Source organism: Lynx canadensis, chromosome E2 (assembly GCF_007474595.2).
Source record: "Lynx canadensis isolate LIC74 chromosome E2, mLynCan4.pri.v2, whole genome shotgun sequence".
Taxonomy (NCBI): Eukaryota; Metazoa; Chordata; class Mammalia; order Carnivora; family Felidae; genus Lynx; species Lynx canadensis.
The window spans coordinates 59,409,343-59,480,465 of record NC_044317.1 but is presented as its reverse complement, the minus strand read 5'-3'; the positions used below and the strand labels follow the sequence as shown (position 1 = coordinate 59,480,465).

Below are 71,123 nucleotides of genomic sequence, written 5' to 3'. Positions count from 1 at the left end.
AGTGAAGTCATATGATATTTGTCTTTCTCTGACTGACTAATTTCACTTAGCATAATACCCTCCAGTTGCAAATGGCAAGATTTCATTCTTTTTCATTGCCCAGTAATACTCCATTGTATATATATACCACATCTTCTTTATCCATTCATCCATCGATGAACATTTGGGCTCTGTCCATACTTTGGCTATTGTTGATAGTGCTGCCATAAACATTGGGGTGCATGTGTCCCTTTGAAAGAGCACAGCTGTATCCCATGGATAAATACCTAGTAGTACAATTGCTGGGTTGTAGGGTAGTTCTATTTTTAACTTTTTGAGGAACCTCCATACTGTTTTCCAGAGTGGCTGTACCAGTTTGCATTCCCACCAGCAGTGCAAAAGAGATCAGTGCCCCATTAGGTTTAAAAAAAAAGGAAAAAGAAAAAACAGTGTCATTGTGCCTGCCTGGCTCGGTCAGAATAGCAAGCAACTCTTGATCTCAGAGTTGTGAGTTCAAACCCCAAGTTGGTGTAGAGACTACTTAAAAAAATAATAAATAAATAAATAAATAAATAAATAAATAGACAGACAGACAGATAGATAGATAGATATTTAAAAAGCATTCCCCTTCCTGTCTTCTGTATGAATTTATAATTTCTTAGTATGGTATTTCAAGTCCTGGATTTTATGTTCCCAGGTAAGACTTTCTGCTTCATTTGCTCTAAACTCCCTCCTGTCCCATGTCTGGGACACCTGGTTCCCTCTATACGTTGGCTTATTCAGATCCCTCTGTCTGAAGTACCCTTCCCTGTCTCCATTTTTCCTGCAGAAAATATGACTCATCTTCTGAGGCTGAATTATTTACAAAAGCTATCACTAGCTTTATTTATCACTGACCCCCAACCTGCTCGTTTATCTTTTTGGATTTTTAAATTGGTAAAATACACATAACTTGAAATTCACCATCCTAGTCCTGTTTATAACTGCACAGTTTGCTGACATTAAGTACATTCACACTGTTGTGCGACCGTCCCCACCACCTGTCTCCAGAACTCTTTTCCTCTCGTGAAACTGAAATTCTGCACCCACTGTACACTGTCTCACCATTTCCCTCCACCTCCCTGCCTCCCTCACCCATCGTCCTACTTTCTGTCTCTATGACTCTGACTACTCCGGGCCGCTCATATAAGTGGAATTATGCAGTATTTGTCTTTTTTTGTGACTAGAGTATCTCACTTAGCATGATGTCCTTAAGGCTTCATGTATGTTGCAGTGTGTGCCAGGACGTCCTTCTATCTCAAGGGGGGATAATATTCCACTGTGTATGCTTACATCACACCTTGCTTACCGATTCATCTGTTTCCTTCCCCCTTTTGGCTATTGTGAATAAGCCGCTGTGAACGTGGATGCATGGGCATCTCTTTGAGATTCCGTTTTCAATTTTTCTTCAACCTCAACTCCCTTTATCAGTGCTACCTGGGGCTAGTTGGATGCCTTTAAAAAATTTTTTTTAACATTTATTTATTTTTGAGAGAGAGACAGAGTCAGAGTGGGGGAGGGGCAGACAGAGAGAGAGAGAGGGAAACACAGAATCCAAAGCAGGCTCCAGGCTCCAGGCTGTCAGCACAGAGCCCAACACAGGGCTCAAACCCACAAAGCATGAGATCATGACCCTAGCTGAAGTCGGACGCTTAACCGACTGAGCCTCCTAGGCGCCCCTAGGTGCCTTTAGATCAGGAGCCTGTAGGGCTGGTCCCAGATTCAGCTGGAGCTCACAGACATGAGGGGGGCTTCCAATATCTGATGGGTTCTGATGAGGGGAAGTGATGGTGGCTGTTGTCTATGCAAGGACGCTGAGCTCAGCAAGTTGAGTCAAGAAAATGGGTCTATCTTCTGCCTGTGTGTGATTTTTGTTTGAGTACCATTGATAATGTTACATTAGTTTCAGGTGTACCACATAGTGATTTGACAAGTTTATACACTATGCTATGCTCACTACAAGTGTAGCTATAAGGCTATTACAATGGCATTGACTGTATTCCTTATGCTGTCACTTTTACCCCCATGACTTATTCTTTCTATAGCTGGAAATCCATATCTCTGACTCCCCTTCACCCCTCTTGCCCAACCCCTCATCACCCCCCGCATCTCTCTGGCAAACATAAGTTTATTTTTTTGTGTGTTTAGAGGTCTGATTCTGCTTTTTGTTCATTTATTCATTTGGGTTTTTTTTTTTAAGATTCCACATATGAGTGAAATCATATGGTATTTTCCTTTCCCTGACTGACTTACTTCACTTAGCATAATATACTGTAGGTCCATCCATGTCATTGCATATGGCATGATCGCAACCTTTTTTATGGCTGAGTAATATTCCTATATATATATATCTCACATCTTCCTTGTCCCTTTTTCTATTGATGGACACTTAGGTTGTTTCCATATCCTGGCTGTTATAAGTGATGCTGCCATAAACATAGGGGTGCATATATCTTTTCAAATTAGTATGTTCATCTTCTTTGGGTAAACACCCAATAGTGGAATTCTTGGATCATATGGTATTTCTATTTTCAATTTTTTGAGGAGTCTCCATACTATTTTCCACAGCAGTTTCTTCAATTTACATTCCCACCAACAGTGCATAAGCGTTCCTTTTTCTCCACCTCATCAACTCCTGTTATTTCTTGTCTTTTTTATTTTAGCCATTCTAGCAGGAGTAAAATAATATCTCATTGTAGTTTTGATTTTCAGTTCCCTGCTGATGAGTGATGTTGAGCATCTTTTCATGTGTCTGTTGGCCATCTGTGGTTGTTTTTGGTTTTTTTTGAAAAATACTTATTCAGTTTCTCTGCCCATTTTTTAAAAAAAACATTAAATTTTGAGGGAAGGGGAAAGGTCAGAGAGAGAGGGAGACAGGATCTGAAACAGGGTTTATTCTGAGAGCACACATGTGGGGCTTAAATTCATGAACCATGAGACTATGGCCTGAGCTGAAGTCAGAGGCTTAACAGATGAGCCACCCGGGTGCCCCCCACCCCTGTCTGCCCATTTTTAAATCAGATTGTTTGTTTCTTTAGTGTTGACTGTATAGGTTCCTTCTATATTTTGGATATTAACCCCTTATCAGATATATCATTTGCAAATATCTTCTCTTATTCAGTAGGTTGTTTTTTTGTTTTTGTTTTGTTGATGGCTTTCTTTGCTGTGCAAAACCTTTTTATTTCAATGTAGTCCCAATACTTTATGTTTGTTTTTGTTTCTCTTGCCTTAGGAGACATATCTTTAAAAATATTGCTATGACTGATGTCAGAGAAAGTTACCTTCTAGGATTTTTTATGGTTTCAGATCTCACATTTAGGTCTTTAATCCACTTCAAGTTTATTTTTGTGTATGGTGTTAAAAAGTGTTCTGGTATCATTGTTTTAGTTGTAGCTGCCCCCATTTTCCCATAACAATTTATTGAAGGAGATGAGAGAGGACATGCCTGAAACCAGGACAAAGGAGCACAGTGGGAACACCGTAGAACCCGCCTAAGGCTTGTAGGAATTTGAGTTTCTGACATGAGGTGAAGGGAACTTGTCTGAATGAGGGGACAAAAATGCTTCCCAAGGAAATGATGGAAGAGTGTTGAGAGAAAAAAGTGATCCAATTGGCATGGCCAGGAGGGAGAAAGAAGAGCATGGCAGGCAGAGGGAATAGGATGGATGGATGGATGGATGGATGGGTGGGTGGATGGATGGATCGATGGATAGAAGGATGGACGGAAGGATGGAAGTGTGGATGGCTGGAAAGATGGAAGTGTGGATAGATGATGGGGTGATGGAAGTGTGGGTGGATGGATGGATGGATGGAAGGATGGAATTTGGATGGATGGATGAATGGATGGATGGATGAAAGGATGGATGGAGAGATGGATGGAAGGATGGAAAGATGGAAGGTGGATGGATAGATGGATGGATGGAAGTGGGGTTGGATGGATGGATGGAAGGAAGGATGGAGGGATGGATGGAAGGATGGAAGGTGGATGGATGGATGGAAGGATGGAAGTGTGGATGGATGGATGGATGGATGGATAAATATGTGGAAGGATGGAAGGATGGAAAGAGGATGGATGGATGAATGGATGGATGGATAGAAGGATGGATGTATGGAAGGATGGAAGGTGGATGGAGAGATGGATGGATGGAAGGATGGATGGAGGGATGGATGTGGATGGATGGATGGATGGATGGATGGATAGATGGATGGAAGGATGGAAGGTGGATAGATGGATGATGGATGGAAGGATGGAAGGTGGATGGATGGATGGACTGATGGATGAAAGTTTGTATGGAAGGACAGATGGAAGGTGGATGGATGGATGGATGGATGGAAGGATGGAAAGTGGATGGATGGATGAATGGATGGATGGATGGAAGGATGGATGGATGGAAGGATGGATGGATGGAAGGATGGAAGGTGGATGGATAGATGGATGGAAGGATAGAAGAAGATGGATGGATGGATGGATGAATGGAAGGATGGATGGACGGAAGATGGATGGATGGATGAATGGAAGGATGGAAGATGGATGGATGGAAGGATGGAAGGTGGATGGATAGATGGATGGAAGAATAGAAGATGGATGGATGGATGGATGGATGGATGGAAGTGTGGATGGATGGATGAATGGAAGTGTGGATGGATGCACGGATGGATGGAAGGATGGAAGGTGGATGGATAGATGGATTGAAGGATGGAAGATGGATGGATGGATGGAAGGATGGATTGATGGATGAAAGTGTGGATGGACAGATGGATGGATGGATGGAAGATGGATGGATGGATGGATGGATGGATGGAAGGATGGAAGTGTGGATGGATGGAAGGATGGAAGGTGGATGGATGGATGGAAGGATGGAAGGTGGATGGATGGATTGATGGATGGATGAATGGATGGTGGATGGATGGATGGAAGGATGGATGGATGGATGGATGGAAGTGTGGATGCTTGGATGGATGGATGGATGGATTGATGGACAGATGTGTGGGTGGGTAAATAGAAGGGTGGAAGGAAGGAGAGAAGGAGTAAATGGAGGGTGGGTAGATGGAAGGATACACAGATGGACAGATGAAGGATGGGTGGACAGACTGAAGGATGGATAGACATAGGGAAGGATGGATGGATGAAAGGATGGAAGGAAGGGTGGAAGAGAAGAGGGGAAGGAAGGAAGGAAGGAACAAAGGAAGGAAGGAAGGAAGGAAGGAAGGAAGGAAGGAAGGAAGGAAAGGGTAAATGGAAGGGTGGAAAGATGAAAGAATGAACAGGTAGACAGATGGATGGAAGGATGGGTGGATGGATGGATGGACGGATGGACAGATGGATGGATGGATGGATGGATGGATGGATAGAAGGATGGATGGAAGGATGGAAGTGTGGATGGATGCATGGGTGGAAGGATGGATGGATGGAAGGATGGAAGTGTGGATGGAAGGATGGAAGTGTGGATGGAAGGATGGATGGATAGAAGGATGGAAGGTGGATGGATGGAAGGATGGAAGTGTGGATGGATGGATGGATGGATTGATGGACAGATGTGTGGGTGGGTAAATAGAAGGATGGAAGGAAGGAGGGAAGGAGTAAATGGAGGGTGGGTAGATGGAAGGACACACAGATGGACAGATGAAGGATGGGTGGACAGACTGAAGGATGGATAGACATAGGGAAGGATGGATGGATGAAAGGATGGAAGGAAGGGTGGAAGAGAAGAGGGGAGGAAGGAAGAAAGGAAGGAAGGAAGGAAAGGTTTATGGGAGGGTGGAAAGATGAAAGGATGGACAGGTAGACGGATGGATGGAAGTATGGGTGGATGGGTAGATGGATGGGTGGATAGAAGAATGGATGTATGGATGGGTGGATGGATGGATGGATGAAGGATGGATGGATGGAAGGATGGAAGTGTGGGTGGGTGGAAGTGTGGATGGATGGATGGATGGGTGGGTGGAAGGATGGGTGGGTGGATGGATGGATGGAAGGATGGATGGATGGACAGATGGATGGATAGATGGATGGAAATGTGGATGGATGGATGGATGGATGTGGATGGATGGATGGATAGAAGAAGGAAGGATGGAATTGTGGATGAATGGATGGATGGATGGATGTGGACGGGTGGATGGATGGATGGAAGGATGGGTTTATGGATGGAAGGATGGGTGAATGGAAGGATGGAAGGATAGAAGGATGGATGGATGGAAGAATGGATGGATGTGGATGGATGGATGGACAGATGGAATTGTGGATGGATGGATGGATAGAAGGATGGATGGATGGATGGATGGATAGAAGGATTGATGAATGGATGGATGTGGATGGATGGATGGATGGATAGATGGATGGATGGATGGAAGGATGGAATTGTGGATGGATGGATGGATGGATGGATGGATGGAAGGATGGAAGAATGGATGGAAGGATAGAAGGATGGATGGATGGGTGGATGGATGGATGGATGGATAGAAGGATGGATGGATGGATAGATGGATGGATGGATGGTTGGATAGATGGATGGATGGATGGATGAAGGATGGATGTGTAGACGGATGGATGTGGATGGATAGATGGATGGATGGATGGATGGGTGGGTGGTTGGATGGATGCATAGATGCTTGGATGGATGGATGGATGGGTGGATGGATAGAAGGAAGGATAGAAGTGTGGATGGGTGGAAGTGTGGATGGATAGATGGATGTGGATGGATGGATGGAAGGATGGATAGGTGGATGGATAGATGGATAGAAGGAGGGATGGATGGGCGGATGGATGGATGGAAGTATGGCTGGAAGGATGGAAGTGTGGATTGATGGAAGGATGGATGGATGGATGGATGGATGAATGGATGGATGGAAGGATGGAAGGTAGATGGATGGAAGGAAGGATGGATTGATGGACAGATGTGTGGGTGAGTAAATGGAAAGGTGGAAGGAAGGAGGGAAAGAGTATATGGAACTGTGGGTAGATGGATGGACAGACAGATGGACAGATGAAGGATGGGTGGACAGACTGAAGGATGGATAGACATATGGAAGGATGGATGGATGAAAGAATGGAAGGAAGGGTGGAAGAGAGGAAAGAAGGAAGGAAGGAAGGAAGGAAGGAAGGAAGGAAGGAAGGAAAGAAAGGGTAAATGGGAGGGTGGAAAGATGAAAGGATGGACAGGTAGACAGATAGTTGGATGGAAGGATGTATGGAAAGAAGGATAGAAGGATGGATGGATGGATGGATAGAAGGATTGATGGATGGATGGATGTGGGTGGATAGATGGATGGATGGAAGGAAGGATGGATGGATGGATGGACGGATGGATGGATGAAAGGATGGTTGGATGGATGTGGATGGATAGATGGATGGATGGATGGAAGGATGGGTGGATGGATGGAAGGATGGATGGATGGATGGATGGATGGAAGGAAGGATGGGTTGATAGATAGAAGGATGGATGGATGAATGGATGGTGTGGATAGATGGATGGATGGATAGAAGGAAGGAAGGATGGAATTGTGGATGGATGGATGGACGGATGGATGTGGACGGATGGATGGATGGATGGATGGAAGGATGGATGGATGGGTGTATGGATGGAAGGATGGGTTTATGGATGGAAGGATGGGTGAATGGAAGGATAGAAGGATGGATGGATGGAAGAATGGATGGATGTGGATGGATGGATGGACGGATGGAATTGTGGATGGATGGATGGATGGATGGATAGAAGGATGGATGGATGGATGGATGGATGGAGGAAGGATGGATGGACAGATGGACGGATGGCTGGATGCAAGTGCGGATTGATGGAAGGTGGATGGATGGAAGGATAGATGGAAGGATGGAAGGTGGATGGATGGAAGGATGGATGGAAGGTGGATGGATGGATGGATGGATGGATGGATTAAAGTGTGGATGGATGGATGGAATTGTGGATTGATGGAAGGAAGGATGGATTGATGGACAGATGTGTGGGTGAGTAAATGGAAGTGTGGAAGGAAGGAGGGAAGGAGTATATGGAAGGGTGGGTAGATGGATGGATAGACAGATGGACAGATGAAGGATGGGTGGACAGACTGAAGGATGGATAGACATATGGAAGGATGGATGGATGAAAGGATGGAAGGAAGGATGGAAGAGAGGAAAGAAGGGAGGGAGGGAGGGAGGGAGGGAGGGAGGGAGGAAGGAAGGAAGGAAGGAAGGAAGGAAAGGGTAAATGGGAGGGTGGAAAGATGAAAGGATGGACAGGTAGACAGATGGTTGGATGGAAGGATGGATGGATAGAAGGATAGAAGGATGGATGGATGGATGGATGGGTGAATGGATGGAAGGTGGATGGATGGATGGATGGATAGAAGGATTGATGAATGGATGGATGTGGATGGATGTGGATGGATGGATGGATGTGGATGGATAAATGGATGGATGGAAGGATGAAATTGTGGATGGATGGATGGATAGAAGGATGGATGGATGGATGGATGGATGGATGGATGGATGGATGGAAGCATGGATGGATGGATGGATGGATGGATAGAAGCATGGATGGATGGATGGATGGATGGATGGATGGAAGGAAGGAAGGATGGGTGGATGGATAGAAAGATGGATGGATGTGGATGGATGGATGGATGTATTGAAGGAAGGATGGAATTGTGGATGGATGGATGGATGGATGGATGTGGATGGATGGATGGTTGGATGGATGGATGGAAGGATGGAAGGATGGACAGATAGATAAAGCTGTATCAGGCTAAGCATCCTCTTCCCACACTTTCCCCCATACCCAGCCACACACCTGGTAACAGCAGAGTCTAATCCAGGAACTTCACCCCTTCCTTCCATGAAGAGACTGCACACAAATAGGAAACAGGCTGCTCTCAAACTTAGGGGAGAACAAGAAAGCAATTCCAAGGAGCCCATGTACAACATGTTGGTTCCTAGCACATTCCCAACCGGTATCCCTGAGAATAAGGACATCTCCTCTCCCTCCATTTCTGTCTCTTTCTTCAGTCTCCCACACAGTCTCAAGAAAGCCCCATGGGGACAGATGGAGCAGGGCTGGGGAAGAACTGAAGCAGCAGAGAGGTGAGTAATTGGAAGCCCCTTCCCCCTGCAGTCTCTGGAGGTTCCCGGGCACCACCTGGGAATCCATGCTTGTTAGCAAAGGTGGGACTGGGATGTTGGAAGACAAACTTTCTGGGTCTCCCAGAGCCCTGAGAGGAAGTTTGGTGTGAGGAGACCCCTCCCTCCCTGCAGGATCTGCACTCCTGAGTGCGGGTAGGTGACTGCAGATGGAGGCTCACCGTCTGGGTGTGTGGAGGTTGTTCCACACGGACCGGCTCTGGGGCCTTCCTGAGAGTCACACTCTCCGTGTGTGAGGTGGTTGGGGAATCCCAGTGGTCATGGCCCAGGAAGGGCTCACAGGTGTGGAGCAAGAAGGCCACAGTGATGACGGGCTTGGTGCCCACAGCTGGGCCCTGGTGTTCTCCTGTGGGACGTCGCAATTTCACAGCATGTGGACCTCAGCCAAGGCTGTTCTGTGATCACGAAGCAGCCTCTCTGGCCTGTAGGGTGACCAACTCATCCCAGCTTCCCCTAGACTGTCCTGACTTTAGGACTGAACATCTGGTGTCCCAGAAACTCCCTAGTGCTGGGCAGCCCAGGACGGCTGGTCAGCTTGCTTGTGACCTTGAGACACATGACTTTGAGACAGCACATTGTTATCCTTTGGGCTTCAGTCTGTCCAAAGACAATGAGGGAATTGGAGTCTATCACCGATTTTCAAGACCCCTTTCTTTGGAAAGTAGTTGTTTTGCTGGTGTGTTGAACACCAAGAATCAAAGGCAAAGCTTTCCAGAAAAAATTTGCATGACCTCGCTTGCAGGTGGAATCTGAAACAGTCGAGGAGGTGGAAGCAGAGGTAACTCCGATAGATAAAGCAATGAGAGAGGAGGCTGGGGGAACGTCAGCAGAAAATATTGGGGAAGAAATTGAAACTGTCACATCAGAAAGGGGTGCTGAATGGCCATTCCATAATATGAAAAAACCCACAAATTTGTTAACAGTCAGGAAAATGCATAAGAAAAATTAAGAGAAACGAAGGCCTGACCCTTGTAGACAGTGAGCATCAACATGGGGCTTGCAGCCAAGTTTGGAATAGTTCTGCAATGTTCTTTCACTATCGCTGGGAATGCAAAGTGGTCGTCTGTAGCAGGGACTTTGGCAGGCCCTACGACGAAGCACTTCCACCCCTACGTGCGTGTTTAATGGTAACGCGTGGACGGGAGCGCTGTGACATGCACGAGAAGGTCGACAATAGCGTCAATCCAGAAACCATACAAGTGTTCTTAAGGATGAGTATGTGAAAAATTCACCCCAGAAAAGCAGTAAAGGTGACCCAAGTGACAGCTACAATTACAAAATGACAGATGTGATGAACGAGATAGCCAAAAGACTGTGGACAGACGACCACCCTGAGAGCAGGTGGCTGGGGCGTGGGCTCTGGTGTGCACGCAAATTTTCTGCCAGTTGTTCATTACCTCCGGGAACAGGCTGGCCCTGGGAGGGACAGTCCCCAAGTGAAAAGGCATCAAAAATGCAGAAAATTAAAACTATACTGGGAACAGACATAGTCACAAAACCCCTCTATCTTGGTCGGTCTGGATGTGGGCGGTCACCCTCACCAACACCACTTCCCCCAGGGTTCCAGGTGATTTAAGTATCCACGTAGATGAATAAAAAAGCCACACACACCCTCTCCCAGCCTCACATCTCTGACTCTCTCTTCCCCAGGCCGCGTGATCCCTATTCCCTGATAAAAGTTGCAACACAAACAGAATATTTTATTGTTCGTTTGTTTGCTTTAACAAAAAAATCACTTATCATTGTTATTTTTGTTCTTTGGACTTTAACATTCCCAGAGGCAACCCTGGTGCCAGTGGAAGACCAAGTGGTGGTTCTTGCCACCACACCCCAAGGAGCTCCCATTCCAATGGTAGGAGAAGCCGTAAACAAGTGTGGGAATAAAGGAAGCATCAGCGTCATGTAAGGCAGGGGAGGTGCGTCGTGGGTCTCTGGGGATGGGGGGGTGGCTTCCCTGAGGAGGTGACCTCTGAGCTGAGCCCTCAATGGAGGCAGGGTGGAGCTGCACAAAGACCTGGACCAGGAGGGATAGAAGGAACAGCAGGTACAAAGATCCTGGGGTCGGTTCTCTGGAGGGGCGAACAGAGGCCAGGGTGGCTGCAGCCTAGTGACCAAGGGGGAGATAAAATCACTAGGGCCTCAAGGATCTCAGCAGGGCCAAGCAGGCCATAGAAAAATGGGGGGCTTCATTCTGAGGGAGGAGGGAAGCCACTGGGGGGCTTTAATTGGGAGAGTGCCTTAAGTGATTCACTCGTCAGTGTTTCTTCCGCGGTTTCTTTAGCAGAGACTGTAATGGGCCTGGAGGGGAGAAGGGGGAGGGGAGGGGCAGGAGGCAAGGCAGGAGGGTCTGTGGCTGTCCAGATGAGGGGCGACAGCAGCTGGAGGGGGTGACGGCGAAGGTGGAAATCCCACCCACGGACACTGGCAGTTCCTCAGCCCTGCCTTGCACACCAGCGCAAGGACATCACGGATATAAAGACAGCTGGGTCTGTGGGGTCTCAGCAACAGTGGCCACCCTGAGAATCAGTGAGCGGGGACCCCGTGGGGACGTCTGCCAGGGACCTCACCCCATACCCTCCACCTCTGACCTCCAGTGAAGAGTTAGGGATCCCCGACATGAGCTCCAGGAAATCGCTGCGTGGCTTCCTTTTCTCAAATCCCAAATTCCATTTTCTGATGCCAGCAGGCTCCCCACTGCAGGTCCCCATGACAATCAGGCCCGCCCCCCCCCCCCCCCGCCTCGCCCTGGTGACACTGCGTCCTCATTATTTTCTGCAGAACAAAACTGCAGGCTTGGGAACCAGACTGGTGGCAGAGGGAGGAGGTGACTCTGGGTGGGGGGTAGGGAATGAGGGAGGGTTTGGGACGCCAGAGACGGCCCGCATCCTGACTATGGATGTGGTGGCTTTGAGTCTGGGAACGCGTTAACATCCGCAGGACTGGACGAGACACAGCCGATGTTTCTATAGAGCATCAGACGGACACTGAATATTGCTGTGGGAAACTTAATGACAAGAGCAAATCAATGGTCCTTTGGATATTTTAAATGTGAGGGATGCACAGAAATACATCTGTCCGATAGCACATGAACTACCCACTCCTGTGGTTCACAGTCTCAACACTGGGTCTCTCTACATCCCTTCCCGGATGTCACATCTCTGCGAGCTGGGTCACCCGTGGTGGCTGTTAAAAACTTCCAGTCAGCACCACGTGAAAGACAGCATGGAACAAGGAACAACAGTGCAATATTGTTCTGATACCCAGGTTGGAGAAGTTGTACAGTGTGCAACCTGCACACACATGCCATTATCAAGTAATTGTCATTGTTTAAGACTGAAGGAAAATCACCCTAAGGACAGGGATGCCTCCAATACCTTGAGTCTTCCTGAGTCTTGACCTTGTCAAGGTCTTCCAGTGACCTTGTCCTGTAAACTACCTCAGCCTCTCGTTCTGAGCTCCCCTCCCTACGACGTGATCCCAATTCCTCATGCACAGCCTAGGGCCCTATCCCTGCAAACCTCCACTCTCTTGTCTTGAAAGAGTCCACCCTTGCTTCCAAACAGCTCCCTGCCTTCTCTGTGCTCTCGTTCACGCGGCTGAAGGTGGCTGTGCAGACCCCTTCCTTGCCGCTGTGGGTTCAATGGTGTCCATCCCCCGAAAGAGAGGTGATGAAATCCTAACTCCCAGCCCCTGTGAAGGTGACCTTCTTTAGAAGTAGGGTCTTTGCAGATTATCAAATTAAGTCAAGAGCGTTGGAGGGAACTTCAAGCACTAATGATGCCCTTAAAAAGGGGGAAATTTGGATGCAGACACCACACAGGGAGAAGCTTATATGCAGATGAAGTGGGGGTCCTGGGGGTGCACCTATAAGCCAAGAAAAGCCCAAGATGGCCAGCAACCCCCAGAAGCTACGGGTGACCCCGCCCTCGGACTGCCGCCCTCCCTGATGAACAGCCTGCCCTCTGTGCAGCCTTCTTGCCATCCTCGCTCTGGACAGGTGATCATGTTTCACTACTCACTGGAAAGAAGCGACCAGAAGGTGATAGACGCAAGCACCTGGCGAGGCTTCCACCCGCGTGCAGCCCCCTGCCTGCCCACCGCTCAGAGCTGTCCACACAACCCCCTCTCCTCCTATACTGAATTCCCACCCCTTCTCCCCAGCCCTCGGACCCAGCGCTGGAAACCCTGTACCGGCTCCCTCCACGGCATCACTCGCCCCAGCAAACAACGTGCCTCACAGCTTTGTGTTTAGGTTCTAGGTTGAATTTGCCTCCCACCCTCAGATCCCTAGGCTGCAGACCTCACCCCCGGCACCTCCCAATGGGACCTTATTTGGAAGCAGGGTCACTGCAGGTGTGATCAGTTAAGATGAGGTCACCCTGGAGTAGGGCGGGCCCCTAATCCTACGTGACTGGTGTCCTTACAAAAAGGGGAACTCTGGAGGCAGACACACACACAGGGAGAAGCACCAGATCTCCCACCCAGCAACTGCAGAGGAAGCTCAGCCCTGGCGACACCGTGGTCTGGGACTCTGGCCTCCCGAACTGTGGTGATGGGGTTCTTGAACAAACGGCCAAGAAAGAATTCTTGAGACGTCTTTGGTGCAAAAAGGGGATTTTATTAAAGCGCAGGGACAGGCCCCGTGGGCAGGAAGAGCTGCACTGGGGTTCTGACAGGTGACCGATTAAATACTATGAAGGTGGTGGGGGTTAGGGATAGTGTCAGTCTCTAAGGAATTTGGAAGCAAGGCTTTCGGGACCTTGAGGGGCTAGCTGCTGTTAAGACAAGGTTGCTTTGAGTCTTTAATGAAACAAAAGCATTAAGGAAGTAAGGCAGCCGTGAGTTCCTCGAGGAAAGTCACACTGCATGTTTCAGGTGTCTATCAGAGGGCTGTGAGCTGGAAGGAGATTTAATTTATGCTACATTTCTCTTGCCCCCCTGAACAACTTTGACCCTTAGATCTTTAAGATGTTGAAGGCAGAAGGTCTCATGTTCTGTAGCTTTCTCCTGCTGAGGAGGGGCGTAAAGATGTCCCTACCCGTGGGTCAGTTGAGAATTTAAGAGGAGTTAGGAAAGGCTAAGGCAGCTGCATCTAGAGTTGATAACATGTGGGAGTTTTCCCGAACAGAAAGGGTCATCTGTCGGCTGGAAGCTGTCGCAGTGAAGGAGTATCGCCACCAGGTGGACGGACATGCAAAACGTAATTAAGCAAACAAAAAGAAGCCCAAATCGGAGTCCTTTGATAGTTGACAAAAATCTTTCTTTAGTCCAGGGATTTAAGGAACTATTAAAGGAAAGAGAGGGATGGTGTTAAGTGCCAGTTTGAGTATTTGGAAGTTAGAAACTCAGAAATAGCTTGGTAGTAATCCGGAATGCGTACACAGCATTCTGCTTCTGTGAGAGCACGAATTCCACCCTGTGCAGCACTTAAAACATCTAGTGCCATTTTATTTTATACAACTGTCTAATGCATTTGGGTTATTTTAGTGTTTAATAACACAGTGTTATTTTGAGAGTCATTTAAGGCTTTGATTGCATAATAGGTTGTGTTAACCATCATACAGACTCTGTTTTGTTTAGTAAATAATCCGAGGCATTTTTATAGAAAGAAGACAAATGTAGGTTAATGGTTAGAGCAAAATTATTTAAAAAATTAATTTTTATTTATTTTTGAGGAAGACAGAGAAAGAGAGACAGACTGTGAGTGGGGGAGGGGCAGAGAGAGAGAGAGAGACAGACAGACAGAATCTGAAGCAGGCTCCAGGCTCTGAGCTGTCAGCACAGAGCCCGAGGCGGGGCTCGAACTCATGAACCGTGAGATCATGACCTGAGCCAAAGCTGGGCATTCAACTGACTGAGCCACCCAGGAGCCCCTAGGGCAAAATTATAAGCCAAGTGTCTGAGTTTTGAGCTCAGCCAGTGAGAAGACTTCTAGATGTCAGGCTTGAAGCATTCTCAGATGGAGTGGGGACCGGCAGTGGGAATTAGATGGGTTCTTCTGGTTTGTAACTCAAATGTCTGTGGTGATCCTTTTGAATGGCCCGTAGAGCAACAGGCATAAAGACTGTTTCTACAGGAGTTTTATGACGTTTACCTCCAGTTGTCTAGTTTGGGCAAACAACAAATATTTCTGGTTAAATATCAGAACTAAAACTCAACATCCAGGGGCGCCTGGGTGGCTTGGTCGGTTAAGCGTCCGACTTCGGCTCAGGTCATGATCTCACGGTTTGGGAGTTCGAGCCCCGCGTCGGGCTCTGTGGTGACAGCTCAGAGCCTGGAGCCTGTTTCAGATTCTGTGTCTCCCTCTCTCTCTGCCCCTCCCCTGTTCATGCTCTGTCTCTCTCTGTCTCAAAAATAAATAAACGTTAAAAAAAAAAAACTTAACATCCATAAAGGTGCATTATTGAAACAAAATTTTTTTCTAATAACCCTCATTTCCAGAGATACCCAAATCAAGACTAATGCATTTGTAGAACAAGTCCAGTTTTTTTTTTTAATTTTTTTTCAACGTTTATTTATTTTTGGGACAGAGAGAGACAGAGCATGAACGGGGGAGGGGCAGAGAGAGAGGGAGACACAGAATGGGAAACAGACTCCAGGCCCTGAGCCATCAGCCCAGAGCCTGACGCGGGGCTCGAACTCACGGACCGCGAGATCGTGACCTGGCTGAAGTCGAATGCTTAACCGACTGCGCCACCCAGGCGCCCCAGAACAAGTCCAGTTTTAACAAACTCGGCCCAATTATTTACATAAGCTCAGCAAGAATAGTGATTGATCATATAGATCTTTTAAATTTTGCTTTCCTGGAACTTTTTATAAGGAATCTAGATTAAATGTTTAGTAGCCTCTCCAGGCCAGAAGCCAAGCCAGGTACTTACCATCAGACATGCCTGCGATATCTATAGATATGGGGGAATGCCTCTTCACGAGGTCCCCAAGATATCCTGAGGTCCCTGCACCTGCCAGGAAAGAACATTCTTTACTCACCTGGTAAGACTGCTGGGAACTCTGTAAGCAAGGTATCCGGGCAACATTTCCAATGGGCTGTATGGCTCCATGTTTCATAAAGCCAACCTTAGTTCCTCAGAGCTGTGAGGTCATATCTGAGTCTATGCATGGCTCTCAAGTAGGACATTTGAGTCAAAACTGTGATAAATTATCCAGTATTTCTAATGGTGTCCTGTTACCAGAGGAGCAGATTCTTGCTGGGTGCATGTAACTGTCATGAAAGAAAGAATACTCACTGAGTTTTTGAATTTCAGAGAGTTCAAATGGAGAGAAAAGTTAAATGCTTCTGTGTGTTCACCAGTGAATACTCTATCACATTTCTGTATGCCATAGATGTCTTGAAAGAAAGTTTCCTTAATCTGGGAGAGCAAGCATTAGAGACCCAACAATATTTCCAACAAGAGTCACAAAACTATAATCTTCCTCCGTTTATTTAGCCCCATGTTACTAATTCTTGTTCAGTTTGAACGCAGCTTTTTGGTTCTGGAGATTTTTACACATTTGTTTTATGATCTTGAAGATGTCCAATGCCTGTTTGTCCTAAAAGTCATTTTTGTAAATCTCTTTGAAGATGAAACATGTTTTGTGAGAGCATCAGAACAGTAACTATAAGTGACAAAAGGCTCAAAAATGGACATGGTAACAGTCTGATAGGAGAGTTCATTATGATGCAATTCGCAAGGAAATTCGGTCATTTCTGTGACACATGACACTTTGATAATCAGAATATCAAGTGAGGACCTTATACCAAACACATGAAATTTTAGGAATTTTACATACATACCCTCTTCCCCACCAGACCCAGAGCAGCGAGGGGGCAGGAACATATCACACCCCTCTTCACTCTAACAAAACTGCCCTCCGGAAAACATGTCTGTTTCAGTGTATTCCTTACCTCCAGGAGCCTGTGAGGAAGGAATTTTCCTAGGGAAAGGGACCTAAAAACTGCATTTCCTGGGCGGATAGAATAGGACCCCAACCCGGCTAGAGAGACTTCTTGGCTTTCCCCACGCTCCACCTGGCTGCCCCCCCCCCCCCAAATCTTGTCCCGTATTGTTTTAGGGAAAGGCTTTGTTTGAGCAGATTTGATCCTTCTGTGAGGAAACAGTGCCCCCAAGTGATCAGTCTTCGGAGGGGACAGAGGAACACGATTAGATTCACCATGGTTTACACTTGCCCTGTTTCCTTTTTTATCTTTTTGGGAATAAGACATATTGGTGCTTTCTCCAATTATGCTGAGAGCTAACATGGATCTCTGCACACCACTACTCTAACCCACTTTCCCTGGAGGCCCCTGCAAATGCTGGGTTTCACGTGTGGGCCTGGCCAGCCTCCAGCCCCTGTGATTGAATCACATGCTAATCCGGGTGTTTCTGTCCAGGTGTCCTGTCCTTATGGGTGACACCTGCAATCTGCCCCCTATGTGTGTGCCTGCCTGTGAGGTCAAACTCTGCCCCCCCCCCCAGGAAGGACACCAGTCATATTGCATTAGGACCCACCCTAATGACCTCATTTTTACTTAATTACCTCTGTAATGACCCTCTCTCCAAATAAGGTCTTCTGAGATATTGAGGGTTTGGACTCCCACGCAACTTTCTTTTCTTGGGAGTGCGGGGCACAATTCAGCCCCAAACAGGTAAATATAGCTTTCTAAAGAAAACGGCTTTAAAAAATATGTAGGGGCACCTGGGTGGCTCAGTCGGTTAAGCCTCCGACTACGGCCCAGGTCATGATCTCACGGTCTGTGAGTTCGAGGCTCGCATCAGGCTCTGCGCTGACAGCTCAGAGCCTGGAGCCTGCTTCGGATTCTGTGTCTCCCTCTCTCTCTCCCTCTCCCCCGCTCATGCTCTCTGTCTCTCAAAAATAAACATTAAAAAATTATTAAAAAAAAAAAGAACATAGCATCGACTTCTGCTACGGCCAAGATGCAGTAACAGGGAGCAGATTTTCTCTCTCTAAAACAACCATAAAAGGGGCAAAAACTTAGTTTTTAAGCCATTGGAGCTCAGACCATGAAGGATGGTGATTCCTGGCACATGGGAAGAGAATAAGGTAAGCCCTATGATTGCCCCAATTTACTGTCTTAGGAGAGTTTCCAGGTCATGGTCCAGGGCGACGAATCCTGGCAGAGCCCTGTAAACACCCTGAGTTAAAGAGATTGAGCTGGGGGCGCCTGGGGGGCTCAGTCGGTTAAGCATCCGACTCTTGGTTTCATCTCAGGTCGTGATCTCATGGTTCATGAGTTCGAGTCCCGTGTTGGGCTCTACACTGCCGGTGTGAAGCCTGCTTGGGATTCTCTCTCTCTGCCTCTCTCTCTCTCTCTCTCTCTCTCAACATAATTAAATAAGCTAAACAGAGAGAGAGAGAGAGAGAGAGAGAGAGGGAGAGAGAGATGGAACTGAATTTCCAGGAAGACCAATGTGGCCAGAGTTTATGGGAAAGAGCACTCGATAGGCCGCACAGAGAAAGAAGTTGGAAAACCTCCAGAGGGTCCCACTTGAGCACTTAGTGGAACAATGACCTGCGACGAGGGCAAGAACCACCAAAAGGATTAGAATGAGTGGTGCCCAGCACTCACACTGGGCAGGGACACATATTATCATAAATGCAGACTCCTCCAGCTTTGAAAGAAGAAAAAACACAACAGTGACTCCCAACTGCTCTCAGGAAATGTTCTTAGTATGGCCCACAAGAAACTGAATCCCTACATCTTCAGCCTCATCTCTTGGCCCTGCCTCTGTCTCAGTCAGCTATGCCACTAAACTGCTGTGTAACAAATAGCCCCCCATTCAGTGGCTTGCTCCTGGATTACTCCTATTGAAGCCCTGAACCACCATATAAGAATTTCTACTATTCTGTGTCCACCATGCTGTGAGAAGGCCAAGCTAGCCACAGGGGGTGTCTGGTCAGCCCCAAAAGACACCACATGGAGAAAAACCCAGGCCCCAGATGGATGGCCCCAAGTGACTCATCCCCAGCAACTGTTCGAGCCACCCCTGGTCCCATTGTGGAGCAGAGATGAAGCCCTCCCTGCTGTGCCCTGCCTACTTTCTATACCACAAAATAATGAAATGAGCCTAATAAAATGTTGTTCCTCATGATATACATCAGTAGAAAGGTTCTTTTGTATTTGAATAATTCCTGCTTGTTTCCACCTCCCCACCCCCGCAGAGGGGATTAAAAAAATATATTTTTAGTGATTAAGAGAATATGCTGCAGACTTATGAGCTCTCAACATGGTTTACAAAGAATATGTGAGAGGTATTTTTTTAAATATTCAAATATAAAACTAAACCAGAAAAAAAAAAAAAGCCCACCCTTCATGACTCAAAACCACAATCCTTTATTCTCAAGCTCACAGGTCGGTGGATTAGGTGGGAAACCCTGCTCCATGAGTCCCCCGCTTGAAAGGACCCTGGGCATGTTCTTACTACGGCAAGGCCAGAAGCTTCCAGAAGGATAAGGGAAAACACAAAATGCCTCTTGAAGTCTACATATAAAATGAAAATTTCAAGCGTGAAGAAAGAGTGTGTGATGGTGTAATAGCAGCCTTGGTGGGGGGGGGGGGGGCGGTGTCCATGAAATAATGTGGTGTCTCACAATCAATGGCATGTCAATTTTGGTGAAATCCATTAGTGTTCCCACCCTACGTTCACCCATTTCTTTGCATTCCCAGGTCAGTAAGTTCTGAATGCTAACAGAGTTCCTACATAGGAAGCACTTCACAATCCTGGCTGGCCAGTGCGTGGCTGTACGCGCTCGCGGTTATCATCACTTGCACAGTCGGTAGGTTGTCGACTTCTTTGCTTTGTAGGGGAATTAGATCAAACTCCCGAGAGAAAGAATAGCTTTCCATGACTTCGTGGTGAGCTGTGGGTGGTCAGCGCCAGCTTCCGCCCTCGCTATGCTGTTCGGCCTGCGTTAAGTGACTTAACCTCTCTGATCCTCAGTTGGTTTTTGTTCCCCTAAGCCAGCGGACTGTGCCCCTCCCCTGAAGAGGCGGAGTCCCGCCCCCATATCTCTGGCTCCGCCCCCCACCCTGAGTCCCGGCCCCGTCGGGCGGAGCTCGGTCTGAGCACCGACGCCGCACCGACCCCTGAGCATCGACCCCGCAGGCGTGCCCGGGACTGGTTCTTCCAGGACGCCGGCGCAGCGGCGCGGTGCCTTCTGGGAGTTGTAGTTCGCGGGAAGCGGCGCGCGGGATGTAGCTGTGCCGGTGCGCAAGCGCAGTCCGCTCGGGCCTGGCGCTCTGGCCCACCCGCGGAGGTCGTGGTGGTCACCTGTGAGGCCTGCTCGTCCGCTCCACTGTGGGACCTGGGGTTACTGGGGTCCGCCTCGGCCGGGTAGGGTCGGAGACTGAGGAGAACCTGACCCGAACCCACCGAGCTCGCGGGGAACCTCCGAGGCCTTCGAAGGCGGTGCCGGGAGTCGAGGACACTGGTGCGTGGTTTGCGCGACCGCGAGTGGGTGTGCGCGCGCGTGTCCGTGTCGCTCTGTCGCTGTGTGTTCGTGACTCCAGCGCTGTGTGTATGCGAATCCCGCCCCGCCTGTGCACTTGCCTTTGCACGTGTGTCACTACTGAACTTTGTGCCAATGCAGGTGTGTGGCCTTGTGCGTGTCCCTGTGCATGTGAGTCCCGCCCCGCATGTCCCTGCGTTTGCCCGTGCGCGACTCCACAATTTTGTGCGCGTGCACCTGTGCGTGACTCTCCGTGTGAGTCCGCCCCTCATGCAACGTGTTTGTACCCGTGTGCCTAGGCAGGTGTGAGCCGTGCGTGTGAGTCCGGCCCTTGTGTGTTTGCATGTGGGTGACTACATCAGTTTGTGCTCTTGTGAGTATGTAACTGTGCGTGTGACTCTGCATGTGAGTACGTCCCCCATGTCACCGTGTGTCTGCACGTGACTGAGCCTGCCGGCTGTGCCTGTACAGGGGCCGCAGCACGCATAATTGACTGTGTGTCTGCATTTGGAGACCTGTGCCCATGGGTAACTTTAGGCACATGTGGAATGTGTTCTCCTAGGTGCGAAGTGTGTGATTCTACGTGTGTCTCGGTGTGCAGCTGAATGCAGCGTTTCGATGGGTGAGTCTGCCATCCCGGAGCTGGCCATTCTGTGTGCCTGAACATGACTGTGCGTGTGGAGGTCTGTGCAGGTGTTTAGGAGACCCTGGGCAACCTTGGGGTCACTGTGTTTCTGCACGTGGGGGAGACCCAGCACACATGACTTTGGGCACGTGTGATGCTCTGCCCACTTATGACATGCACTTATGACTGTGCATGTGTCTGCGGTGACACACGCCTCAGCCCCAGAATCTTCCTTCATGGTTCCCATTTCTTTCTCTCCCAGATGTGGTCTGGACCCACTGATGCATGGTGGCCAGAGCAGGGGCCACAACTTGAGTGACACACACAGGATCTGATGCTCTGAAGACCACAAGGTGGGTACCACGGCCCTGTGTGGAGGCCTCTCTGGGCCTGACAGCCGCCTGTGGAGACGGTTCTGGAACTGGGCCAGGCCTAGCCCGGCTCCCACCAGCCAAGTTCTCACCGCTGCATACAGACCCTGCTTCATGTGACCCTCACCACTGCCATCCGTAATCCCACCAGCCGGCTGCCTCAGTTGTTCTCCACCCCTCCCCCACTGCCCTGCCCCTCTGCTTTTCCTCTGTCGCCCCAGCCATGGTCCTGCTCAGGACCCTTGCCCCTGCTGCTCTCACAGCCCAGATCACTCACTCCTTCATTTCTGGATCTATTCTCTCTTCTCCACGAGGCCTCGCCTCAGGGGATGAAGGTTCCAGGCAAATGGAACAGCCAGTCAGACTCAGCTCCTGAGTCACGAGCATGCCTGGAATGTTTGAGCAGCAGCGGGGAGGCCTATATTGGAGAGTATGAGCCTGGGGCAGGCAAGGGTGTCGGAGAGGATAAGCCCCGTAGCCAGGTGGCCCAGGCGTGGGCTCTAGCTTTGCCAGTTCTGGGAGCTTTACTGAGGAGCAGGTGAGCTAGTTCGTTGCAAGAGCTTAAAGAAGGCTTGGGGCGCCTGGGTGGCTCAGTCGGTTGGGCGGCCGACTTCGGCTCAGGTCACAATCTCGAGGTCCGTGAGTTCGAGCCCTGCGTCGGGCTCTGGGCTGATGGCTCAGAGCCGACGGCTCAGAGCCTGGAGCCTGCTTCCGATTCTGTGTCTCCCTCTCTCTCTGGGAGCCCTCTCTCTGTGTCTCCCTCTCTCTCTGGAGCCTGCTTCCGATTCTGTGTCTCCCTCTCTCTCTCTCCCCTCCCCCATTCATGCTCTGTCTCTCTCTGTCTCAAAAATAAATAAACGTTAAGAAAAAATTTTTTTAAAGAAGAAGGCTGGGCATACGGCTCTGTGCTCAGCGGAGGCTGGTTGTTACCGCTGTAACAGTACTCCCGAGTCGGTGTCAGAGGGGCCAAGACCAGCACCTCTCAGACGTTCCCATGCCCACGAATCACCTGGGGCTCCCATAAAAAGCAGATTTTGAGTCGCTAGGCCTGCAGAGGGGCCTAAGCTCTGAGTCTGTCACCGGCAGTGCCGCTGGGCCCCAGGGCCAGGGTGTAGCAATGAACCTTTGCCACGTGTTCATAATCCCTAAAACGTAGATGGCTGTGTTTGCCCGTTTTTCAGCCTAAATAACATCCTACCTGATACAGCCTACCTGATACATCCTACCTGATACATCTTAACTGTTTGCCAACACTGCATTTGAGGTTCTGAGCCGTTGGGCAGCTGGCGGCCACTCATGTTTATGCTGTGCGATACTCCGCTGTATGAATATACCCCTGTTCGTTCCCTTGTTAATGGACAGTTGGACTGTTTTCTAGCATTTGGCTGTTACACACAATCTTGGACGGGCTTCCTGGTACACGTGTGCACGTTTCTCTTGCTTACATTCCAGAAAATGTAATTACTGGGGGACCGGGGACATGTGTCTCCAGCTTTCCTAGAAAATGCCAGTGGTTTTTCCAGTGCACGCTCCTACCGGCAGTATATTATGCATAGAGTTTGGGAGCTAGCTGTTCCTTTGTGTACGATTTTTCTCCAGAAAAGAAAAAACCCTCAGCTCAGAGACCCATGACAAAGTACTGCAGACTGGGTGTCTTCAACAGAAATTCATTTCCTCATAGTTCTGGAGGCTGGGAGTCTAGGATTAGGGCATCAGCCTGGCCTGGGTTCTGGTGAGAACCGTCTTCCTGGCTTGCAGATAATCTCCTCCTCACTCTGTCCCCACATGGTGGAGAGAGGGAGCTCTGGTCTCTTCCTCTTATGAGGACACCAATCCCATGGTGGAGGCGGGCATTTAACCTCATTATCTCCCAAAGGCCCAACCTCCAGACATTATCACGTCAGTTAGGGCTCTGATGTATGAATTTGGAGGAGACATGATTTGGTCCAGAGCACCAAGTTGCAAGGCTATATTTAAGAGCTGTCAGGTTCAAGTTTTTGCAAAGATCTTTTAAAATTGTTTGCAGGGGCGCCTGGGTGGCTCAGGGGGTTAAGCCTCGGACTCTTGATTTCAGTTCAGGTCATGATCTCACAGTTCGTGAGTTCAAGCCCCATGTCAGGCTCTGTGCTGACCATGTGGAGCCTGCTTGGGATTCTCTCTTTCTCTCTCTGCCCCTCCTGCTTGCGCTCTCAAAATAAACAAACTTAAAAAAAATTTTTTTTTAATACAATTGCTTTCAGTTAAGTCTGTGATCTTCAGTCAGGGGACACTTGGAAATGTCCAGAGACATTTCTGGTGGTCATACCTTGGGGCAGTGCTACTGGCATCCGGTGGGTAGAGGCCAGGGATGCTGCTAAGTACCGTCCAGTGCATAGAACAGCCCCCCAACAAACCATCAGCAGTGTGGAGGCTGAGACCCTGCACTAAGCCTTGTCCAACCCACCTGGTTGGTTTTTCTCCTCTTTTCCTTCAGATCCGGGGACAAAGGTGTGAAAACAAGGCAGTGGCTCAGAAAGCAGCGATGGAAGGACTCTCGACCGTGGCCACCCCCCAGGGCCCCGAGGTGGGGGAAACCCGGGAACAAGAGGGTCGGTTCAAGGACCGGCAGGAGAACCAGAAAAGCTGTTTGAAGCAAGAGGCCACGGCCCCCGGGGAAGAGCCCGCCAGGGAAGGTGTGCAGGAGCGGGGCGAGCTCGGCGGGGTGCCGGGAACAGGCCGGAGTCCTCCCCTGCCCCAAGCCGGCGGCCGGCCCCGGAGGCGCGGCGCGCCCAGGAAGAACCCAAAGCAGAAGAGGGCGGGCTCCGGCGAGGAGGAGCGAGGAGGGGGCGGCCCCCGGAAGCCGTGGACGTGCGGGGACTGCGGCAAGGCCTTCAGCTACTGCTCGGCCTTCACCCTGCACCAGAGAACCCACACCGGCGAGAGGCCGTTCGCGTGCGCCGACTGCGGCAAGGCCTTCAGCCAGAGCGTCCACCTGACGCTCCACCGGCGCACGCACACGGGCGAGCGGCCGTACGCGTGCCCCGAGTGCGGCAAGGCCTTCAGCCAGGGCTCCTACCTGGCGTCGCACTGGCGCACGCACACGGGCGAGCGGCCGCACCGCTGCGCCGACTGCGGCAAGGCCTTCGCGCGCCCCACGCACCTGGCGCAGCACCGGCGCGTGCACACGGGCGAGCGGCCGTACGCGTGCGGCCAGTGCGCCAAGGCCTTCCGCAACCGCTCGTCCCTGCTGGAGCACCAGCGCGTGCACACGGGCGAGAAGCCGTACGCGTGCGCGCGCTGCCAGAAGGCCTTCCGCTTCTCCTCGGCGCTCATCCGCCACCGGCGCACGCACACGGCCGAGCGGCCGTACGCCTGCGGCCAGTGCGCCAAGGCCTTCACGCAGCTCGCGCACCTGGCGCAGCACCGGCGCGTGCACACGGGCGAGAAGCCGTACGCGTGCCCCGAGTGCGGCGCGCCCTTCAGCCAGAGCGCCTCGCTGGCCGAGCACCGGCGCATCCACACCGGCGAGAAGCCGTACGCGTGCGCGCAGTGCGGCAAGGCCTTCACGCAGGTGTCGCACCTGGCGCAGCACCGCCGCGTGCACACGGGTGAGCGGCCGTACGCGTGCGCCGACTGCGGCCGCGCCTTCAGCAACCGCTCGCACCTGGCGCAGCACCGCCTCGTGCATACGGGCGCGCGGCCCTACCGGTGCCCGGAGTGCGGGGCGGCCTTCGGGCACGTGTCGTCCCTCATCGAGCACCAGAAGATCCACACGGGCGAGAAGCCCTACCGCTGCGGGGACTGCGGCAAGGCCTTCAGCCAGGGCTCGTCGCTGACGCTGCACCGGCGCACGCACACGGGCGAGCGGCCCTACGCGTGCCCCGAGTGCGGCAAGGCCTTCAGCAACCGCTCCTACCTGATCCAGCACCACATCGTGCACACGGGCGAGAAGCCCTACGAGTGCGGCGGCTGCGGCAAGGCCTTCAGCTTCTCCTCCGCGCTCATTCGGCACCAGCGGACGCACGCCGACGGGAGGCCCTGTCCGCGCGCCCGCTGCGGCCACCCCGCCGCCCCGCTGCCGCCCCCGACGGGGCCCCCGGGCTCCCCCCGGGAGGAGGAGCCAGGCGGCGGCAGCGACCCCACACAGAGTGCCACAGACCGGCAGAAGGACGAGCTGATGCCTAACGGGGACCTCTGACCCGGCACCGCGCCCGGCACTGTTCCACCCCGCTTCCGACCGCTCGGCACCAAGGGGAGGCACCTTCTCCGCCCCGACTCGTCCGTGAGAAAACCGAGGCTCAGGGAGGCCCGGGGACTTGCCCAAGGTCACACAGGGAGGAGGTCACAGGGCCGGGACTGGACTCCGCATCTGCCGGACTGCCCCTCCCCCCAACACACACACTCTGCCTCCTGGTTCGGAACTATAAATGCGACCCACGAAAGTAGACCCAAAGAAGTGTCTGTGCGTCTCTAGCTAGCCTTTGAGTGGTCGAGATTTGATGATCACGTAGGCATTTGTTCAATAAATTTAATTGGATAAAAGGTTCGGCTCCTTTCAAGTTGGCATATTGACTAAGGAAGCGGGGTCTGAAGAAGTATGGATCCCTAGGACTGAAACAGTGGTTCCAAAATTAGAACGAGCCAGAGACATCCAGAGAAGGAAAAGCTCTAGAAGAGACTTGCCTCTCCCCTGACCTGCAAAGGGTGAGTTTCAGAGTGCACCCCAGCCTTTTTTAGGATGAGGAAACCCTTCCCCCTGCTCCAGCCTTGTGCCCCCCCCCCACCCGCAATCAAAATCCTGACTTTAATGGTTGTGTCAGTTAGCTGTTGCTGTGTAACGAAGCATCCAGACCTCAGGTGTCCATCTGATATATTTCCCATGGTGGGGGTTCCTGTTGGCCTGGACTAGGCCCAGTTGATCTTGGCTAGATTCAGTGGCGCATCTGTGGTCAGCTGAGGGTTGGACGGGGGTGGCTGTTCAGGACGGCTCAGCTGGGCCATCTCTGCTGCCTTCCTCAAGACTCTAAGGGTGTGCACTCAGGACAGTAGCGGGATTTGGAGAGAGTGGGCACACACGAGCACAGTTTCAAGCCCCTGATTATGTCAAGTTTGCGTGTAGACCCACTAGCCAAAGCAAGAGTTATAGCCAAGCCCATGGGGAGTGTACGAAGGGCCTTTTCAACCATGTGGTTAGAAGTGTGAAATGTGAGAATGATTAACGCAGTCACCTATGACCGTGAAATAAGTTATAGTCCTACAGCATGGTCTTTAGGAAATTTTGTTATGGACAACATTTGTTTGGTCCACAGTTAACAAAGTGAAAAAAATATCTTAGCCCTGTCCTCCTCCATCCCCCCTACCCACCAAGTTCCCCTCCCTAGAGGCAACCATTCTTGAGTTTCTTGGTATCTTTCCAACATAATCTATGCATATATAGCAAACAATATGGGTATTTGCTTATATGTATAAACATGCTATAAAGACGTACAGTATACCTTTCTACACGGATAGTAGCATACAACCCACAGCTTCTGTCCTTTTATTTATTTTATATTTGGAAGCACCGGATGTTATCATTTCACAAAGTTTGGGTGTAATATTTCTTAGGTAGAGAATCACGTATGTTTGTTTTGATCTCACTGATTTGTTCAGGTCCAGGAAAAAAAAAATGACAAAAATATTTTTCAGTTACAAATGCCTTTTTTACAAGGTTGACCAACAAACGGTCCTGTGTCATGGAACAACATAACTGAACATAACATATCATAACAACATAACATAACAACATAACATAACCCCCCTGTGCATAAAAAGGAACCCCCTACATAAAGAATTTTTATGAGATTTTTTTCAGTTATACAAAATGTACAATATATCCCCACATGCCCATCCACTTTGACTGCCTTAAAAAAAAGAATTTTGGGGTGCCTGGGTGGCTCAGTCGGTTAAATGTCCAACTCTTGATTTTGGCTCAGGGCATGATCTCACGGTTCATGAGTTCGAGCCCCACATAGGGCTCTGTGATGACCGTGCAGAGCCTGCTTGGGATTCTCTCTCTCTGTTTCTCTTTCTGCCCCTCCCTCTCTCTCAAAACCAGAAAAGAAAAGAAACAATTTTAATAGAATAGGAATGCAATACCTAAAAGTGCTTTCATAACAAAATTTACCATATTTTATGATATATATTTGTTTTTAAAATAGTTCATGAAAATGCCTATTTCTTTTCCTGGTCTATTTTAAAGTAAATTACCGACAGGCTCTCACTGCTAAATACCTTAGGCTGCATCTCTTAACAACAACAAAAGTACCTTCTATACAACCACAGTATCATTCACACCCAGTGAAACATTAATGTCTTGATATCATCCAGTGTCCAGTCCATATTCAGATTTCCTTGGGCCCTGAAAAGGTGATGTAAATTATCAGAAAATAACGCCAAGCCCTGAAAATACCTCAAACATAAAGGATCTTTAATGTGTATAACTAAGGAGGAGAGAAATTAAAACAGCCACACGGATGTGTAAAGAGACATCTGTCTCCCTGCCCACCAGCTTCCTCAGCTCTCAGTCCTAGCAAGGAAGCTGGTGAGGGGCCTCGGAGGAGATGCGTGCCTTTCCTTTAGCCCTGGCATTACCTGCACAGGCCTTGGCACGCAGTAGGTCCTCAGGGAATCTCATGTGAATAAATAAATGAGTGACAAATCCCTGACCTGCCTTGCAGGGTCAAGACTTACGGTGTTTGCGCTTCCTCTGTGCTGCAGACATCACTCAGGCCCCAGCATAGAGTAGGTACTCATGAAGGACTGGGTGACTAGTTGTACATCCCAGCATCAGCCCTGGCATCATTCAGGGTCAGAGGCCACACATTCGGTGCCCCCCTGTCTCCCAGGCATTAGCCAGCTCAAGCACCAGCACACAGTGGGTCTTCGGGAGATCTAAATTAATAGGCCAGGTAAATTAATGAATAAGTAAACATCCTCAGCACCAGTCCTGCATCAGAGAACATGCATACTGGTTCCTTCCTGTGACCCCAACTTTGCCTAGCCCAAGCCTTAGCACACAGTAGGTCCTTAAGAAGCTCCAGATAGCTGAATAGTTATACATCGCAGCATCAGGCCAGGAGTTATTCACGGTCAGGAGGGACGACACAGTCGGTTCATGGCTATGCCCCAGACATCTCCTACCTCAGGCCTCAGCGCACAGTAGGTCCTCAGGAAATACTGAGTGACTGAATGAATGGTTGGCCATGTCCAGCTGCAACCCTAGAGCCATTCAGGGTCTTGCATGGACTGCATGGTCTGGCTCCTCCTCCTGACCTTCGCCCAGCCCAGGCGCTAGGCACACAGTAGGCCCTCAGGCAGTGCTGCGTGAAGGGATGAATGTGAAATGGGAGCCCAGTTTACAGACATAAGCCTGAGTTCAGTCACCCCAAAGAACGAGGGAAACTGGTCCTCCGCAACGCCAAGGCTGCGGGTGCCCCGGCTCTGCGGGGGGAGGGGGGGGGAGGGTGCGGGCGAGGTGTGGGCGGGGTCGGCGTCCCGCCTTTGAGCCCTTCCGCCAAGACCTCAATGAGAGCCGGCTAGGTGCAGTGCGCAGGCGCCGGGCGTAACGCCGCGAGCTGGCCCCGCCCGCGGGCGGTTGGCGGGCGGTGCTGCGGGGCCGACGCAGGAGGGTGGGCGCGGGCACGGGCACGACGAGAGTCGCAGCCGGGAGGACGGAGGCGTCCGCGGTCTCTCCTGTTGCAGTGAGAGTGGCGCGCGCGAGCGGTGCCCTGAGTCCACAGCCGTGGAGGAGCTGAGCCCCGGGAGGGGGAGCTGCCGAAAATACCTGTCCAGAGCTTTCGGAATTACTGGTAAGGGAGAGGGAAAGGAGTTGGCATTCGGGAACACGGCCGCGCAGTCAGCCAGCCGGCCAGCCCCAAGCCGCTCCCACGGCTCCCGCAAGCCACGGGCGTGCCAGTGTTTGCCTTAGCGGTTTAGATTTGCCATAGTTGCCAACTTACCTGACATCCTCCGCCCCCCACTGTGTTCCCCAGATACTGTATGCAGATGCTGCCCTGGGGCCAGCGTGTCCTGTTCCAGGGGAGAACCCAGCAGCTTCAAGCGCATGGGGGAGGGGGTCGGAAGGGGCCGGGGTCCCACAGGCTGGCGTGCAGGGAATTCCTGAGAAATGCAGGCTGAACTCTGCAGCCCCCCTCCCCCACTCAACCTTCCCAGGACTCAGTTCCTCCAGGGAGACCGGGCAGAGGAGGTGGACAGAGCAGAACCTCAATTAACCATCAATTAACCTGTAATTGTCAGGTGGTGATACAGGCGCTGAAGACCAGGAGAATCACCTGCGGAGGTAAGTGTTATTTGGGGACGGTGGGGGGAGATGTGGGAGCCGAGCACTGCAGGTGAGGGAGCCACGTGAGCGTCTGGGGGAAGAGCATTACAGGCAGAGGCCCATTCCACAGTCCGTGCCAAGGTCCCGAGGCAGGCACGTGGCAGGCACGTGATGGGCTTGTTCAAACGGCAAAGGCCGCGCGCATGGAACGGAGGGTGCAGCGCCAGCCCTCACTGCAGGGATGGACGGCCACTGTGAGGACTTTGGCTTTTACCTGCTGAAGTGGGTGGATTGTGAATGGTCTTAATCATGGTGTCATGGGATGTATCTGGCTGTCGAATGGAGAAGAGACCATCAGGGGTGCGAGTCGATATTTCTGTCATCAATGAAATGCGGTTCCTGGCACGTGATAGAACCCAAATGAAGGGCCATTGCTTTTATGGTTTATATTATCATCATGACTGTTTGCAGTATCCCACAAATTTAAGGCACGTGGCACGGTCTGAGCGAATCTCAGCCCGCAGCCCCCACAGCAGCCCCCCCGTTCGGGACATCTGGCACGGTCCCCACAGGCATCTCCCGGTTTCTACCTTTGTCCTGCTGCAGTCCATTATGCTCTGCCCACTCCTAGGACAGCTAGTTCCTGTCTCCAGCTGCTGTTCTCTCCCTTATTTCAAGATTCCAGTTCCTGTGGCAGGGAAGGGCTGGGAGGTGAGGGTGTGAGCAGAATCTATCTCGTGTCCCCCACTTTGCCACGTAGAACAGGGTGGCGGTGGTAGCCATCCTCCCAGCCGAGTGGAGAAAAAGAAGGTCACCCCTGCAAGGGAGTGGAACTCTGAGGTCAGTGGAGAGGAAAGGTCCCAGTGATATTTTTAGGCCCCGGGAACCAGCTATAAATTGAGCCAATTTCATCCCAGGCTTTGGTGTAACATGAATCAGTAATTGATCATTAACAAACTTAAGCTCCTTTGAATCAGCTGCTGTTACTTGCAACTGATAAATCGTAATGAATGTAACAGCTGAGGCTTCTGTCTGTTTGAAGGGACGATTGTTGCTTGTTTTTTGATGCAGTCAGCTGGAGGGAACTATGGGGAGACAGAATCCCATACTTCTACCTGCCCAGATTTTTTTTTTGGCAAACCTGGAGAGGCCATTGGAAATCCTATCAACACGAAGGGTCTAAATACACACACGTGTGCACACACACACAAATTTAAAAAGAGCAGGATGGAAATACCAACCACTAATAGACAAAGTAAAATTTAAGCCTCGGGATTAAATTGGTTTAAAGACAATCATTTTATATTTCACAAAGGATTCAGAATCAGGTTTAAACTAATGTTTATTGCATGGCTACTATTGCCCAGCATTGTGCTTGGTGGTGTACGTATACCCTTTAATTGGCAAAGACATAACAGTGCTGTACCTCATATGCATCAGATTACATAGTGACTGAATACATAAAGCAAAGTTTATACAAAATATATTGACAAACGTAGTCATACTAACAGATTTTCACATAACCTTATTGGTTTTTGACAGATAAGGTGAGCCAAAATTAACACATGAACCTACGCAATATCATTGATAAGACTGAATTCATTAACAGACATGTAGAGTTCTGAATTCTACAGACTGAAAATACATACTCGTCTTAAATGTCCGTGAAACATGTACAAACACTGGACACGTTGTAGGCCACAGTAAGAGCTTTTAAAAAGCTTTTGAAAGCATATATATTAGAGGCCACATTCTTTGTTCACAGTGCAGTAAATCAGTAAAACTATTTTTAAATAAACCTGATCAGAGTTTCAAAGCACTCTTTATAAACACTACGATATAACATTTAGACAACAACAAACAGGAACACAAATTATCAAATTAAAATGTGGCCAAGGCTATAATCAGAAGTATATTTATTATTAAGTATACTATTTTGGCAAATAATTTTGTAAAAAAAGATTATAAATGAATTATTCAACATAAAAACAGACAAGGTATAGAAATAAAAGATGAGCCTAATACATATTAATGAAAAACAAATTACAAACTAGAGAAATACGGATATACATAAATTCTAATGCTGGTTCTTTGGAAAAGCAATAGTAAACTGGATAAAACTTTGACAAAACTAATGGGTAAACCCACAAGCAGAAGTTGAAAGGAAGAAAGGAGAACAAAATAAAGAGCAGATTTTCATTTAATTATAGAATGGTATTCATAATCTGAAAAGTTCAATGAAATGGAGAATTTTCTAAGCATAAAAAACACTATAAATCATCAAAATTAATGAAATATAATAAACTGGTAACATGAGAAGAAACTGAGAAAGCCGCCCAAGAATTCAGCTGAAACTTCCTCTCCATACCTCCAGGCCCTGATTGCCTTACTGGTGAATTTCTTCAAAATGTCAAGGAAGTGATACTTAAGTTACAGAAACTATTCTAAAGCTTAGAAGACAATAAAGGTTATGTCCTTCAATGATGCAAGCCTAGCCATGTTACCAAAACTTGACAAAGATAGCACCAATCTTACATGTGAAGATAGAGTGAAGAATCATACATAAAATAACAAGAAATAGATTCAGTATCTGAAAAGACTAGTGTGCCACAACCCTAAGAATACAAAGAGGATTTGATATTAAGAAATCTACCAGATTTCATCAATCCTAAATTGCACATTTTTTCATCGTCTCTGAAGTCCGGATACATCTTCCAGTTGGTAGCATCTTACAATTAAGAAGCATGTTTTTTCTTTCTCAGTGGTATATAAAGCAATATGTGTTTTACAATCAGTGATGTCTTAAGTTCAATGAAATAATGTAAAACCTCATAACAAAAGGTTAAATACAAAAAAAAAATCATCTTGATGGATGTTTAAAAGGCATTTGCTAATATTCAATACTATTCCTGATTTTTAACTATTTCCTTAACAAGAAGCAGGCCATTTATTTCAAAACAATAGCCACCATTATAGTTAAATGTGAAACATCATAGGCATCCCTGTTAAAACCAGGAACAAAAACAGGACACACACTACCAAGACTATGGTCGTTTGTTGTGGAGCTTTTGACCACTCCACAAAGCCCTGAAACAGAAGAAAAAAAAAAAAGTATAAATATTAGAAATGGAGGGGCCACCATTGTTTCTTGCAGGAAAATGTGATTGCATGATTGGGAATGAAATGATACATCAACTGAAAAGCTGAATTCACAACTGTACAATGAAGTGACCAGATATAAATATACAAAAATAAGTAATACACCTATGCTGTATCAGAGGAAAGATCAGAATACATGTGATGAAAAATTTCACGATGACGTATACAGTTTCACAGTGTTAAATATCATCTATACACCAGTGACCTCAACTGTGTGTGTGTATGACCCAACCCGTCTCCTAAATTCCTAACTTATAAATCTCACCATCTGCTTCCATCTCCACTTGGATATCTTTTTTTTTTTTTTTTTAATATTTATTTCTTTTGGGGAGAGCGCAAGCAGGGGAGAGTCAGAAAGGAGGGGACAGGATCCAAAGCGGGCTCTGTGCTGACAGCAGTGAGCCCACTGTGGGGCTTGAAGTCACAAACAGTGAGATCATGACCTGAGCCGAAATCAGATGCTCAACCGACTGAGCGACCCAGGTGCCCCTCCACTCAGATATCGAATGGACATCTTAAACTTTACATATCCCAAATACCCTAATATCCCTCCTCCAACTAAAAAGAAAAAAATCTCATGCAGTTTTCCCCATATCTCTCCTTCCGGCCCCTCCAGGCCTCTAACTGTGGCCTTCTTGATGCTTCTTTCTTTGTCACCACACACATTCGAGCCATCAACAAATGCTGTTGGCTTTACCTTCAAAATACATCCAGAAGCTGACTGCTCCCACCCTGGTCACAGCCACCATCACTCTTGATGCTACGCCAACCCCCAATTTCTTCTCCATGGGGCAGCCAGAGTGCTCCTTCCAAAGCTGAAGTCATTCCGTGCATTACTCACTCTTCCCCAGCCACTCTTGTCTCCATGCCTTTGCACTTACGGTTTCTTCTTCCTGAAATGCTTTTTCCCCAAGTATCCGTGAGGCTTTCTCTGTCAAATCTCCCATCACTCAGTTTTTGTCACTTCCTTAAAAAACACTTCTCTCATCACTGTGTTCAGAACTGTACACCCCAACACCTTCCCACAGAAAACCACAGAACTACCCTTGCCCAGCTCTTCTTTTGCTCCACGCCCTATAAGGGCAAAGACTTTGGTTTGCTAATGACTGTAGCCCCAGTGCCTGAACAGTGCTGGACACAGAATATGAATTCTGTAAATATCTGTCAAATAAATACATGAATAGAAAGACCTACCATGATGAAGGATGGGAAGACAGAATGGTTAATGGTGACAGTTCTTCTTCAAATTAGTGATGGGTTTAGTGCAACCACTATTAAAAATATCAGAGAAGTTTGGGGAATGGGTATGACATAATGAGTTATCTAGAAAGCTAGGCAGTGGTGGCTGAAAAAAAAACCTGAAAAAGAAGAGAAATAGCATATACTATGAAATGTTACAACATATTAGAAATCATTGATGGAATTCACATCTCTAATCCTTGGAAAAGGACTAACTCTTCCTCTAGCCTGCTGTCCCCTGCTGGATGCCATCACATTTCAAAGCTCCCCTTTACATCCTGGAGAAAATAAACCACAGAAGCAGCTCCCAAGCGTGGCAAAGCATCAGAAAAACTTGGGTGACTTTTTCAAATAACTGGGCTCCACCCTCGGATTTTGTGATTCAGCAGATCTTGGATAGGCCCAGAGAATATGAAGTTCCTCATAACCCAGGCTATAGACTAGGAGGACAACTTGACAAATACGTATTATTCAGTGGCGGCGGCGACAACCCGATCATTCATCACTTGAGGAAATGGTCATGACAGAGCATACTACACAATATTTGGCTGCTGTAAAAAGTAAATTTAAAAAAAACAGCGGCGCCTGGGTGGCTCAGTTAAGCATCCGACTTCAGCACAGGTCATGATTTCACGGCTCCTGAGTTCGAGTCCCGTGTTGGGTTGTGTGCTGACAGCTCAGAGCCTGGAGCCTGCTTCAGATTCTGTGTCTCCCTCTCTCTGTCCCTCCCCCCCTCTCAAAAATAAACATTAAAAAGTAAAATACAAAAGAACAAAGGTCATCAATATGTATCCATATGGAAAGCTATTATATTATGAAAATACCAAATGGTAGGGTAAGCATTTTGCTATAATCTTTTTTGGATTTTAAGAAATGTATGTGATTTCCTGTAGGATTCTATTTACATGAAGTTTAACCATAGGCAAAACTAATCTATATGAGGCAAAATCGGAAATGTGGTTGCCTCGGGGTGGGGGACAGAGATCAGAAAAGAAGATGAGGGTGTCTTCTAAGATAATGGCAGTGCTCATTGGGATGTTACATGGGCATATATATGTGTGCACACTCCCTCATCTGTGCATTTTGTTGGAAATACGACAGTTTTTTAAGCAGAGTACAAAGTTAAGAAAACGTAAGTACAGGTCATCTGAAGTGTAAAAATTTTTACACACACACACCATACTACTGCTAATAGACCCGCCAGTGCCTCACCTGGTTGTCTTTTGTTTCTCTTCCAGCTGCTGTGCATATGGGCTGCTAACTTTCTGGTTTATCGCTTAGGTTTATGATTGCCCCCTTCTTAGAAATGCCCTTTGCTAATGGGATCCACCTCCCTAGAGAATTACACAGGCGGTTACGCTCATCCCCAACAGTCGTGCGCCCAGGGATCGAGTATAACAGACTCATCAACTGTTGATGCTCCAGAGCTCCTTGTGGGACCAGGCCCAGGCTGGACCCCCAATCAAACCCAGCTTTCCCCCGAGAGCACACTCCCTCAATAAATCCCTTGCACAAAAATCCCAATTCAGTCTCAGCTTTTTTTTTTTTAATATATTTTAATTTTTTTTTAATGTTTATGTTTGACAGAGCATGAGCGAGAAAGGGAGACACAGAATCCGAAGCAGGCTCCAGGCTCTGAGCTGTCAGCACAGAGCCCGATGTGGGGCTTGAATCCACGAACCATGAGATCATGACCTGAGCCAAAGTTGGACACCTAACCAACTGAGCCACCCAGGTGCCTCCAGTCTCAGCTTCTAAGGGGAAGAATGTCTACTAGGATATATGGCAACTTTTAAAAAACATAAAAACCATTTTGCTGAAGTACAATATGCAAAGAGAAAAGTGCACACATTCTAATGGTACAGCCTGATGAATCCTCGGAAGGTGAGTGGCCCATGTCACCAGCTCCCAGAACAAGAAGCACATCATCCTCTGTGCCCCAAAGTCCTCCCCTTTCATACTCCCTCCCTCCTTCACCTAACCCCTCTCAAAGCTAACACTATTGCGACTTCTGATGGTGTAGACAAGTTCTGTCAGTACAGCAACTTTTACCCACTAGGAGTTATTTCTGGGGTTTGGCATTTCTCCCTTAACCTCACACACTTAGATGAGGTTTGCATTTGTGACAAATGCTTGTATTTTACAGGACAGAGTGATGGGACCATTTTCTCCTCCCTAACTTTCCTGTGGGGCCGCAGAGGGGGAACTTCTGCCCTCTTGGAAATGTCAGGAAAGTAACTCTTCTCCTTCCTTCTCCTCCTTCACTCACTCCCCCTACGAGAGGTGTCGTGACATGTGATTCGTGGGATGGACACAGGCCCTTATTCCTTATCCCTAGTCTTCCCTTGGGGGAGGACCAAGTCCCAGACAGGTAGAGTACCTTAAAATGGTCAAGAGACATACTGGATTCAAATCCCAGCTCCATCATTTACAAGCTGGGTGACCTAGGGAAAGTTGCTTAACTTCTCTGTGCCTTAGTTTCCCCGTATTTAAAACAGGACCACAATAGATCCTATCTCAAGGAACTGTTAAAAGATTATCAAACAAAGGGCGCCTGGGTGGCTCAGTGGGTTAAGCATCTGACTTCAGCTCAGGTCATGATCTCACGGTTCATGAGTTCAAGCCCCACGTCAGGCTCTGTGCTGACAGCTTGGAGCCTGCTTCAGATTCTGTGTCTCCCTTTCTCTCTGCCCCTCCCCCGCTCAAGCTCTGTCTTGCTCTCTCAAAAATGAATAAGTGTTAAAACATAAAAGATTATCAAATAAATTGAGAAAGCTTCATGGGGAGGGCTGTGGAGGCTGGCTACTGTTATTAATGGTCTGTGGTCCCACAGGAGGGAGACTGTGTGCATGCAGGACCCACAGCCTGCCAATGAGAGGTGCCCCCCCCCCCCGTAATGCTCCATCAGTGCAGGTAAATGGGTCACGGCTCGGTGAATGAATGAATGAATGAATGAACAAACGAATGAATGTTACTGCAGAGGCCTCTAGGCACCTCCCCTGCCCTTACAGTGCCCTCTGAGAGTTTCCTTATCTTAAGCGAGAGGGGCCATTCCACCTACCTCACAGGGCTTGGGACTTGATAGCGAGAGATAGTGAAGGTTGGTGAATAAATGAATTAATAATGAGAAGCACTAAGAATCAAGTCAGGCTCACAACGCAACGAGGTGAATCATTCTCACCCATTTTGTTTCCTGCCTGGAGGTTCCTGACTGCTCCCACACCTATCCCTCCACCTCATCCAACCCCCTTCCTCCCACATGGACTCCCATCGAGACTTCTGTGTATCTGCAAGTCCCTTGAATGGCTCCCCGCTGCCTGTAAGGCTCACCCAACCCCCGTGGCGTGGAACCTGGCAGCAGAGGGCTCCTGTTAAAACCTAAGCTGGAACAGTTCCCTCCTCTGTCCAGAGCTCTCCTATAGCTCTCGCTGCACTCAGAGTAAAAACCAAATATAATTCTTACCATGGTCGACAGACACTACATCATCCATCACCTCTAGGACCTTGTCTCCTCCTACTCTCCCTCTCTTCTCCGGCCAACTGACCCCTACTGCTGTTCTGCACACGTGCCGGGCACACTCCTACACCAGGGCCTTTGCACTTGCTGTGCCCCTCGGCCTAGAACCTCTTCCCAATGGACACCTGCCGGTCTCACTCTCCCACCTCCTTCATGCCTTTACTCCGGTATCTCCCTCTCAGTGGGGACTTCCCTGGACACCTTTCCTAAAATGGCAACTCCTACCCCACTCCATACTCTTGAACCCCCTTCCTGCCTTATTTTTCTCGGTAGCACTTATCACCACTCAGCACGATTTGTAATTTAGCCACTCATTTTGCTTGTCTGTCTACCTCAGTGACTGTAAGTCCAATGAAGGGAGGTGCCATTTCTATCCGATCCACTGTTGTGCCTCAGTGTCTTGAACACTGCCTGGCACATAGTGTGTGCTCAAGAAACAGTTGTGGAATGAATGAATGATCTCATTCCAGGCAGATTTTCACCCACATCCCCCACTGCTCTCCCCTCAAGTCCAATACCTCCCCCCCCCCCCCCCGCCCAACTATGCCATGCTACATCATGCCTCTGTGCCTTTGCAAATGCTGTTCCCTCTGCCTGGTCGGAGGAAAATATATTTCCTTCCCTGCTCTATAAATTCTTACCCCTAAAACCAGAGGTCTGTTGTTTCCCTATCTCCAGAATACTCTAGAATAAGCCTCTAGGCCCACATCGTTAACTACTTCTTTTGAGCCTTCCACTGTAGCCAGTACTTGTTTCTGCCCTTTCATGGTTTCCTCCCTCCCCCCAGTGTGAGTCTGTAAATCGCTTTCCTGGCTTAAACCAATCTCAGTTGGATTTCTGACAGATGATTGGGAGATGGGACCCTCGTGTTGCTGAGAGTGGTTGTATGATTTTCCTAATGCATAAAATAAATAAATAAAAGAACCATTGTTAATATTTAACATATTGATGTCTTATGTTCCCCAAAGAAAACATTAGGTGTTTCAATGAAGGAACGTGCTTGATAAATCTGCTTGGTTTCACAAATATTATTGGGATTAAAACCCAGGGAGTGGTTAGTGGATGGACGGGTATACGGACGGATGGCTGAGTGGATCGGTGAGTGGACAAGCGGATGGACAGAGATGAACAGACCGATGGGTAGGCATGTGGGTGGGTGAACAGTAACCAAATCCTGACCACGGCCAGTGGATGGATACAATGGGTCCGTGAATCAATGGATGGGTGGCTGGACACATGGGAATGTGAACGGATGCGAGGATCAGTGAGTGGATGGATAAGTGGACAGACAGATGAGGTAGATGAATGGACGGGCGGATGGAGGCATGGGTGGAACGGGCAGATGTATGAGCGGGCAAATGAAAGGTTGGGTGGGTGAATGAGGGGACAGATGAATGAACGGTTACTTTGAGTTTATGAGTGAAGGTTTTGGGGTATGTGTGGATGGAGCTACACATCACATGGAGACCCTTTGTGCCATGTCTGACTACCACAGGGATATGTCCTGTTTCCAGGGGGAGGCTTCTTGGGGGCTCACATTCCCCAAACGGAATTCTGAGGCAAGGAACTGACGACCCACTGAGATCTGCAGGGCGGGGGGTTGCGAAGGAAGAAGGAACCGTCCAACATACCTGCGAGTCCTCTGACCCGTCATCTACGTCCGCCGAGGTCCACTCCTGGGCCAGCCCAGTCTCTTGAGAGGACAGACCTGAGGGAAGGAGAAAGGAGCCAGGAGTGAGTGACCAGGCTGGCTGGGGTGGGCTCTGTTTGCTCGCCCCACCTGGCGTCCTGTCCCTTTTCTCCTGATGTCCCACGGCACGTGGCGCATGCGCACACATTCTGGCCCACGTGGTTCAGGTAGGGCAGAGAGAACAGGAGACCTGAATTCCGGTCCTGTTTCTGTAATTACCTGGAAGATTTCAAGCGGGTCACCTGATGTGATCTGCCACCGGAACCTCTGTTCCTCCACCTCTCAAATGGGTAAAACGGTCCCTTCTCTCCAGGCCTCCCGCAAAACCCAGTGAGGTTTAATCCACGGAATGAAACCAGGATGAAGCAGCCTTCCCCAGCTTCCAGCCCCTGGTGGAGCAAACTCCCCACATGAGGACATCAACGTCCTTCTCAATCCTTAGCTGGTGAGAACTGGGGGTCAGGCCAAAGATGGGCATTTTCCAGTCTTCCTGCACCCAGGCCCTGCTAGGAGCCCCCAACCCCCTCCCCACTACCAGGACGGACACCCATAGCATCCACGCCTCTGCCCGGCGGCTGTTCCTCCCCTCTGGGAGAAGGGAAGACCCTGCCCCAGTAGAAGGTCCAGTCCCCCTTCTGCTGCGGGGCTGCCTTTCGGGGGTCCGTGTCTCAGCAAATGGCACCACCCCTTGTCCGACAGTTTGAGCCCAAACCCCAGGCATTATCCTTGGTGTCTCTCTAGTCCACCCCTCCTCACCTCCAGCAGCAAGAACTCACGTTCTCCCTCTGGTCACCATAACCTCCTGGAACACAGCAAGCTTGTCGCCACGGAGGGTCATTGCATGTGTGGCCCTGGCTTATTTCAAAACTCGTTTGTTGTCGGTTTCTCCACTAAAATCTGAGCTCTGCTGCGGCCATCTTGTTTGCCGCTAGATCCTGGCACACAGTGGGCATGCTTGTGGTAGATTTTCGTCCCCAAGGGCCTTCAACTTGTTCATTGATCCCCGCATCCACACCCCTGGGCGATCCCCTCCCTCAGTGATGCTGAACTTGACCGAGTAGCTTATTTTGAGCAACAGCCCCTAAGCAGGTGGGTTGCCAGCACAGCTTAAAAAACTGCTTGTGAATGGAGGCCCTTCCTCTCTCGCCCGCAGTCAAGAGAAAACTCTCCTGAGACTGACCCCGAGCTGGCCCGGGCGACTCTCGTGAGAACCAGCCCGGGCTGGCCTGCGGGAAACAAGCGGCCTAAAGTCAGCACCGTCAAGCCAGCCAGACGCCCGGGGTCGACCAGCTGCCTCGCCGCAGGTGCAGATGCAGGCGAGGGAAGCCAGCCAGCGGTCCCCTGGGCCCACATCATCCTGCTGACCTGCAGAAGCGTGAGCGGAGAAATGACTGTTGCCTTCAGCCACTGAGTTTTGGGGCGACTCGCTCCACAGCAAAAGCTGACGGACACAAGGTCCATAAACATTTGTTGAATGAATGTTAACGAACGTTGTGTCTTCCCCACCCCACCGCCAACCTCCCATGGGACCCCCGCCCCTCACCTTTCTCGTCACCGTCACAGCCGGCGGCCCCGACCTCCACAGCCACCCAGTCTTTGGTGGGGGTGGCGCGCTTCTCCCAGGCCCTGCTCTCCCGAGGCAGCAGCGTCTTGGCCCTCTCGGGCTCCAGCAGCCCCCGAATCTGCTCAGGCCTGAGGCTCTGCATCTTCCCGGGAGGCGGGGCGAGTTCGTCTTTCTCCTCCGGTTCCCGTTGGGTTCCCGGGCACGGGACTCAGAACCTGAGGACCGACAGACATTTAGTCATTCAGCAAGCACAGTGTCACCTGTGTGCCAGGCACTATTTCTAGGTGCCAGAGACAGTGCAGTGACGGAAGCAAAGCCCACTGCTCTTGTGGGGCTCACATTCAGCAGGGGTGGGGGTGGGGAGAGCCAGACAGCGCACCACACGATGGTACGTGCTCTAGAGACCAATGAAGCAAGAAAAGGAATAGCAGTTTCAAGGTGGGGGGCAGAGCGTGGTGCCTAAGTGGCCCAGGGGGTTAAGCCTCTGACCCTTGATTTCAGCTCAGGTCATGATCTCAAAGTTCCTGAGATCGAGCCCCATGTAGGGCTCTACGCTGACATCTCGGAGCCAGCTTGGGATTCTCTCTCTCCCTCTGTCCCTTCCCTGTGCATGTGTGCTCACTCTCTCTCTCAAAATAAATAAACATTTAAAAATAAAATACTCCTTAAGATTCCTATTGTGTATACTTTGTCAACCCAAAATTCAGAAGGTTGTTTGCAAGAAGCCGCCTGAACTACGTGGTATAACCCTTTGAGACTCTAATGCTGGTTTACGTTCTTATTCTAGGAAACTGCATGTGTCATCCACCTTGTGTTATATTAACCTACTGAATGCCCTCGTGAATAGTAATCTTCTTTTTATGTTTTATTTATTTTTGAGACAGAGAGAGAGCACAAGCAGGGGGAGGGGCAGAGAGAGAAGGAGACACAGAATCAGAAGCAGACTCCGGGCTCTGACCTGTCAGCACAGAGCCTGACGCCGGGCTCAAACCCACAAATCGTGAGATCATGACCTGAGCCGAAGTTGGACGTTCAACCAACTGAGCCACCCAGGCACTCTGAAGAGTAATTAAAAATAAAAAAATAAGTTCTCTTGGTGTGGAGGAAAAAAAAAAGCCTTTCAAAGCATTTTCTTCTTTAATCAGGTTTATACAAATAAAACTTGTTACATCAAATTTTAAAACCACAGGGAATACAGTCTAGATTCAAAGAGATATTAGCATCTCCACAATCAAATGCATATGGGAACCATGTTTGGAGTCAGAATCAAAGACACCTGGTGTGAAAAAAAAATTTTTTAAGACAAGAAAATGGATTATGGACTGGGAGGTCAAGGCATTCTCATTGCTTCCGTTAGGTGTGGACACGGCCTTATGGACAGTTAAGAAAATGTCCATCTTAATTTTTTAGAGATGTTTTTGTAATATGTCAGAGTAAACTGACGTGATGGCTGAGATTTGCTCTAAAATACTTCTAAGGGGCGCCTGGCTGGCTCAGTGGGTAGAACATCTGACTCTCAATCTCAGGGTCATGAGTTCAAGCCTCACGTTGGGCATTGGGTGTGGAGTCTACTTAAAAGTTGGGATGGGAAGGGAAGGGAGGGGAAGGGAGGGGAGAGGAAGGGAAGGGGAAGGGAAGAAGGGAAGGGAAGAAGGGAAGGGAAGGGAAGGGATGATAAGGTACTTCTGCAGTGAAGTCAAAAGAAGTGGACAACAGGGGGTCAGAACAAACAAATGATGATTTCTCAACCTGGAAAGTGGAAGATGGTGGCTCTCAGACCCATCCTTGTACCCGTGAGTAGATGTGAAATGTTTTCATAACAGAAACTAACATATGCTTGTGGATACGCAGACTATGTCCTTCGCTTCAACGTCACTAATCATCGCGTAGGTCTTCCTTACGGACAGGGGTGACTCACAGACCCTCGAAACCCAAATTCAAATGCATTTCCCCAGACACCTGTGCCCTCTCTCCCCCACCTCCTGCACATCCTGCCTCCTGGGTCCCCTGCTCTTGACCAGGGCTCCACCATCCATCTTCCCCGCCACTGTCCACAAGCATCACTGTCCACTTGCCTCCTCACCCGCACATCCGAAGGACCGCTAAGCCCACCTGCTCTTGTCTTACAGAATGCTACCCCTGCTCTGCTCTAGGCCCGTCCAGTCCACTCCACCACTGACCCCACCAATCCTGTTCCCTAACCCCTCTCCCCAGTCCATCCCACCAGCTGCACGCACCTCAAGATCTACTGTGGTCACATGCGTGGAGGCAGGTTCCTAACGTGGCCTCAAAGCCTCCACCACCACATTCCCTACACTTTTCCTCCTTCAGGACAGTCCGGGAGGTGGTCTTAGACATACCTGAATAGCACTGAACCCCAAAGAGGCAAGGTTCCCCACCTCTTCAGCACCCTCTTTTATTGCTATTTAAAAATTGAGTTAAAATAGGAGCACCTGGGTGGTTCAGTGGGTTGGGCATCCAATTCTTGATTTTGGCTCAGGTGATGATCTCATGGTCGTGAGTTCGAGCCCCATGTCAGGCTCTGTGCTGACAGCTCACAGCCTAGAGCCTGCTTCAGATTGTGTGTCTCCCTCTCTGTGCCCCTCCCCTGACCACATTAAAAAGAACTCTTTAGACACCGTGTTAGTTTCTTATGGCTGCTGCAGCAAATTACCACAAATTGGGTGGCTTAAGAACGCAAACTTATTATCTTACAGTCCTGCAGTTCAGAGGTCTGAAATGGGTCTCAGTGGAATAAAATCAAGGTGTCTCAGGGCCGTGCTCCTTCTGGAGGCTCTGGGGGAGAATCAGTCTCCTTGCCTTCTCAAGTATCTTAGGCCGCCTGCATTGCTTGGCCCCGTGGCCCCTTCCTCCGTCTTTAAAGCCAGCACTGGCCATTTGAGCGTTTTTCACACTGCGTGTGAGACTCTCCCTCACCTCCCTCTTCCACTTTTAAGGGTCCGTATGATTGCACTACCCCCACACAAATAATCCAGGATCATGCCCCCATCCCAAATCTCAGTTGATTAGCAACCTTAATGTCATCTGCAGCCTTAATCTTCCCTCACCCTGTAACCAACGTATTCACACCATCTGGGGGTGAGGGCGTGGACATCTTTCTGCCCACCACAGGTGTCAAATAAAAATGCTAGAAGGGAAAAAAAAAAGGTGGGGGGGATTTAAAGGATAAAGAGTAGGTGAAAGCTGGGTGAATGCTAGGGTGTTGCTGGAGGAGAGAAAAGTCGCAAAGGTAGGAAAAGAATGCATGGCACTAATAAGACAGTCACTGCTGCTAGCAGGGCAAGGCACGGGCGTGACGGCGTGGGGTGAATTTCGGCTCTGCCACACATTAGCGGTGTGACCTTAGGCAGGTCACTTAAGATTCCCCACATTTTGGGGCGCCTGGGTGACTCAGTCAGTTAAGGGTCCGACTCTTGATTTCGGCTCAGGGCACGATCTCCCAGTTCGTGGGTTCGAACCCCAAGTCGGGCTCTGCACCGACAGTGCGGAGCCTACTTGGGATTCTCTCCCTCCCTCTCTCTGCTCCTCTGCACCCCCCCCCACAAATAAACAAACTTGAAAAAAATTGTCCCCATTTCAATGTGCTCATCTGTCAAATGGGGGTGTGTATAGTGGCATCAGCTATCTCACAGACTTGTGGTGTGTTTTCTTCCGAAACCGAAGGAGATTAATGCCCAGGAGTGCCTGATGAGTGGGGGAACCAACTGGTTCTCCCTCTGCCTGACTTGTCCTTGCCCTTCTGTGTCGGCTTCTAGAAACTGTGCCCACACCTCAAGGCTCAGCCGAGACATCACTTCCTGTGGGACCCTGTTAGCACCTGCCACCCACGAGTGCTGGAATGGAAATGGATTTTTCAAAGCATTTCTCAGCCAGAACTTTGTGCAAGGCCTGTACTGGGCACCTGAGGATGTACCGGACACCTTCAGTAGCTCCCATTCTCCCACGGGAGAAGGAGAAGTGAGCAGAGAGGAGCAAGGAGAGCAGCAGACCCGGTGTTGCAGCAGAGGGGAACCCCGGGGGTAAGGCTCCACCTCCAGGAGTTTGGCGTAAAATACAAATGGGATGGATCCCGAAAGCTAAATAAAGGGTCCCTCCCCACCCACACCTGCCGCTTTTACTTTCACTGTTCGAAAGTGAAAATTAACTATGAGGCCAGAGAAACACTTCTCTGTTGTAAGGGAAACAGGGGCAAATGCCAACATGAGCAGTGCATGATATGGGCAGAGGTGATAGGGAGTAGTGGGGACTGTGGCAAAGGAGACCGTGTCTAGGAAGCAGCCCCATTCCGCCCTACCCATGTCTGCAGAGTGAAATGTGGGCCCAGTGTCTCCTAGCTTCTGATTTCTCAAGAGAACACTGGAAGTCTATAGGTTCAGATGACATCTCCCACATTTTAAAATGCCAATACTTTCAAACGTTTAAAAGGAAGACACCAGGCCAGTGAGCCAAAGAGCACAGGTCGTGGGGCTGTGAGTTTGCAGTCAAGGTGTGCGCTGGGGAGCGCTGGCGATAGGGAGAGGAGGCCGTGAGCACAAACATTTTCCAAGGGAAAAGAAAATACTGGCCTTCATGGAAAAGTTAGTGAAACAGCACGAGTGGGGGGTCCCGTTTGGTTCTTCTTTCCTTTTCCTTCTCTCTCTCTCTCTACCTTTTTCGTTTTTAATATGAATATATAATCCTGTGTTCAGGCTAACGGGAAGGAAGGCCCAGGAAGAGGGGTGGCCAATGGAGAAGACAGGAGCCCCAGGATCCAGGTCAGAAGAGGCTGGATCTGGTTGGATGGAGACGGGAGGAGCGGAGGGACAGAGAGAAATCTGCGGGGCTGACAAGGGTGTGTGTGTGTGTGTGTGTGGGATTCACACCGCACAGCCTCCCTGTCCTCCGAGAAATAGCAAACAGGTCATCCGCGAAGAAGAAACCAGGGGGGTGCGGTAACAACAGTAACAGTATCAGCAACACGGGCAGCCACCTTTTCCAAGAGCGCTCCGGGGTGCCAGGCCTGGGGCGCACGCCCCACCCTCTTCCTGACGGATTCCTCTCCACAATTCTCCGCAGCAGATACTGCCACGCCCATTTTGCAGACGGAGAAGGCCCTCGATCAAAGCCACACAGCTAATCGGAGCTGGGTGGGGATGCAAACGTGTCCGATTCCCGCGCCTGTGCGCAGCGCCACTGTAGGGCGGTACACGCGCGCCCAGACACACAACGCACACTCGCGCAAGTGCACACGCGGGCGGGCACAGGGACACGGCGTGCTGCACGCATTGGGGGGGACCGACCGAGACGCCAAGACCCCCGCGAGACCTGGGCGCACGTGCATGCGGCGACCCACGAGGCTGCGCAACGCGGGGTCATTCCCCTCTTCGCGCGGGGCGAGGCGCACAGGCTCGGACAAACAGACCCGACCCAGCCCCAGCCCGGTCACTCTTCCAGTAGAGTGTCTGCTTCCACCCCCAGACACAGACAAGTCGCACACATTCACACGCGCGCTCCGGAGGTCGCCGCCCGCGCCCCCCTTCCCTCTCCCGCCCAGCCCAGTTTCCCAGCCCCACCTCCCGCCCGCGGGGGTCCCTCGGAGGACTCACCCTCCCCAACCAGACCCAGTCCCGGCACTGCAGAGCGAGCAGGCGCCGCAGCTACCGCGGCTGCGCAGACGTGGAGGCAGCAGGGGAGAGGGGAGGGGGGAAAGTGGAAGAGGGGGATGGCCTTCTCGCCTCCTCCCCTCTCCGCTCGGCTCCCGGGGAGCAGCGCCTGCAGTAGGGTAGGGAACCGAGCGGAGGGGCCCCAGGTTCCATACCCAACCGAGTTGGCTGCGGTGCGGTTGCGGGGCTTGTGTCCGGCATGCCGATCGGCCACAGTGGGATGAGCCGCCCATCCTCCGCTGTTGGGCACCGAGGTTCTGTCCTACTTCCCCTGCTGCAGCTGCGTGCCAAGCCCACCAACTTTCTTGGCTCGTGGTGGTTCTCTACTCCACAACCCTGGGTCAGGGTAGGAGGGAGGAGGAAGGACTTGGAGCAGAGGTGTGGCAGCCTCTGGGACCCGGAGGCCAGGCTGCCTAGGGTCAGAGGCTGGCGCTACCATTTGCTCCTAGGGTGTTTTTGGGTGTGTCACTTAGCATGTCTGGGCCTCGGTTCCCCATTCTGTTAAGTGGGAATGATTATGCTTACCACCTCCCAGGTTAAAAAAAAAAAAAATACATATGGTGCTTGTATGGTGTTTAGAACAGTGCCTAACAGTTGCTACTATTATCACTGTTGTTCAAGTTTTACAATGTAATCGCTACCTGCCAAATTGCTCTCGGGGAAGCTACATCAAATTTTTAGATTTTTGATAAAGCCATGGGTGGGGGGGAGAAAGTGGTTTTCTTTTTGGTCTTATTTTCATTTCATTACGTGTTTGTTGATCAGTTATCTTCTGTTTGTGAATTGGTTGTTTATACCTTCCCTGCCTTACTCTGTGTCGCTTTTGCTTCTTGATTTATAGGCATTCTTTATGTATTCTGAATACTGATCCTTGACCTGTTACTTTACCTGTGGCAGATATCTTCTCATGGCCTGTCACTTGTCTTTTCACTTTGCTTACACAGTACCTCAAATTTTGGGTTTTGATAAAGTAAAAGCTATCTGTTTTTCCTACTTTCATAAACACACTTTCTCCTACAGTCTCATATTTTACAGTCTTGTTTTATGTTTAGTTTGTTGCACCTGCTGGAACTTTTTGGAATAGTGTGAAGTAAAAACTTAACTTTATATTCCAAATGGATAGACAGTTGAATAATTCTGGTTTCCCAGAAAAGCAGTCAAAATAACTGTCATTTATCCAACCAATTTGATGAGCAAAGGCATCAAATGTCCATTACTTCATTTCATTCAAAAGCCCCAAGTGGTAGGTATTATTATCCCCATTTAACAGAGAAGGGAACTAAGACATGAAGGAATTAAAGGATTTGTCCAGAGGACACATGGCAAGAATATGGGAGGATAGAGATTGGTTTCCTTAGGCATTTCCGTATTTGCCACATAATTCGGAGGAGAAGCTTTCTTTGTTTAGAAGTTTAGGAGATGATGGGGCACCTGTGTGGCTCAGTCACTTGGGTGTCCAACTTTGGCTCAAATCATGATCTTGCAATTCGTGGGTTTGAGCCCCACCTTGGGCTCTGTGCTGATAGCTCAGAGCCTAAAGCCTGCTTCAGATTCTGTGTCTCCCTCTCTCTCTGCCACTCCCCAGCTCAGGTTGTCTGTCTGTCTGTCTGTCTCTCTCTCTTAAAAGTAAACAAACATTTAAAAAATAATTTAAAAAAGAAGTTTAGGAGATGAACTTCCAGCCATTCCCAGCATAGTTCGGTGTGAAGAGGGGATAGGCGGGGGGAGGTGGATTTAGATAAAGGCCCTTCATTCACCCCTTCACCACTTCCTTTGATAGCAAAACGTCCTGTGTAGGACACTAGGGGAGCCACCCAGCCCATGGAGCCTTTGATGGGCTTGAGAGGTTGGCTTCCAGACCTAGATCCACTGTGCACCAGCTGTGTAACTGTGGGAGGTGAATTAACTGGGTCTCCGTTTCCTTATCTATAAAATAAGGACAATAGCAGTTCCTAACTCATAGGGTTATCATCAACATCAAAGGAGTTAATACATGCACACTGCATACAGATTGAGCCATTGTTATTGATCACCAGATCCTCAACTTGGGGGAAAATTCCAGGTGTGATCCTGATAGTTCAGATGATTAAAGGTTGCTCTTGGGGCACCTGGGTGGCTCACTTCAGCTCAGGTCATGATCTCACATATTGTGGGTTCAAGCCCTGCATTGGGCTCTGTGCTGACAGCTCAGAGCCTGGAGCCTGCTTCAGATTCTGTGTCTCCCTCTCTCTCTGCCCCCCATTTGCTCACACTCTCTCTCTCTCTCTCAAAAATAAACATTAAAAACTTAAAAATAAATAAAAATAAAAAGCTGTTATGTTGCAGGTGTCGTTCTGAGTGCCACGACAGTTGAGGCCTGTGTCTTAATGGAGTTTATAGTCTAGTGAAATGAAGCAGACAAACCAATAAATACAGAAAAAAATACAGTTTGTGTTAGTTCAATGAATTACATGAAATAGATCGACATGATTGTAACTGTGAGGCCACTTTAGATGAGAGTGGTCAGGAGAGGTCTTTGAAAACGTGGCATTTTGGGATAAGACCTGAAAGGGGAAAAGGAACCAGTTATGCAAGAATTCATGGCAGAAAGGACAGCAGGGCCTGAGGAACAACAAGGAGGCCAATGTAACCAGAGTGGTCAGACAAGGGAGAGAGTAACAGGATATAGGATCAGTCATCCAGGGTCTTGAAAGCCACAGTGACATCTTCGAATGTTATTGTAAGTGCACTGGAAAGTTACGGAAGGGCATTAAGGAAGGCTGTGATATAATCCAATTTACATTTTCTTTTTTTAAATTTTTTTTTCAACGTTTTTTATTTATTTTTGGGACAGAGAGAGACAGAGCATGAACGGGGGAGGGGCAGAGAGAGAGGGAGACACAGAATCGGAAACAGGCTCCAGGCTCCGAGCCATCAGCCCAGAGCCTGACGCGGGGCTCGAACTCGCGGACCGCGAGATCGTGACCTGGCTGAAGTCGGACGCTTAACCGACTGCGCCACCCAGGCGCCCCGAATTTACATTTTCAAGGCATGACTGGAACTGTTGTGTGGGGAAAACTCTAGAAGGGGCAACGGGTAAAATGGGAGTATCAGTTAAGAGGCTGCTGCAATCAACCAGGTAAAACATGATGGTAGTCTGGCAGCAGGGGGGAGGGCAGTGGACAGATGCAGAATACACTTTAGAGATGGGGCTGAGAGGACTCACTAATGGATGGCATGTGAAAGGTAGGAAAAAGGAAGGAATCAAGGCAGACTTTTGGACTTTGAACCTAAGCAACTACGTGCTCTAGGTGAATGAAGAGAGTAGACCAACTTTGTGTGTGTGTGTGTGTGTGTGTGTGTGTGTGTGTGTGTGTGTGAGAGAGAGAGAGAGAGAGAGAGAGAGAGAGAGAGAGAGAGAGAGAGAGAGAGAGAGAAGGAATCCAGAATTCCCTCTTTGGGGCATGTTAAATACCCGATGCCTGTGTTTCTGATGTTAATACTAGGAGAGCTTAGGATACCCAGATACCAGCATTCGGAAACTCTGGGGGTGACAGCTGAATCCAGGAATCTGCTCACAAGGGTTCAGGTATCCAGCAGAGGCAGCGGCAAAATTTTGGCCCCGGAACTGTCCGCGGTGCTGAACCGGCAGGGCCTGAGCTGTCCGAGGTGCTGAATCTGCAGCAGACTAGCTGGAAAGGTCTCTCCTCTCTCCTCTCCCTCTCTCCCTCCCTCTCTCTCTCTCTCCGCCCGCCCTATTGCCGCCCTCATCCTCTCTCCCTCTCCCCTTTTCAAAGACCCTATCTGCATTTGCCTGGGAAAAGCCCTGTCATTGCCTGGAAACAAAACTCTGGCTGTGGGGAGCGCAGATGAAAGCAAATGAGGGCAAAAACGCAGTCATTTATATATAAGAAGCAGCTTTGGCTCTTAGGACAGCAGGCCCTTGGCTACATCTGACTAGAATTATTAACACGGAGTTTCCAAAGCACCTGAGGGGTAGGGGTGGATGTACAAAAAGCAGGAAAGGTTCCCAGGATTAGAGCTAATGGTTACCTTGGGCTGGGGGGAAACAGAGGAGTTACTATATAGGTATATGTGAATTTTTGGAAAGGCCCTAGTTTTTATGTTGTGAGATGGGGTCACAAGAAGGATATTACTGTAGATTAATACAAATACATCATGGCTATATTTTATGCTAACCTGAATTATAAACATTTGAAATCATGAGCATGGGGGGGTGGTGGCATTTTTTTTTTAAATAAGATGAGAAGAAGCCTCACAATTCAAAACTTCCTCAAAAGTCCATACTTTTGAATATGACCAATTATATACATTGTAAGCTATGCTTGTTATTATAATATCACTCTACCTGGTAAAGAGACATACCAACCACCTTCTGTTAGGATTAGTCTTAAATTAGGTGGGTTTTGAACTGTCCAAGTTTTGGGGCAGGTGGGTGGCTCAGTCAGTTAAGCATCCGACTTCAGCTTAGGTCAGGTCATGGTCTCACGGTTTGTGAGTTCAAGCCCCGCGCCTGGCTCTGTGTTGACAGCTCAGAGCCTGGAGCCTCCTTCGGATTCTTTGTCTCCCTCGCTCTCTGCCCCTCCCCCACTCATGCTGTCTCTATCTCTAATAAATTAAAAAAAAAAAAATGAACTGTCCAAGTTCTTCAAGAAAGAGTCCCTGGCATAAACTCCAACCACTGTGGGATTAATGAATGAACAAATGAATAAATTTGTTCTTCCCAAAGATCTGGTCACCAGGAAAGCCACAGCTGCTCCTATCTCTCAAGAGACAGACATTCATAAAGCACCCACTATGTACTGGCTATTGCAGGGGACAACCAGGATGCCTGAGGCATATCCCCTTCCCCTAAGTGGATGGTTTCCACACCCTTTCAAAAGGCAGGAAGCTTTAAGCCTCTGATATGAGCTCTTTGATCACCTCAAAGTCACTGAAGTATGGCTTTTATCCATTTTTTTTAAGTTTATCTTATTTGAGAAAGGGAAAGAGTGTGTGAGTGCAGGAGGGTCAGAGAGAGGGGGAGATTGAGAATCCCAAGTAGGATCCATGCTGACAGCACAGAGCCTGATGTGGGACTTGAGCCCATGAACCCATGAGATCATGAGCTGAGCCAAAATCAAGAGTTGGGTGCTTAACTGACTGACCTGTGAGATCATGACCTAAGCCAAAATCAAGAGTTGGACACTTAACTGACTGAGCCACCCAGGTGCCCCTGGCTCTTAGTTACTTTTCTATCTTCTCATGGAGTTGTTGGCCCGGTGGGTATTGACATTCCAAATTCCCTAAAGAAGTGGAGCTCATTACATTATAGCTTTTTTTTTTCTTGATTATCTGCCTCACCTTCTAGAATGTAGACTCCATGATGGTAGGAACTCTGTGTTTCTAGTTCATTCCTGAGCCTCTAGCACTTCAAACATTGCTTGGCACATACCAGATATTCTATGAATGTTTTTCTTCTTAAAGGATTAAATGAATGAAAGTCCTATCTGTAAACACAAATTATCCCAATATCTTTTATTTTTTAATGTTTATTTTTGAGAGAGTGCAAGTGGGGGAGGAGCAGAGAAAGGGGAACGGGATCCGAAGTGGGCTCTGCACTGACAGCAGCTCTCAAACCAGGAGATCATGACCTGAGCCAAAGTTGGACACTCAACTGACTGAACCACCCAGGGGCCCCCACCAGAATCTTTAAATTTTTTTTAATTACTATTTTTAAGTAATCTGTACACCCACCATTGGGTTCAAACACATGACCCCAAGATCAAGAGTCAGGTGCTCTAGTGACTGAACCAGCTTGGTGCCCCAAAATATCCCAATACTTTAACTTTTTTAATGTTTATTTATTTTTGAGAGAGAGAAAGAGAGAGGGAGGGAGGGCAGGGAAGGGGCAGAGAGAGAGGAAGACACAGAATCTGAAGCAGGCTCCAGGCTCCGAGCTGTCAGCACAGCCTGATTGTGGCTCGAACTCATGAACCGCGACATCATGACCTGAGCCAAAGTCAGAGGTTTAACCAACTGAGCCACCCAGGTGCCCCTCCCACTATTTCAATGATGACAGCTCACTAAATTAAAAAGAAGATGAGTGAACCAACACATCAGTTGGCTGGATGCAGCCCATGGTCTGACCAGCTGAGTCATCTAATCATCAATTCTTACTGAGCAAAATTCTGCATGAGAACACTCGATGGGCAGGTGATCTGTTGTTTCCCACCCTGGTCCTTTGGCTGTGACCCAAAAGACAGGGGTGTGTGGCATCAGACAAGGAATCCTATCAACAAGGATTATCTCACAAAGAAGAGAATCTACTTCATTCTTTTTAACAACTCCAGAGTATTAATCCCACTATGTGGCTGCATCTAGTTATGTGGCCCTTCCCCCAGCTGGCAGATATTAAGGTTATTTCCAGAGTGATCATTTGGGACCCTCACACTTCTTGGGAAAGGCCCAAATTCAACTTGTAAATAGCCAGGATTTAACCCAGGGCAACCTGTCGCCAAAGACCTTTCTGTTTCACTACTACTGAGGATTGTTCAGTTGACTTTACAGGGGAAAAGATGGATGATCGAAGTGAGAAAATTCCCCTAGTTGCCTAAAACCTTGAAGTAGCTAGTCACCTGGGGCAGGGGACGGGGGGCGGGGGGGGGGGCAGGTAGGTCTGGGGTGAAATAGTAACAAGGCAGATTTGCCCTTAGAGAAATACGTGCTCTCCTCCATGCTGTCAGTTGGGTAATCTTATGACCCTCACTTCACAGAATAAAATAGATCTTTGTGGACTGATATGGAAAGGTCTTGAACACACACCACTGCACGGAAATATCGCGTGGAAAAAAGCAGGTTGCAAAACCACAGACGCAGTCTGACATCACTCATATGAAAACCCAACAACATAAAACAATGCTGGATATTTTCTATATACGCATAGATGTGTACATAAAGGCTTGCCAAATTCAAGACGCAACAGGCATTTAAGAGAAAGGGCTCACAGGATTACCAAGTTTATCAAGGCTACGTTTGTTCACTCGTGATGAAGAACCAGTAATTTTGTTAAATGATTACCCAGCCAGAACATGTATCTTCAAATCTCAGCATGGCTAGCCTCAGGGATTAAGTTTTTGGCCATGGATTACAGGTTTACATGAAGTGTTTTATTTTTTGAGGATCAGGACCAGACAGAGTGGCTTTGTTATACTTGGTTAATTTCAGGGTGCAAACTAATTTTTCTTCCTGACGGTGGTATGCTGCGAATAGGACGGTTTTGCTTAAAAAATTAAAATCCTCAAATCCAGGGGCGCCTGGGTGGCGCAGTCGGTTAAGCGTCCGACTTCAGCCAGGTCACGATCTCGCGGTCCGCGAGTTCGAGCCCCGCGTCGGGCTCTGGGCTGATGGCTCAGAGCCTGGAGCCTGTTTCCGATTCTGTGTCTCCCTCTCTCTCTGCCCCTCCCCCGTTCAAGCTCTGTCTCTCTCTGTCCCAAAAATAAAACGTTGAAAAAAAAAAAATTTAAAATCCTCAAATCCAAAGATATTGACAATATTAAGGCATATTTCAGTATTAGAGATGTTAGAATGTAAAAAACTAAAAAATGCACCTTAGCATCAAAGAAATATACATAGATTTAATTACTGAAATGTATTCAATAATAACATATATATCATAGTTATATATGTATATATATACATAACTATGATATATATGCTATTACATATATATACATATATATATGTATACATATATACATATATATATATTTATATATACATATATATATATTTGGATTTGTTATTATGGGGTGAGTAATATTGGCCAGGCTTGTTCTATGGATAAGGAGAGTGAATCAATGCATTTCCAGATATTCTCACAAAAATTACATCTATTTCTATGGGTACAGACATGTACGCCCATGAGAAGGAAACGCATCCTTCCCAGAGCACCCCAAACCCGCAAGGTACTCACCTCCAGAGCAGAGGGCTGGAATTGATGAAGCGAGATCAGCAGGAAGTCTTGCTTTATCAATATGTTTTGACCTTTGACAAAGAAAATGTGTTTACTTATTAACTGTCAAAAAACACAATAAAACAATACTCATTAAAAAGGGATTCGGAGGGGCGCCTGGGTGGCGCAGTCGGCTAAGCGTCCGACTTCAGCCAGGTCACGATCTCGCGGTCCGTGAGTTCGAGCCCCGCGTCAGGCTCTGGGCTGATGGCTCGGAGCCTGGAGCCTGTTTCCGATTCTGTGTCTCCCTCTCTCTCTGCCCCTCCCCCGTTCATGCTCTGTCCCTCTCTGTCCCAAAAATAAATAAACGTTGAAAAAAAAATAAAAATAAATAAAAAATAAAAAGGGATTCGGAGAAGGTGAGTCCCCCTCTAAGAGTTGGGATAAGAACGGCCCTGCTCCCCCGATTCCCAACGCCTTCTGACAGCTCTCAAACCGAGTCACCTGGCTCACACCACCAGTAAACTGCAGAGTTGGGATTCAGATCCGAGAGACTGACTCTAAAGCCCGCCCCTGTCCTGCTCCCTGGGGCAGACTACTTCTGGAGGTTCTTTGGCACCAGGAGGGACACCTCCACTCCCCAGTCTCACCCCCACGAATGCACATTCCCAAGGGGAAGGGGGCTGGGCCATGGCTGCCTGTATCAACTTTGTTCAGTCTCTGCATTGGGTCTCCTCAGGGGTCCTCTTCTCCCAGCGAGGATCCTGGATCCACTCTTGGGTAGCCAACCTGTCTTTTCTTTCCATCTGTGAGAGACGGTTGATTGCCATGGAAACCCTCCCTCAGGTGTTAGAGGGAAAGAGGGTCCTACCATTCGATTCCCTTGTTTGCTGGCCCTGTCAGGATCAGAGGAGATGGGGTGTGTGTGTGTGCGCGTATGTACATGTACGACATCTCTTAAAGGCTCCTGAGAGAGAGAGAGAGAGAGAGAGAGAGAGAGAGCAAGCGGGAGAGGTGGGGGAGAGAGAGGGAGACACAGAACCCAAAGCAGGCTCCAGGCTCTGAGCTGTCAGCACAGAGCCCGATGTGGGGCTTGAATCCACGAACCATGAGATCATGACCTGAGCCAAAGTTGGACACCTAACCAACTGAGCCACCCAGGCGCCCCTAAAGCTACTTTTTAAAATCAGAGTCATGTACCTGCATAATTAAAAAAAAATCTGAGTGGCAAATACATGAAAGAAACGCTGTCTTATTTCAATACTACCCTGTAGGCTTGTAATACTTCATCATTAGTTTTTCTGAAAGGCACAGGAGGGTCCCGGTTTCAGCTAAGATAGGGTAAGTAAGCTCTCTTCTGTCTCTGCCACTGGAGCATTTCAATAAATTAGCAACCTAGAAATAGCAGTGTTTCTTCTCCTACTGCGTGTATTGCTAATCAGGGCTCTGCTCAAAGTTCACCTTCTGAGATAGAGCCTCCCTGACTGCCAAAGCTGAAGCCGCCTCCCCCACCCCCACTCTCCACCTCATTGCCTCTGATCCCACTCAGAAATTAGCACTAGTGGCTTCAGTTTGCTCACTGCGGGATTCCCAGCTCCTAGAGCTGTGTCTGGCACAGAGGAGGTGCTCAGATATTTATTGAGGGAAAGACTCCCTGCTCACCCCAAGCCTCTTGTCCCCTGAAGTCCCTGCTTATCAAAGGATGCAGGAAATTTAAGTATTCATCCACTTTATTTCTTAGTCTCTCCCCCACTACTAAAGAGGAAAGAAGGAGAAAAAAACTCAGTCTCCTTCTTAACCCAATTATCTCCTCCCCCTTCCCACCCACTTCGCTCACACCAACCTCCCTGTGCCACATTAAATTCAGCAGTGAGAAACACGCCAGCTTCACACCTGCCTCTCCTTCTCCTCCACTTCTTTCCCACCTCTCACCTTCTCTGGAAAACAGGTGATCACTTATAAATAAACATCCACATCTCCACAGGCAGTTTTTAAAGAAACTTGAGCAAAAGAAAGATCCCGCCTATGAATTGGGAAATATTTACTGGGCAAACATCTATGATGAAGGACATGGAAAAATCTATCGAACTTCCTTTAGCGGTGCTGGTGAGGGGTGGGCGAGAGTAGATGGATGGATAGAATTCCCCCCTAATATCTCTCCCTGGTCTTGGGAGACCAATAAGCACTAGGGAAACTTGTTCTGATACTAGGCATGGAGCGGAGTTGCACTTAAACCTCACACCAACCTTGGGAAGTGATAACGTTATTATGATGCTAATGGCCACACATAATAGAACCTATGTGCCAAGAAGTGCACTATGTGCTCTGTTGTATGACTGCATTTGTCCTTTGCAACAGCACTGTAAGTTAGATACTATCCCTATCCCCACTGTACAGATGAGGAAACTGAGGTGTAGAGAAATTAAGTCTCTTTCCCTAAGTTCCTTTTATTTTTAGTATTTATTTTTGAGAGACAAAGAGAGAGAGAGAGAGAGAGAGAGAGAGAGAGCACGAGTGGGGAAGGGGCAGAGAGAGAGGGAGACACAGAATCCGAAGCAGGGCTCCAGACTCTGAGCTGTCAGCACAGAGCCCAACGTGGGGCTCAAACTCACAAACAATGAGACCATGACCTGACCTGAAGTCAGACGCTTAACCCACTGAGCCACCCAGGAGCCCACCCCCAACCCCTGCAAGGTTCCTTAACAGGGGAGTGGCAAAACCAGAATCTGAATGCAGCAGGGCTCTGCCTGGAAGCTCTCACCTGATGCCCCCAGAGGCACCTCATTCGTCGGAACCTAGTCGCTCGGCCACCCCTAAAACCTAGGAGTTCCGGCGTTGTGGAAGAAGTGGAGACAAGATATTGTGGGGGCAATGCATGGTCTCCACCCCCCACCCCCACACTTTGATCCTCCATCCAAAAATCCGGGAGCTCAAGGCCACTGCCTCTGATGGGGCGGCAGGTGGGGGGCAGTAATTAAGACAGGCATTCTCATACAGTGGTGGTGGGAGTGCCAATAGGGCAATCACTTTGGGAAGGTGTATCTTTCAGCTATTTCAAACTGATACTATCTCTGGGTAGATGGGGTCTCCAACACCCAGCTAGTGTCAGAGAGTTGCTTGGTGGCATGCGGGGGCGGAAGGGGGGGGTGGGGGGAACACAGAATGACGGAATCAGAAGATCTAACTTCCACAATCCTACACCATCATTTCCGCCATATTCTATTGGCCAAAGCAAGCCACAGGGACAGCACAGATTCAAGGAATGTGAAATGAGACAGCAGGGGCGGCAACAAATGTGTGGCCATTTTTAATATCCGAAACGAGAAAGTTTTACAAGGAAAAAGGAAAGGCAGGCTGGGGGCAGAGAACAGCAAGGAGCAATGACGTGAAAAACAAAACAAAAAACTAAGCAGAATTCTGCTCTGCCCATCCCTTCTCTGTGAGTTCCAGAATTTTCTAGCTTCTATCCAAGTAGAGTGAAAAACACAACCACACGCTACTCCCCCCCCCCCATCTTGCTGACCCTTTCCTGCCACCTTCCCAAATTCATTACCCTGAAGCCTCCTCCCCCTGCAGTTAAATGACATTACATGTGTCAAGAGTTTCTCAGGGCGCCTGGCACATAGTACACACTCAATAAGCGATAGCAGTAGTGAGAGCTATACTGTGGGCACACCCCATGGATACGTAGTGAGGACCCAATGGGTTAATCCATGTCACATGCTTAAAACAGTCCCTGGCACTTAATGAAGACCCGGTAAGTGGTAAGTGCGGTATTGCTGTTGTTACTGTTGTTGCTATAGGGTTTTCAAGAGGACCCATCAAACTGTTACAAAACACAAGACGAGCTTAGTATATACAATAAAAATAGCTAACTAAGGCTCTAGAGCTGCACCCTTGAACACAGCAGCCAGGAGCCACATGTAACTATGACAACTTATATGAATTAAGACTAAATGCAGCAGAGGACCAGCCAAGATGGCGGAATAGCATGGAAGTTTTTTTGCGTCTCGCATCCATGAAATACAGCCAGACCAACACTAAACCATCCTGCACACCTAGAAAACGGATCTGAGGATTCACACGACAATCTGTACAATCTGAACCACAGAATTCAGCAGGTACGAGGCGCGGAGAGGTGAACTGGGGGAGAGAGAAGCCACAGAGAGCAGGGAGCCATTTGTGCTTGTGGAGAGAGGCCGGAGCGGGGGAGGGGGGGAGTTCGGGGAAAAGCACCTCCCCCACCAAAAGCAGCTGGAGAGAAAGTAGAAAAGTGGAAACAGCCACAGGGACTGAACTAAAAAGGGAGAAAGGAGAAAGAAGAGGGTTTAAATTCCATTAAGACTCTAAAAACAGGGGGAGTGCAGAGTCTGAAACTCTGCAGCTCGATACCTGTTGGTGCTCTGGTGGGAAAGGCAAATCCCCAGGAGCACAGTGAAGTCCAGGCGGTCCTTGGGCCACATGGGGAGAGGCGGTTCCCCTGCTGGGAGGACACCTGGTAGAGGCTGTGTCGGTTCCCAAAGGCAAAGGGGCCAGTGGACCCAGGGGAACAACCACATTCACTGGTGCTGGGACAAGGCCGTTGGGGGTGAAGCCTGGCGTCAGATGTGAGTTGTGATTTTGCAGAATCCCTGAAACGCTGAGTGAACTTTTTCTGGGGTGGGCCGGCACCTGTCCGCGGTCTCCGGGTGTCGGCAGCAGCACGGTCTCGAGAACGTTCCTGGGGGCGGCCGGCACCAGCCATTGCTCGGTGAGACCCTCCTGCAGAAGGTCTGAGCGGGGACAAAGCTGCAGTCCCTCAGAAGTGACAGGCCAGAAACAGCCGCGTCTGAGATAAAATTCAGGAGGGAGGTGCCACCTGGCAACCTAATGGCTTGGTCACGGATGGTGTAGAAACGCGGGGGGGGGGGGGGGGGGCGGTGAATGGAAGCCGGACACAAAGGACCAGTGGCGATAGCCGGTCAGAGAGCAGAGCTCCGAGACCAGGTAGCTGGGTGACGCCATTTTCACTGCTCTGGCGCATGCGCATACGCACCTACCTGCACAACAACAATCCACCCCAGTAAGCTAAGCAGCGCCATCTAGTGGAGAACAGAGCCATTACACTAAGCCTCACCCACCTGGGCCAACCATGCGCGTCAGGAACACAAGTCTTTCCACCTGCTAGTTAACGGATGATAAAGTGCTTCATAGCTTGACTTCTAGGGGAAAATGAAGTAATTGCAGTCGTATTTCAGTCTGTTTGCCCGTTCATCTATTCATTTTTTTCTTTCTTTTTTTCCCCCTTTTTCATTTCTTTTCTTTTTCTTGAATACAGAAAAAGAAAAAAATTCATTTTTATTTTCAATTTTTATTAAAAATATTTTTAATTTTTTCTACTATATTTTTTTACTGTTGTGTAAATTTTTTCAAATTCTATTTCACTTCCATCATTTCATTTTATTCTACTTTAGTGTTCATTTTTTCAAATTTTCAAACGATTTCCTTTTTTTTTTTTCCCCTTTTTCTCTAATCTATCAAGCCCCTTTCAACACTCAGATCAAAACACACCAAGGATCTAGCATCATTTACTTGATTTTGTGTGGGTGTGTGTCTTTCAATTTTTAAATTTTAGTATTTTTAATTTTAATTTTTTTATCTCATTAATTCCTTTTCTCCCTTCAAAATGATGAAATGAAGGAATTCACCCCAAAAGAAAGAGCAGGAAGAAATGACGGCCAGGGACTTAACCAACACAAGCAAGATGTCTGAACCAGTATTTAGAATCATGATAGTAAGAATACTAGCGGGAGTCCAAAATAGATCAGAATCCCTTTCTGTGGAGACAAAAGAAGTAAAAGCTAGTCAGGATGAAATAAAAAATGCTATAACTGAGCTGCAATCTTGAATGGGTGCCTCAGTGGCAAGGATGGATGAGGCAGAACAGAGAAGCAGTGATATAGAGGACAAACTTATAGAGAATAACAAAGCAGAAAAAAAGGGAGATTAAGGCAAAAGAGCACAATTTAAAAATTAGAGAAATCAGTGACTCATTAAAAAGGAACAACATCAGGGGCACCTGGGTGGCTCAGTCTGTTGAGCGTCCGACTTCAGCTCAGGTCATGATCTCACAGTCTGTGGGTTCGAGCTCCGCGTCAGGCTCTGTGCTGACAGCTCAGAGCCTGGAGCCTGTTTCCAATCCTGTGTCTCCCTCTCTCTCTGCCCCCTCCCCCAGTCTCACTTTGTCTCACTCTGTCTCACTCTGTCCTCTCAAAAATAAATAAATATTTTAAAAAAACTTAAAAAAAAAAAAAGGAACAACATCAGAATCATAGGGGTCCCAGAAGAGGAAGAGAGAGGAACAGGGTAGAAGGGTTATGTGAGAAAATCAGAGTGGAAAACTTTCCTAACCTGGGGAAAGACACAGACAATCAAAATCCAGGAAGCCACAGAGGACTCCCATTAGATTCAACAAAAACCAACCTTCAACACGGCATATCATAGTCAAATTCACAAAATACTCAGGCAAGGAAAGAGTCATGAAAGCAGCAAGGGAAAAAAAGTCCTTAACCTACAAGGGTGTCGTAGACTCTAAGTCTAAAGTTCTCTTTTGTCTAGCAAAAGAGCAGACACAGGATTAAAATGAGAAATGGCTAATGTCTGGGAAAAAGACAAGAGCCCCGAATAAGGGTCCTTGCCTCGTATTTATTCAGATCAGAAGGCTTACAAACGTGATGGGCGTGCACAAAGAGACAAAGAAACTGTGAACATTAACTTGAGGACGTGAGGGGGAAAAGGGGGTCTTGAAAATACAGTGTCTGGGGTTTGGGTCAATATAAACAAATCCATGGGAATGCAAGCTGGTGCAGTCACTCTGGAAAACAGTATGGAGGTACCTCAAAAACTAAAAATAGAATACCCTACAACCCAGAAATTGGCAACTACTAGGTATTTATCCATGGGATACAGGTATGCTGTTTTCGAAGGGGCACGTACACCCCAATGTGTATAGCAGCACTATCAACATAGCCAAAGGTATGGAAAGAGTCCAAATTCCATTGACGGATGAATGGATAAAGAAAATGTGGTGTGTTTATATTATATATATAGATCTATTATTGATAATCTATATGTGTGTGTTGTGTGGTGTTGTGTGTTGTGTGTGTATGCTATATATCTATATATATAGCCCACACACATCTATACCACCATCAAATTAAAATATTTTACTTTTTTCTACTATATTTTATACATACACCACACACACACATACACACACACAATGGAGTATTACTCAGCAATCAAAAAGAATGAAATCTTGCCATTTGCAACTATGTGGATGGAACTGGCAGGTATTATGCTAAATGAAATTAGTCAGAGAAAGACAAAAATCATATGACATCACTCATATAAAACAGATGAACATAAGGGAAGGGAAACAAAAATAATGTAAAAACAGGGAGGAGGACAAAACAGAAGAGACTCATAAACATGTAGAACTGAGGATTACTGGAGGGGTTGTGGGAGGGGGGGATGGATAAGGGACACTAAGGAATCTACTCCTGAAATCATTTTTTCACTATATGCTAACTAATTTGGATGTAAATTTTAAAAATAAAAAAATAAAAAATAAAATAAAATAAAATAATAAAAGAGGGGAAAAATGTATATATATAAACAAAATCCAGGTGCTGGGCAGATGGGTAGATAGGTTGTTAACAGCAGACAGGAGGCACCTTGCCTGTTTATCTTTGCCAGCCTAGGGGATGAGACAGATAGGGGGAATAACCTCAGGGTTAACAAGACACCTTTTTGTTTGTTAACATCTGTGCTCTGGGCTGCTTTACCTGCATCACAGCAGTCCAAAGTCCAATTCACCAATTTACCTAACCTGGCCCTATTCTCCTATGAAAGCAGCTTTCTGCTATAGTACTAAACTTGGGGTGCTTTCACCCTGAATATCTAATCTTGTTATTCCTATGTATTGGGCACCTTTGCACCAATTCTGTTTTCAGGACTTTGCCTCTCCCTCTCTATTTTGGGGGGTTCAGCACCTCCTCCCTATTTGGGGGTGCCTTTTCACCCCCGCTATTCTTGGCACTTTTGTGCCTCCCTATTCTTAGAGTGCCAATCTGTTTTTCCCGAACTTGGGTGTGAGCATTTTATGACTTTGTGTTTCTTTATGCCTTGTTAACCCATTGGCGTAGGATTCCTAATCTTCTCCCCCACACCAGGGAAGACAGATCAGGTTTGCAGCAGACCTATCCACAGGAACTCATCAGGCCAGAAAGGCAGGATATATTCAATGTGCTGAATCAGAAAAATATGCAACCAAGAATTCTTTATCCAACAAGGCTGTCATTCAAAATAGAAAGAGAGATAAAAAGTTTCACAGACAAACAAAAATTAAAGGAGTCTGTGACCACTATACCAGCCCTGCAAGAAATTTTAAGGGGGACTCTCTGAGCAACAAAGACTAGAAAGGACCAGAGAACACCACCAGAAACTCCAACTCTACAGGGAACATAATGGCAATAAATTCATATCTTTCAGTACTCACTGTAAACGTCAATGGACTCAACGCTCCAATCAAAAGACATAGGGTAACAGAATGGGATAGAAAACAAGATCCATCTATATGCGGTTTACAAGAGACCCACTTTAGACCTAAAGTCACCTTCGGATTGAAAGTAAGGGGATGGAGAACCATCTATCATGCTATGGTCAACAAAAGAAAGCCGGAGTAGCCATACTTACATCAGACAATCTAGACTTTAAAATAGAGACTGTATCAAAAGACGAAGAAGGGCATTATATCATAATTAAGGGGTCTATCCACCAAGAAGACCTAACAATTGTAAACATGTATGCGCCAAATGTGGGACACCCATATATATAAATCAATTAATCACAAACATAAAGAAACTCACTGATAGTAATACCATAATAGTAGGGGACTTCAACACCCCACTCACAGCAATGGATAGATTAGATAATCAAAACTCAACAAGGAAAACAATGGCTTTGAATGACACACTGGACCAGATGGACTTAACAGATATATTCAGAACATTTCATCCTAAAGCAGCAGAATATACACTTTTCTCCAGTGCACATGGAATGTTCTCCAGAATAGACAACATACTGGGACACAAATCAGCCCTCAGCAAGTACAAAAAGATCGAGATCATACTATGCATATTTTCAGACCACACTATGAAACTCGAAATCAACCACAAGAAAAAATTGGAAAGGTAACAAGTACTTGGAAACTAAGTACATCCTACTAAAGAATGAATGGGCTAACCAACAAGTTAAAGAGGAAATTAAAAAGTTCATGGAAGCCAATGAAAATGATAACACCACAACCCAAAACCTCTGGGATGCAGGAAAAGCAGTCATAAGAGGAAAGTATATAGCAATCCAGGCCTTCCTAAACAAGGCAGAAAGTTCTCAGATACACAACCTAATCTTATACCTTAACGAGCTGGAAAAAGAAAAGCAAATAAAACCTAAAATCAGCAGAAGACAGGAAATAAAGATTAGAGCAGAAGTTAATGCCATCAAAAACAAAAAAAAAAAAAAAAAAAAAAAAAAAAAACAAAAAAACAAAACAAAAAAAAAAACAGTAGAACATTCAATGAAACCAGAAGCTGGTTTTTTGAAAGAATTAATAAAATCAATAAACCCCTAGCCAGTTTGATCAAAAAGCAAAAGGAAAGGACCCAAATAAATAAAATCAAGAATGATAGAGGAGAGATCACAACCAACACAGCAGAAATAAAAACAGTAATAAGAGAATATTATGAGCAATTATACACTAACAAAATGGGCAATCTGGAAGAAACGGACAAATTCCTAGAAACATATAAACTACCAAAACTGAAACAGGAAGAAACAGAAAATTTGAACAGACCCATAATCAGTAAGGATATTGAATTAGTAAGCAAAAATCTCCCAAAAAAACAAGAGTCCAGGGCCAGATGGCTTTCCAGGGTAATTCTACCAAACATTTAAAGAAGAGTTAACACCTATTCTCTATAAGCTATTCCAAAAAAATAGAAATGGAAGCAAAACTTCCAAACTCTTTATATGAAGCCAGTATTACTATGATTCCAAAAGAGACAAAGACCCCAGTAAAAAGTAGAACTACAGACCAATTTCCCTGATGAACATGGACACAAAAATCCTCAACAAGATACTAGCCAACTGGATCCAACAAGACATTAAAAAAATTATTCACCACGACCAAGTGGGATTTATACCTGGGATGCAAGGCTGGTTCAATATCCACAAAACAATCAATGTGATATATCACATCAATAAAAGAAAGGACAAGAACCACATGATCCTCTCAATAGATTCAGAGAAAGCATTTGACAAAATATAGCACCCTTTCTTGATAAAAACCCTCAATAAAGTACGGATAGAAGGATCATACCTCAAGATCATAAAAGCCATGTAGGAAAGACCCACTGCTAATATCATCCTCAATGGGGAAAAACTGAGAGCTTTCCCTGTAAGGTCAGTAACAGGACAGGGATGTCCACTCTCACCACTGTTATTCAACATAGTATTGGAAGTCTTAGCCTCAGCAATCAGACAATACAAAGAAATAAAAGGCATCCACATTGGCCAGGTGGAGGCCAAACTTTCATTTTTCGCAGATGATGTGATACTCTACATGGAAAACCCAAAAGATTCCACCAAAAACTGCTAGAACCGATTCATGAATTCAGCAAAGTTGCAGGATATAAAATCAATGCACAGAAATCGGCTGCATTCCTATACACCAATAATGAAGCAACAGAAAGGGAAATCAAGGAATTGATCCCATTTACAATTGCACCAAAAACCATAAAATACCTAGGAATAAATCTAACCAAAGAGGTGAAAAGTCTATATGCTGAAAACTATAGGAAGCTAAAGAAATTGAAGAAGACACAAAAGTAATGGAAAAATATTTCGTGCTTCTGGATAGGAAGAACAGATATTGTTAAAATGTCAATATTACCCAAAGAAATCTACATATTCAATGCAATCCCTATCAAAATAACACCAGCATTCTTCACAGAGATAGAATCAACAATCCTAAAATTTGTATGGAACCAGAAAAGACCCCAAATAGCCAAAGCAATCTTGAAAAAGAAAACCAAAGCGGGGCATCACAATCAGACTTCAAGCTATACTACAAAGCTGTAATCATCAAGACAGTATGGTACTGGCACAAAAACAGACACTCAGATCAATGCAACAGAATAGAGAACCCAGAAATTGACCCACAAACAGATGGCCAACTCATCTTTGACAAAGCAGGAAAGAATATCCAATGGAATAAAGACAGTCTCTTCAGCAAATGGGGTTGGGAATATTGGTCAGTGATATGCAGAAAAATGAACCTGGACCACTTTCTTTCACCATACAGAAAAATAAACTCAAATGGATGAAAGACCCAACTGTAAGACAGGAAGTCATCAACATCCTAGAGGAGAAAGCAGGCAAAAACCTCTTTGACCTCAGCTGCAGCAACTTCTTTCTCAACATGTCTCCAGAGGCAAGGGAAATAAAAGCAAAAATGAACTATTGGGACCTCATAATGATAAAAAAGATTCTTCACAGTGAAAGAATCAATCAGCAAAGCTAAAGGGAAACTGATAGAATGTGAGAAGATATTTGCAAACCACATATTAGATAAAGGGTTAGTATCCAAAATCTATAGAGAACTTATATCAAACTCAATACCCAAAAAACAAATAATCCAGTGAAGAAATGGGCAAAAGACATGAATAGACACTTCTCCAAAGAAGACACCCAGATGGCCAACCGACACATGAAAAAATGCTCAACATCGCTCATCGTCAGGGAAATACAAATCAAAACCACATGGAGATACCACCTCACACTGTCAGAATGGCTAACATTAACAACTCAGGCAACAACGGATGTTGGCGAGGATGCGGAGAAAAAGGATCTCTTTTGCACTGCTGGTCGGAATGCAAGCTGGTGCAGCCACTCTGGAAAACAGTATGGAGGTTCCTCAAAAAATTAAAAATAGAACTACCCTACAACCCAGCAATTGCTCTACTAGGTATTTATCCAAGTGTTACAGGTGTGCTGTTTCGAAGGGACACATGCACCCCAATGTTTATAGCAGCACTATCAACAATAGCCAAATAATGGAAAGAGCCAAAATGTCCGTTGACAGATGAATAGATAAAGAAGATGTGGTACACACACACACACACACACACACACACACACACACTGGAGTATTACTTGACAATCAAAAAGAATGAAATCTTGCCATTTGCAACTATATGGATGGAACTAGAGGGTATTATGCTAAGCGAAATTAGTCAGAGAAAGACAAATATCATATGACTTCAATCATATAAGGACTTTAAGATGCGAAACAGATGAACATAAGGGATGGAGAACAAAAAATAATATAAAAACAGGGAGGGGGACAAAACATAGACAGTCTTAAAAATGGAGAACAAACTGAGGGTTACTGGAGGGGTTGTGGGAGGGGGATGGGCCTAATGGGTAAGGGGAATTAAGGAATCTACTGAAATCATTGTTGCACTATATGCTAACTAATTTGGATGTAAATTTAAAAATTTGAAAAAAGTCAAAATGCAGCTAAAAGTTCAGCTCCATGGCCCGCAGCAGCCGCCACACAGGGCAGTGCAGACACAGAGCATTTGCACTTGTGCATGAGACCTGAGGACAGCGCGGCTTTATGGGGTCCCCTTAGAGGTCCTCGGGTAAGGAGGCTACGTGAATTAACCCCTGCAACCCACAGAGCAGCCCTACAGGGTAGGTTTCCCTACAGGGAACCTCTCTGCAGGTGAGGAAACTCAGGCTCAGAAAATGACATTAGTCCAAGGATGCACAACTGGGATCTGAGCCCAGGCATACCTGGTGCCAGAGACCCTGCTCCCCCCAGTTTCTGACGTATCACCTTCTTACTGTTCCTTTTTTTCCCCTTCCTTCCCCCTCCCCCCTCCTCCTCAGCTTCACTGTCTACCTGGCCTCCTCCCCTCCCGCTCCTCCCCAACCCCCTTTCCGGCTCCCCTTCCTTCACCTCCTCCCCTGCCATTCTTCTCCAGCCCTCCAACTTCCTCCCCCTCGCCCCTCTCCCTCTGACTCTACCTCCTTTCCTCTCTTCGTTCCTACAGCTGAGCTCCTACCCGGTCCTTTCCAGCTGCCCCTCTCTTCATCCTCCTTCTTCCAACCCTCCCTTCCCTCCTCTCCCGTTCCCTCTTTCTCACTCCTTTCTCTGCACCGCCCTCCTCCCCATTCCTCCCTCTCAGCCCCTCCCTGCCTACCCTCCCTTTCCCGCTCCTTCTGCCCTCTTCCCGCTCTAAGTCCCACCCCTTCCCTCCTCCCTCCAAGCCCCCTCCCCCCCCCCCCCCCCCCCCAACCCCTCCTTTTTTTCCTCCCTCCTGCCCTCAGCTCTTCCCCTCCCTTCTCCTTCCTCTTCCTTCCCTCCCTTCCTCGTCCTCCGTTCTCCCCCACCCTCTGGAATCCTCGCCCCCCCCAACCCTCTGGAATTGAGGGGGGCGTGGTCCCGCGAGGCCGGAGCGGGAGCTGCGAGGTGCGCAGGCGCAGTTCGTGTTCTCCCGGGACCCACCGAGGCCCGGCCCCAGGTTTTCGTGGTGGGGTGGATCCCGCACCCGGGATCGGAGGAAGGACCCGGAAGAGGCTGCAAATCCCCCGCCTCTCCCTGCCTCAGTTTTCCCCCGCCCAGACAGTGGTCCAAGGACAGCACCTCTCGGGGGTGGTGCGCGAGGCTCCCTCCGTCTGAGCTGCCTCTGGTTGCCTCTGTGTTTAGGTAATGGTAACTGCAGCGCCGCGCCGCCGGCAGTTTCGGAGCGTGCACTTGCCGCGCCTGGGTCAGCACCCCACCGAGCGGGGTCCCCCACCCCCGCAGCGCCGGAGCTCCTCCGAGGTGCAGACCCCGACCCCGCCCGGGAAGGCCTGCCCTGAGTCGCGGGGGGCGGGGCCCGGGGCTTCTCGAACTCCCGCGAGATGCTGCCGAGCAGGCCTGCGGAAAACGGAGAGATACCCTGTTATCTCCCTAAACTCCACGGGAGCCCCCCCACTAGGATTTCCCCCCCCCCTCGTTTGCAGATGTGGAAACTGAGGCACAAAAATGAAAAGCCCCTCCCCGCCCCCTCCAGTGGTGGAAGAGTTAGTGCGATTTAATTACCACATCTACGAGGCCTTTGCCCTGCACCGCCTTACATCGACCCTATAGGGTAGGGTAGTAGGTTCCTCACCTTACAGATGAGGAAAACAGGTTTATATGTCCATGTATAACAATGACATATATTATCAGTTTACATATATCTACATGTATACACAGTATTTAGTATGCCTGTTTACATGCCAAATACAGGTATGTAAGGTATTTGGCACCATAGCACACATATATAGAGGTATCATTTATCATATGGAGGTATATGTGGTATTTAGTGTATGACTGGACCACATATATATAATATATTAGTATGTATAAGTCTCATATACACATCATGTATCTTAGTTCATATATATCTTATGTATGTGTATATATGGTATTTAGGGTGATTACATCTCATATACACACAGGGCAATATGGTATTTAGAGTATGTGTGCAGGGCGTTTAGTGGGAAGGAAGACTGGTTAAAAACGCAGGTTCTGATCACTTCTCGGCCTTTTGGCTAAGATCAAGTGTAGTATCTGTTCTTATCAGTTTTAAAACACAGGTTCTGAGACCCTGTGGCCCCAGATGACCTAAAAGACCCTGGTCTCCACTTTTGTATTTCCAGAGTTTTCTTATAATTTAAAGGACCCGTTGTTGCTGTGGAAACAGCAGTTCAGTTTGGTGATTCCTTGGTAAGTTGAACGCAGAATTAGCACACGACCCAGCAGTTCCACTCAGGTATGTGTATACCTCAAAGAATTGAAAACAAGAACTCAAACCCTTGGCCGTGCATATTCACAGCACGATTACTCACAATCGCCAAAAAGCGGAATGGAAACTTCATGAACCATGTGATTCTGTTTACATGAAATGTCCACAGCAGGTAAATCCGTGGAGACACAAAGCGGATTGGTGGTCGCCAGGGGCTGGGGAAGGAGGGAGTGGGGAGAGACTGCTTCGTGTGTATAAGGTCTCCTTTTGGGGGTGGAGATGTTTGGTTCGGAAGTGGACAGCAATGATCAGGACACGGCACTGTGAATGTACTAAATGCTGCTGAATTGTACCCTTTAAATTTGGTAAAATGGGTTGGGGCGCCTGGGTGGCGCAGTCGGTTAAGCGTCCAACTTCAGCCAGGTCACGATCTCGCGGTCCGGGAGTTCGAGCCCCGCGTCGGGCTCTGGGTGGATGGCTCGGAGCCTGGAGCCTGTTTCCGATTCTGGGTCTCCCTCTCTCTCTGGCGCCTCCCCCGTTCATGCTCTGTCTCTCTCTGTCCCAAAAATAAATAAACGTTGAAAAAAAAATTTTAAAAAAAATTTGGTAAAATGGGAAATTTTATGTGTATTTGACTATAATAAACCAGGGGGAGGCTTGTTGTAGACCCAATCCTATGCAGAGTCCTGGGATAAAGGCTAATAAAAGGAATCCCCCCCCCCAGTTTGGGGGTGGGGGGGATGTTCTACATACAGATGGTAATAATAAATAAAATAGGGGCACCTAGCTGGTTCAGTCAGTAGAATATGCAACTCTTGGTCTCAGGGATGTGAGTTCAAGGCCACATTGGGCATGGAGCTTACTTAAAAAAATTAAAACATTTCCATACTCTTACCATATGGCACATGCTTTTTTTACTCACTTGTTGAAATCTCATAATGGCCCTGTGTGATGGGCACCTTATCCTCATTTTCCAGAAGAGGAACTGAGGCACGTGGGGGGTAGTTACTTGCCCAAAGACACACAGCAGGTAAGTGGCAGTTGCTGGGAGTTGAACCCAGGTTTCAGGCTCCTGTGGCCTCACAGCTCACCAGCCCAGGGTGACATCTGTCAGAGGAGAGCTGTGAACAAGGTCTGGGTCAGCACAAAGGAAAGAGGCTCTGCTTGTCTCCAGAGCCCTGTGAGCTGGGTCCAGGATGGTGGGGGTGCCAGGCAGGGTGGTCCTGGGTCTGATCCTGCCTCGGAGAGATGTCTCCACTGTCCACCTCCCAGCCACACTGGAGGTGTCTGGGTAGCGGGAGCCCATGTGGTGTGGCTGCTGTGTCTCTGTTTCTGTGGATGAGAAGGAACGGGGTGTGCAGCCCGCTTGGGATTCTCTCTCTACTCGCTCACTTTCTCTCAAATAAATAAACATTAAAAAAAAATACTGGGGTGCCTGGGTGGCTCAGTCGGTTGAGCGTCCAACTTCTGCCCAGGTCATGATCTCACGATTTGTGAGTTCAAGCCCGTGTCAGGCTCTGTGCTGACAGCTCAGAAGCCTGGAGCCTGCTTCGGATTCTGTGTC

The 71,123-nt window shown here is 48.1% G+C and overlaps 2 protein-coding genes, 2 long non-coding RNA genes and 1 other non-coding gene across 7 annotated transcripts; 4 read left to right on the top strand and 1 right to left on the bottom strand.

The window, feature by feature from the left end:
• Positions 1 to 20,404: 20,404 nt before the first annotated feature.
• Positions 20,405 to 26,131, top strand: ZNF835 (zinc finger protein 835). 2 transcript variants are annotated; one of them, XM_030297807.1, is made up of 4 exons: positions 20,405 to 20,596; positions 21,177 to 21,236; positions 21,502 to 21,592; positions 24,084 to 26,131. In XM_030297807.1, the coding sequence occupies exon 4, from the start codon at positions 24,132 to 24,134 to the stop codon at positions 25,785 to 25,787; it is 1,656 nt and encodes a 551-aa protein (XP_030153667.1). In that variant the 5' UTR covers positions 20,405 to 20,596; positions 21,177 to 21,236; positions 21,502 to 21,592; positions 24,084 to 24,131; the 3' UTR covers positions 25,788 to 26,131. The 2 variants fall into 2 exon arrangements, with proteins under 2 accessions (XP_030153667.1, XP_030153666.1); XM_030297806.1 differs by lacking the exon at positions 21,177 to 21,236.
• Positions 26,132 to 29,284: 3,153 nt separating this feature from the next.
• Positions 29,285 to 35,881, top strand: LOC116737813. Its single transcript, XR_004343028.1, has 3 exons — positions 29,285 to 29,439; positions 29,888 to 29,930; positions 35,549 to 35,881. It is a non-coding gene; the product is annotated as an uncharacterized LOC116737813 (long non-coding RNA).
• Positions 32,889 to 68,618, bottom strand: SMIM17 (small integral membrane protein 17). 2 transcript variants are annotated; one of them, XM_030297823.1, is made up of 5 exons: positions 68,431 to 68,618; positions 54,699 to 54,769; positions 41,061 to 41,296; positions 39,459 to 39,535; positions 32,889 to 32,999 (listed from the first exon to the last, which is right to left on the bottom strand). In XM_030297823.1, the coding sequence occupies exons 3-5, from the start codon at positions 41,221 to 41,223 to the stop codon at positions 32,889 to 32,891; spliced, it is 351 nt and encodes a 116-aa protein (XP_030153683.1). In that variant the 5' UTR covers positions 41,224 to 41,296; positions 54,699 to 54,769; positions 68,431 to 68,618. The 2 variants fall into 2 exon arrangements, with proteins under 2 accessions (XP_030153683.1, XP_030153681.1); XM_030297821.1 differs by lacking the exons at positions 32,889 to 32,999; positions 54,699 to 54,769; positions 68,431 to 68,618 and adding an exon at positions 46,688 to 46,727 and having other exon boundaries at positions 38,658 to 39,535.
• LOC115502450 lies at positions 39,494 to 41,135 on the top strand. The gene is made up of 3 exons (XR_003965094.1): positions 39,494 to 39,561; positions 39,831 to 39,962; positions 40,671 to 41,135. It is a non-coding gene; the product is annotated as an uncharacterized LOC115502450 (long non-coding RNA).
• A 727-nt stretch (positions 68,619 to 69,345) lies between the features above and the next one.
• Positions 69,346 to 69,527, top strand: LOC115503600. Its single transcript, XR_003965437.1, has one exon. It is a non-coding gene; the product is annotated as a U2 spliceosomal RNA (small nuclear RNA).
• The last annotated feature ends 1,596 nt before the right edge of the window (positions 69,528 to 71,123 follow it).

Coding starts and splice junctions, on each gene's coding strand:
- ZNF835 (XM_030297806.1), top strand. CDS start 24,132: ATGGAAGGACTCTCGACCGTGGCCACCCCCCAGGGCCCCGAGGTGGGG.
- SMIM17 (XM_030297821.1), bottom strand. CDS start 41,223: ATGCAGAGCCTCAGGCCTGAGCAGATTCGGGGGCTGCTGGAGCCCGAG. Junction 39,536..41,060: donor CTGTGACGGTGACGAGAAAG/GTGAGGGGCGGG, acceptor TCCTTCCCTCAG/GTCTGTCCTCTCAAGAGACT.